Source organism: Drosophila teissieri, chromosome 3L, assembly GCF_016746235.2.
Source record: "Drosophila teissieri strain GT53w chromosome 3L, Prin_Dtei_1.1, whole genome shotgun sequence".
Lineage (NCBI taxonomy): Eukaryota > Metazoa > Arthropoda > Insecta > Diptera > Drosophilidae > Drosophila > Drosophila teissieri.
Genome location: NC_053031.1, coordinates 9818132 through 9890220, shown reverse-complemented (window position 1 = coordinate 9890220; position 72089 = coordinate 9818132). Strand labels below are relative to the sequence as shown.

Here is a 72089-nt window from a genome sequence, read left to right as displayed (position 1 = left end):
TTTTGCAATTTCCACGCGTTCCACCGCCTGTCGCTACTTAGTGTCAGTGCAACAGTTGACCCCCTCTGCATGCCCCAAGTGCCCCCCCTCTTTTCTGCCCCTTTTTGCCCCTTTTTGGTCATCGACTGTAGACAAATATGCAATTAGCAGTAACTCAGCAGCCTTTGTTTTCGCCTCGCTTTTCCTCAGCTTTTTTTGTATCGATGGAAATGATAGAAAAGCCACAACAGCAGCAGCAGCAGCAACGAGAATCCAGCATACTTGCTGCAATCAGGCTGCCACTTTGCCACTTTACTGATTTGGTATTTGGCATTCGAGCGAGCCACTCTTTGATTGCCGGTTACCAAAAGTGCCGGGCAAATATTTAGCCATATAATTTGTGGGGCGTTCACTAAACTCCCCATTGGATCAACGAACGAATGGAGCCCTCATAGGAAATTATTTTATGAATTTTAATTTTTGCCATTGTTTTGTTAATCGAAAATATGGTATTGAAAAAATGAAGAAAATTTTTAAAATGGGAAAATTTAAATTTTCTGTTCAATTATAAAAGATAACACCATCCTGCTATATTCTAAAAATGATTTACCAAGTTCTTAGAACCTTAACTTTTTGAATTGTCTTACTTTAATTTTTATAATGTTTAGAAAATATTAAATCTATGATTTTTTATGCATATATTCATTTATTTCCATATCTAATAATTACTAGTTGCAAAATTTAGTTTAGTTTGCTTACAAAGTAATCTTATAGACCTTTCTCTTTCCAAATTCAAATTCTAGTTACATTTTAAAATACGAAAAATATTCTTTTAGTAAGAACTTGCAAATTGGTAACTGTTTGTCAAGTGTCCAAGTGTTAGCAACTATTTTTTATAGTGAAACTACACGAATCTAGTTGGCAACAATAGGAGTTCGACTGAGTAGTCGCTGCGGCGAAGGTGCGTTTGCATTTCTAATGAACATGCTACGCACTTCCGCTCGCCACAATGAATGATGAGAAGCCCAGCCCCATTTGTAGTCCCATTTCCATTTTCACTCCCAGGCCGAGCCTCGCCCTTACTACATCATATTTTGCAATACCATAATTTTGTGTCGGGCTCTCGTCCGCCCCTCCACAAAATTGCATTTGGCTTGGTTATGCGTGGCTAGACACATACTACATATATCTACCCTGTATATTGGATATTAACCAACTATTCTACACCCCCATCATGCGAGTCACAATTCTCTGGGCATAAATCTCTCCTTAATATTTCACAATCATTTTCGGAGCTCCCAATACCATAAATCATCGGAGTAATTGAAGCAACAGCTACCAATGAAATTCGGGTCCACCCTCATTCACAAATTAATAAGTCTTAATGGCTTGGAAGTCGAGCATGTTTGCGATTACAGCGGCAATTTACAAATTAGTGCCACATGGGGCAATAGTTTTTTCTGGGGGGTTGAGGGTCCAGCAATTAGGCTCCCACTCAAATGCTTGTCGTTGACCTTTCCTCTCCCCCCTGGCCATTCAATAATACGACCCCTTTTAGTGCGCCCTATCGACGGGGTTAGGGTATTTGTATCTCAAGGGATCGGTGCTGTGAAGAAACTCAAATGGTTCGGCAATAAACGCGGAAGATTTGCTATAAAATGACATTTGGATGCACTAAGAATATTAAGAATAAGAATATTACAAATTAATTGTAATTCAATTTAATTAAAGATAATGATATCACAGTAAAGAATGTGAAAAAATATCCCGTCCTCGAATCTCTAAAGATTGTTTCTTATTTTGAAGTACATGTTTATATCATACTCAAATGTGGCTCCTGAATAACGCGCCTTGGAATGACTCACATGGCATATGTTAGGTGTTCAGATAAAGAGTATTTTCCTGTTTGCTTGAGGCAAACACGAAAAGTTCTCAGTCGTAAAAACCGAGTCGAGCGCTTTAACGATGACACACTCGAAAAACACATTTCGAGTTGCCAACAGATAACAGGCAAGTTCAGCCGACGCTGAGAGAGGGGCTGCTGTAAAATGCTTTCAACACTTTCATAAAATATTTTTACACATTGTCATTGGCCGTGGTAGCCGGGTGAACATTACAATAATTTTTTAATAGCTCATAAAATGCCACAGTTTAAAATAGACAACATGAGAGCGTTGAAAATGGAAAAACAATTTGTACTCGTAATTCATTTGTCTGCCGGGATTCGACCCGCATTGTTTTTTCGTTTTTTTTTGCCTATTATTTTTTCGGGGCAACTGAATTACTTGACTTACTTGAGCAGCAGCGGCAGCTTCTTCTTGTGGGCGGTTTGCTGCTGGTTTTAATTGAAGGTTCAGTAACCTTTTAGCGACCTAGGGTCGCTGGTCGTCGGTCAGTTGGCATAGTGCGAGCGTGTAGTTGTTATGGCCAAAGTCGAAGCCAACCCCCATCATGCCATCAAGCGAAACATGCGAAATCCCGCACAAAAAACTAGGGAGCAATGTGGCTGGCAATGTGTGTTGCCGTTTGGTGTTGCTGCTGTTTGCTGCTGTTGCTGTTGCTATTGCTGCTGCCGCTGACCAACGGGCCGCGTCTAATGCGGAATGTCAAATGTCAAAATATATGGTGAAAATGTGTCAACTTTCTTATCTGATTTGGTCACGCTGCTACTTTATAACGCCAAATGTATATAGAGTTGTTGCTGTGCGTGCTTCACCGCACATTTTGGGGTGGGGCGTTGGCTTTGGCTTTGGCGTTGGCGTTGCTCGAGACCTGTTTAGAATTCAATTTTCATACAAACGAACCCCTGTCCCATTCCCTGTTCCATTCCCATTCCCATTTCCACTCCCATATACCTTTTAACTATACTCGTACATATACTGCCAGGTAGCCAGTCTTTCCGACATAAACGCGCATTGGGTTAATAACAGAAAACTAACGAAACATGAAACAAACAAAAAAAAAACCTAAGTGGGAAAATGGAAAAGTTTAAGGCTTTTCCTTACCAAATTCGTTTAAGGTCCCGGCATTATCGACCGTCTGCAAATTAGAATATATTTCGTTAATTTATGCCGCCGCAGTGGGATAACTGCAATTAAATGCTGCCGGCAAGCCGGACTTTGATGTACCATTTACTGGGCCGAACCGTTAGCCAAAAGCCCATTAAAGGCCCTAAAAGCCGAATAATTAATTTATGATCAAGCCGAAGGCTTTAGCTCAAAAAGATTCGCTAAATTATGTGGTATCCGCGCTGCAACTGCAACTGCAATCTCGTAGATAAAGTATCTGGGGCCACAGTTCAAGCCACTTGGCCATGCGCAACACGCGTCGCGGCCAAGTCTTTAAATCCGAAACGGGAGGCACGTCAAAAGGCGACCCAAATGAACTTTGCTTCGACCCCAAAACCGAAAAAAAAACAACAACGTTTGACAACTTTGCAGCAGTAAATGCAGCAGCAGCAAAAGCAGTAGATGCAGCAGCAACATCGAGTCGAGATCGCTTGCATCTGCAGCTGACAAGAAGTCGCCGAGCTGCGAGCTACTTTGGCTGAAATGATGTGAACCACTTAAAGTGGATCTGCTCAAAGAAATAGATATAGGAAGAAAAAGGCCAACAAAAACACAGAAACACAAACTAAACAGCTATGTGCACTGAGAGGAAAATTAAACAGAAAATGAAATATGGGAAAAATGTGTCAAAAGTATAATTATGCAAGGATACTTAAAGTGAGAAGTATAAACATACAAAATATAGAATACTTTCCTTTGCTTTCTTTACTCTTTTGCACTGATAATCCTTTTGAATCACACACCCCTCTCTCCCTCTTCTATTAAGGCGACTGTTTTGTGCAGTGCATTTCACTAGACGGACAAGAGTCGAAACGACCATTTAAAGTATATTTTATCATTCATTCAGCTGCATCTGACTCGGACTAGCTCATTATCATACAATGACATTTTCCTCCGGCAAACTGTAAACTGTAAACTTCAGACTGCCATTTGTTGCTGCTGTTTGCTGCAGCAACTAAATTCCTTTTCGACTCGTTTCCTAGTTGGTTTCGTTTTGACTGCTTTTAAGTATCTCCTCTCCCGGCAGAGCAACTAAAATTTCGTATGCATCTGATGGACAGCAAACACAACATTGCCAACGTAACAAACGGGGCCAAAGCGAAAGATCAGCGGCTTTTTTAGCATATAAAATGGACATATATATATATATAGTAAGAGTACCCATATGTGTGTCGATAGATTTGGATTTCAGGTGCCTGCGATGGGGCCCTTTTGAACCCTTTGCTGTGGCACGTAAGTGGCCGCCACAATCGCCCATAGATCGGGCCACAAATCGATTGTCATGTTGCAGGCGGCATTCTTCTATAATATTGCAGCTGGCTACAAGGCATTTTGGGTACTTTTCGATGGAAATGTGTGTTGCAAAGAAAAAGCAAAAAATAAAATATAGTAATATCAAAGATGCTATCAGTTCATATATATTATCATGTATATTAAAACAAAAATCAAATAAAAGCGCAATCACATCATATATATAAATAAATTAAAACAAAACAAGAAATGAGTATGTAGGTATTTTTTCCGTATATTTTACTCTTTCTTTTAAATTTAAAAATGAACATGAAATGAAATGAAAATATAAGGAAAATAAACTCTAATTTAAGAAAAATGAAGAGTTTATTAGTTTACTTTTAAGATAAGCATATATCAGAGTTTAGCAAACATTTCGTGTATAAACCTTAAAATATTTAATTTAAAATGAGAATTAAATATTTAATTTTAATTTAAACCATTTTTGTAGTATAAAGAGCATTTTGTATTCCCTTTGATCCTGCAATCTGTCGCATTGCGCCTTACAAATGATCAACACAGATACGGAACTAAGCCTCGAACTGCTGAGCCTGGGGGCCGCCTCAACCTTACAAGCGACAACTGTTGCTACTGCAGCAGCGACACAGCAGCAGCAACACAGCAGCAGCAGCAACAGCAGCAGCCGCAGCAACAGTTGCGGCACAACAGCAATCGCAGTACGTGTGCAATATGCCCGTTACTGCAGTTGCAGTTTATAGCTGCTGCGGCTGCCGCTGCAGTTGCAGTTGCAGTTGCAATCGCTTTCCCAGCGTCGCATTGTCGCTTCTTTTTTGTTGTTGTTTTTTGTTTTTTTGTTTTTTTGTTGTTGTAGTTTTGCCTTTGCTTGGCACTCGGGTCTTAAGTAGTTCGTGAGTTGAATAACTTTCAATTGAATTGTAATGTAAACATTGTGTGTCTCGGACTCGGACACACCCCATCATCGCAGCCGTGGCCTTTTGTCTTCATAGACCGAGGGAACTCAAAGAAAAACCTGCGAGATGCCACCGCATCGTGCTGGGGCAAACATTTTAAGGATTGTCCCTGCGCTCCTCCTTACTTTCCTCACTTTGCCGCTTAATTGTCATGCATTTGGTGCATTTCCTTTGGCTCTTTTCGATTGAATTCTGGGGATTGGGGACTCGAATTTTTTGATGGCAAATCGCTTGGCCCGCATGCAAGTGGTGCGTGAAACTTAATACGGACCCAAACAATTTTGATAAGCATAAAATGCAAAACCTGCTGCATAAATATCGAATTTCACAGCGGCCATACCGACATCCAGAGATTGTCAATTGAACGCAGCCAGTTGCATAAAATGGCAAAGAAATTGTCATGATCAAAATGTGATATTAAACGTGGCGGCTTGACGCGGAACCGCAGCCAATGTGGCTGTATTTTACACTTAAATAAATATAAACTTTAAGCTAGAAAACTATAAGCCAACGTCTAGATAAATGTATGAAATAATGGAGAAAATCCTCAAACAAATTTTACAATTAGGGTTATAAAGAAATGAATACAATTTCTTAAAGAGCAGAAATGGTATAAGAAACCTCAAAGTACTATCTTGATCTGCCTTTTTGATTTTTCAAAACTCCAAAATCTCCTTTTCCAAGTGCACTACCGGCTTCTTGTTTGGATTTTCTGTTTGATTTTATTTGCCTAGAAATTATCGTAGACAGACCTGCAGTCGGTGTTGCTGTTGTGATTGTCCACTGGCTCGGGATCGTCGCATAAATAGCAATTTTCTGGCATTTCATTTGACATTTAATTGAGATCGTAAAATTTTGTAAAGCTTTTCCCCAGACAGTTAGTGTGCCCGGCTAATGTGAGATCTTTTGCTGCTTATCAGCGAGCGACAATAACAAATTTGACTGGTTTTGGAACCGCAGGAACCGGTACAGAGAACTCTGTTTTTATTTTTATATATATTTCTTGATTTTCGCTTCGTCTTTTTTTTTTTGTTTTTGTTTTGCGCACGCTGGCATGCCAATCCAATCTTTTCGCCCCATTAGGGCGCCTCCCGATCAACGTTTTCAATATTAAACGGCTGTCAGACGATCGGCTGGATGCAACAGCCAACTAAGTGGCCCACAGTAGCGACCACGCAGCAGCAACATTAGTGGCATCAGCAGCAGCTGCAACAGCAGCCGCAGCAATCGTTGTTGCTACTTTGTTCGCTCTTGAGTGGCCGCTGAATTTGCCCACACATCCGTGCCAAAAGGCAGGGGCATAAACGTTTTGTTGTTTTTAATAGAGCCAAGCGATTACAGTCCACAACAGCAACAAGTATGGCAGCAGCAGCAACAGCAACAGCAGCAGCAGCAACAACCAAGCGACGAGCTACGACGAACGCGTAATCAATAAATCTAAAAATAATTCCACCAATACATGTCAAAGCCGTAATAGGGAAACCATAAATTTGTTGTTGTTCTGTCCAGCGAAATGTCTAAGGCACGGTAGCAGCAACTCTTGTTGCATGTTGCTGCCATGCAGCACCAATGGACGACCGCTGCAAGCCATTAGCAATTGTTGTTGCTGCTGCTGCATGCTACGTATTCGCAATAAGTAACGCTGATTTGGCAGTTAAATGCCGCGCAATTGTTGTGGGCAGCCGGATATGCAACAGCAGCAGGAGCAGCAACATGTTGCTCGCAGCCAAATCTGTTGCATGTGACACTAATATCCGGGCTAGTCATAATGAGCGGCAACAGTTGGTGTATCTATCTATAATAAGTACCCAACTAGAGATCCGATCGCTTCCTCTCCGGATTGCTGGTTACCATTATTGCCATTGCCATTGCAGCAGCAGCAGCACCACCAGCAGCACCATGTGCAACATGTGCTCTGTGTTTATTTATCATGGTAAAAAGCAACTGCAATCTAGTCGCGACCCTTTTGCTGCAGCGAACATCGCAATGATTCACTTATCAGTCTGTATTCTGCATCAATATCTGCCCCTTCACAAACAGCAAACCCAAGTTCTCTAGCTACATAAGCTTTAACTAGCTTGGCTCTTAACTCCCCCGGCAATCTGCAAATACGCTGGGGAAAATGTAACATGTTTATCTTAAACAGAATGATTGAAATGCAAATTTAGATGGAATTAATGTCAATAAAATCCTCGTGCCCACGCCAATAACTCTTCATTCGTTGGCCAATCTCAGTGTGGACATTGCGATATCCCATTTGCATTTCTTCAAGTGTACGATCTGCCACATGTGGATGCCGCAGCAGCGGCAGCAACAATCATTTGTCCCTTTGTTTGTCCTTTAACAACTGCTCCACATAGTCCACCCGGGGCATTGCTGGCTGTCTTTTGGCATGGCAGTTGCAGCACAATGACATTATTGGCAACTCCAATATGGGAGTTTTACCAACCAGCATTCTCCTTTCCTGAAGGTGGACAGCGGTCAGTACACTCGGAAAATAAAAGGGGTGACATTTACTGAAAGCAAATAAAGTAAAGAGCATAAAGTATAAATACCTTACAACAAGTATTCTTTTAATTGCAAAGATTATTGATTGACCCTTAAACTTTTCCACAATTTTCGAAATGTTTAAGCACCACCCAAACATGTGTCTATTTCCTTTCAGTGCAGTCAGCAGTGGCATGCAAAAGCGCCGCACGGCGCTTGGCCACAACAGCAGCAACATGCAGCGACATACAAGCGGCAACATGCAGCACATGCAACATCCAAGAGCGGGTCTTCGTCGTTGCCCGATCTTGATACTGTGCCATGATTTATTTTTAATAGTTTGCGCTTAATATGCGCCAGCATCCGCCAGGGTAGAAACCCAGAGTCTAGCTCTAGAGGCTGTCTAGTTGTAAACAACAACTGGCGCAGCAGCAGCAGCAGCAACATGCTGTTGTTGCCGGTGTTGCAGTTGGAGTTTTTTTCAAGTAACTTTTCTTTTTGTTGTTTTGTCTTCATCTGCGAGGGAGCAGCCAGCCGTGTGCAAAGTAATTGTTGGTAACACCTGCTTCTTCGCGTCGGCGTTGGTGGCAAAGTATATCTCTCTCTGAGGTTCGCTTTTTCAGCCGAGTTGTTGCCAGAGTTGCAGAGTTGCAGAGCGGCAAATGCGGCAACCTTGGCACAGACAGGATGCATGTTTAATGTGCCGTCTGTTTTGTTTTGTTTTATTTAGTTTGTATTTTTTTTTGCTTTTGTGCTGCACTGTCTTTCCTTCCTTTTGGCCAAGTTGGAGTTGGAGTCGTCGATTGGAGTGGATTGCCGATTGGATTGGAGTGGAGTGGAGTGGAGTCTTAACTTAGCCTGGTAGTTACATTGATTCGATGTCAGCATTGGCATTGTTTTTATGAAAGGTTTTGCTCGGCACTCGGTTGTGGCTGGCTGTTGTGTGTAATTCGTTGCAATCATTTTAGAAAACGTCAAAGACCAGCAACGTGTCGGCCAAGTCAGCAATCAGCGTCATCAATACTAGTCGGTACACTGAGCCAAAACAAAGTACTCCCAAGGCATTAAACTCTTCTGCATTGAAAATATTTTACAAATTGTAATATTCTTAGACTTCTTTTCTAAAATATTTGAACAAACCAAGTATCTGTATTTAGCATGCTGTCTTTTAATTGTAAGACAGGAAACCTCATTACATTTCACATCTTATTTATTCAGTTTATTAAAGTGTAAGATAAACTTCTACTGTTTCTAACTATATACTTTTTTTTAAAGTGTTTTCCTACCACCGATCACCGGACTGGTGATCGGCAGTTGGAAAGATATAGTGAAGCTATGCCATTATTTTGCCATTATATTGACATCAATTTCAGTGGCTGTTCTTGCTGCAGCATTTCGTTAATTGTTTCATAGACGTTAAGTTATGTTTAGTAGCTAAAGAACTGATGGTAGTGTTGTTGATGTCGTTGTTGTTGTTGCTGGTGCTGCTGGTAATTTTAATAATAAAACTACAAAACGAAAAGCAGCAGCATCAACGACAATTGCCTTGCATGGAGCATGGAGTGAAAGGCTTCAATCAAACCGAGCAACACAATCAAAAAGCGACGTAGACGGAGCGATTGTTGTTTGTGTTTTGCTGCTGGACGAAGCTGTGCCAGCTCTTTATTTTTTTTTTTGTTTTTTTTTTATACATTTATTTTTCTCCTTTTTTCCGCTGGAGCTTACTGCTTTTTCGGCAGACAATGGCAATCAGCAATAGCAACTAGAACGGGCAAAGCCAGCAAACGGCAATTGCAAATAATAATGCCCAGGCGGGCAGCAGCAACAACAACTGAATCAACAACCACAACAACCACTGCAACACCAACAGAACCAACAACAAAAACAAAAGCAACGAAAAACTACAACAACCATCGCGTCATGTCATAGTCACGTCAATTTTGTTTGTTGCCAAAGCTGAGGCTGACTTCGCGTCTAAAGCTGCGGCAAAGATTTTCGCTTTTTGTACTTTTCGTTTTTTTTTCAGGAAATCACAGCATGAATCATGCGCCCAGGCTCAGCTGAGGAAAAAATCAAAAAAAAATCACACTGAATAAATATACAAAATGCACAGGGAGAAAAGGGACTAAATGCCATGCAAATTTAAAAGATTTCTAAAATTTTCTAGCAGCTACGTGATTTAAGTATTAAATAGACATACGGACATAATGGTTTAAGAACATACGGACAAACAAATATACGGACAGATATAGTAGAAAGTGTCTTCGCTCCAAGTTGTTAACTAAAGCTATGAATTTATATATGAAATGTAGGATTTTATTATCAAATTCATATTATAAAGTTGCAAAAAATATACGAAAGTTGATATCTTAGTTTTTCGAGCACATGTTCCTTTATAAGTCTACATTTTTTCTTCACAGTGCACGAATATGTATAAAATCTAAAATCCAAAATAATCACACGATGCGAGTGAGTTGTGTGTGCCCAAAACGCAAACTGTGCTAAGCTCTGTGCTGACTGAAAGTCTGTGAGGATAAGGAGGGAACTGGGTTTTATAGAGAGGGGATGGAGCTGTGGGATAATGTAGGGGTTCGGAAGGCGGAGGGCGAGGCAGTTGTGGTTTTGTTGGCTTTATTGGGACCTATTTTATAGTATTTTTTTACTTCTTGCCTACTTGGGTTGTATTTTTTCTGTGGCGGCGCGTGCATAGTGCAAAAGTCAGGCGCATGTCACGCGTATTTAAATCAATTTTTTTACTACAGTAACTCTTTTGAGTTTACAGGCTCACCTACATTTATTTGGGACTTTCAACAACTTGGTAATTTATTTTCGGTCAACGGAAAAAAACTCTTGTTATGATAATAAAATTATTAAAATTGTTCAATTATTTAGAGACTTGGAATCGTAACTATTTCCTAATTAATTTATAGCAACATAAACGTGAATTCTTTTTTTAAACCAATAATTCTGTATATGTATAATAAATAATATTTTTAAGAGCACAATTTTTTTTTTTTTAATTTACAAGTGTTATTTTAAGTTGATACTGTATCTGACTTCCTGTTTCTTGTATTTAACATTTGTGGGTTTTTTTTTGTTGATTTTTATTATTTGCCTTGTGGGTGTTTTGTTTCATTAATCAACATAATGTGTGTTGTAGTTGCTTTTATTTTTTGTCTCCAACTTGATCGATAGCAAAAGCAACAACGCACCAAAAACTCTTTGTCCCAAAAGCGATTCGTTGCCTTTTTTGTGCCAAAAACGGGTGCCGGTGTTGTTTTGCAAAATTAAAACAGCAATTAAATGGCCAAAAGCCAAACCGAAAGCCCCCTCCCTTTTGCTACCCCGCTCCTTCGGACTGTGCATGGCAAATGAGTTGCAACTGAAATTCAATTAGCTAACAAAATTCCATTTCGGACCATACACACACAGCAAAAACAGGCAACAAACAGGCAGTCAAATAGCCAAAAACTTATAAACACTCTGTGGGCGGCACTGCTCATTGGGGTAAGTTGTGGATTGGATGGTGGGGTCATGGGGTATGATCAACCCTTCAACGCAGTTGGGTCAACAGAATTTTCGGGTTTTGAAAATTGAATTAGATGCAGCAGACCGTATGTTTGCTGGGGAAAAACATAGAGACACAACCTGACTTCTCCACTGCCACCATTTTCCACTCCACAGTTGTTGTCAATATTAACTGCATTATTGAGCATTGCGGCATGCCACAAACATGTAATTGAATTTCACCCTTTGCACCCCCGTCCATTCTAGGCAGACCGCACTGTCCCTGTTAGCCCCTCATCATCACTCAACCATTGGTCCTGTTTTCCTTGTTTTCCCCTGTTTTTCCCCAGCTTGGAAATGGATCCACCTTCATTTGCGGCTTAAATCATGATGCTGGGGGTGTTGGACTGTGGGTTTTATAAATATCAGACTCACGCAACACGCTGAATTTAATTGCTCATCGCGAATATGTGCGGTTATAATGCTAAATTTAGATTATTTTCCATGCAAAAAGGGGGAGAGACGCTGAGATGGTCAGTTGAACAGGGTGAAGGAACATTGTTTGCTTATCTATAATATATTTATAATTATATCTATAATACAAAAAAATACAGAAAACTTAACGTATTTTAAAAGAATGAAAATAATAATTAATTTACCAAGCGCTTAAAATATTACTGCACTAAATTAAAATGCATTATAATGAACATAGTTTTTGTACATTTGTACTTGTGCAAATAATTGAGCCTAACAAAAGACAGATATTTTATGTTAAATAGCATCGCAGTGGAAAAATCATTGATAAAATAATTAAAACTTTCGCCATTTTGCACACAAAATACACTCATTGATTTATTGTTTTGCTGGCTAGTTTTTAGCTGGCTCAATTATGGAAAATGCTTATCAGCATTATGACAATTGTTTGTGGAGCGGCGGGGGGTGGCAGAACCTCATTGTTGACTTTGTCATAATGATTGCAATTGCAATTGCAGTTGTGACAACAATAAAAGCGCTTCGGCTCTTTGCCATTAAGTCATCAATTAAAATAAATAGGAAAATTATAATGAATAAATATTGCAAATTGGCAATGGATTTTGTGTTCGTTTCTGTTTTTTTTTTCTTGTTTTGTGTTCTCTTAGTTTGTGTTCTCTATTATTGTGGAAAATGTGTCGTTGTGGCTGTGGCAGCGAGCGAAATTGATAAGCACGAGTTTCGAGTTCAAATTGCGGGGTCAATGAGGAAGTCAGCCATCGAATATTATTGTTTCATCTAACGATGCAGCAGCTGCAAATGCAAATGCAACGCAAATAATATTGATAAGACATGAGGCAATGAGCTAAATGATTTTTTGCTTAATTAAAATTGATTGCAGCCTAATGCTTTTTTATGTGCATGTTAATAAGACAAAAAAAGAAAGAAATTTAATGCAAGCTGTACTTTTAGTGACTGTGAGTTGTAAATAATTCACGGCCAAGTGCAGGGCATAAAAAACACTACTCGAAATGAAAGCGATCCGTTGGCAGCCCAACCCAATCCACTGGCAAAGTTAATTAACACATTCCATTCCCTCTTGCGATGCTGATGCATAGCATCCTCTACGTTGTTTTCTTTATGCTGCTTGTCCATTTGACAGACTTAATGACTTAATTTTAATTTGCAGCGGCAAATAATCAATTTGAAACTGTTTGTGCAAAGTCTGACGCCTGATGACATGACATGATGTGGACTGGACATCCAGTAGTCCACATGTGTCCACATATCAACGCAGAGACCAAGTCCCGACTTTTTCCGTCTATTTACAGACAGTTGAAAGCAAAAAAACAAGAAAACGCAGGCTTTGCTGGGGGAAACGAAGTGTTGCATACCCTGGTTACATAAATATTCTGCCAACATGATAAAGAACATCACATACTTTAACGGAAGTCAGAAATTATTAATTTTTTAATCACTCAACGTTTTGCGAATGGAATGTGTCGCCAATTCAAGCTATTAAAATTTGATTACTTTGCATTCTAAATAAGCATCATATATTACCTATTCTTATGATGTAGGTTTAGCCTAACAGCTTTGCAACTTTGTGTGAATTATAATGTTCCCAGCAAGAGTATAAAATGAAACAAAGTAACAAATGTTACTCAAGCAAAATGTTTGCTTTTTCCCCTTCTAACTTCAATGGGGGGCATGGGTGTGGCAAAGGGGGGTTGGGCATTGCATGGGCGGCGCATCGCAGAGGGGGATACAGTTGGAGAAGGGGGCGGGTGGCGCAACTGTACCCTGACAGCTGATAGCGGACGTAGGCCTCATCGATAACAAGTGAGGCCATTGGACTGAGTGACAAAGCCCATGATGATGATATAAAACACTGAGAAAAACCACTAGCCTGCATAATATGGCAAAGAAACTTGAAATAATAAAAGCATTTATTTTAATATGTCTGTAAAATGGTTAAATTTAAGTTTCACGTGCTCAAGGATTTTATCAAATTGTATCTGGAATTGTATTAAAATATTATGTTGAATTGGATTGTATTATATTTATGTTAATTTAAATCCTGCAAATTAAAACGTGTTTGGCTTCCAATAAATTTGTATATACTTATTTATCATTTATATATTTATTTATTCCTCAGTTCCTTTACATTATTTCTTACTGTGTAAGGATGATGATGTCGCTGGCCGGACTGATAACATTTGGCAAATGCAAACGCGTATTAAAAATGCTCAAAGAGCATTGGCGAAGGCAAATGCCAATGCCCGATGTTCAATGTTCTGATGTTCTGATGTGCCGATGTTGGTTCACCATTTGCACCGGGTGCAATGGCCGATCTCAGCTGTCCGCTGTCCGTTGTCCGCCGTCCGTGTGGCCAGTGTCCACTGTACGGGTGTTCACTGGCCATTCATTTGGCCGGCAAACATTTGCATTGGCCATTCTCGGTCAATATAGACAGATTTCCATGCAAATTTAATACGCAAACATTTCGGGCCGGGCCCTAGCCAAATTGGAAATCTCATCTGGGCAAAGTGGCTGGAAAGCTGGTAAAGGGGGGCGGCATTTGGGTGGCATTGGTGGGCATTGGTAGGCGCATTGGGTGGTGGCAGGTGGATCCAGGTAACGGTCGCTTTTGGCCCCGCTGCACCTGCTGTCGCTTGCGCATTTTGAGCAATCGCTGATGCTGCAGCCAAATGGTTAGGTAATCAATTATTGGCTGCCTACGACTGTTCCACTTGCACTCGCCAAAAAATACTGCAATAGATATTGAAAATCGGTAAATAATCCTATAATCCTATAATAACCAACCTTATCTAACTGAAAAGCAAATTTAAAATAATTTAAGATATTATTTATGAAATGTATCATCATGTAGTGAACAATTTTTTTTTGCAGTGCATGTTCTCGCCCACTGCAACCCCCTTTTCAGCCGCATCTAATCATGCATCTCGCTAACGGATATGCAAAAGCGCGTTGCCAATTTAAAACACAAACAGCTTCAGCTGCAGCTTTTGGCTTTGACTCCTCGAATGCATCCGCTTCCGTTGGAAAATCTTTGCTGGTAGTGGCAGAGCGGAAGAAGAGAGGCAGAAAGGAGAGGGGGAAAATGCAGGGGGCCACAAGTGATTGGCAATGCCCTTGGGCCATTGCTGCGTTAAGTAGGCCTATGGCAATGAATGTGGCTTACTGCAAATTTGCCAATCGCTTTTGTGGGCAGAGGAAATGAGCGGAAATTCAGGGCGCCAAGGTGGGGAAATGGAAGATAAATGTGTTGTCTTAATGGCTAGATAACGGTGTGTACACGGGCACTGGCTGTAGATGAATGTTAGATGGATTTGGTTTGGCAATCGAAGCGATTAAGCCTCAAGTGTGAGCCATGAAATGTGTGCAATAGTTTGAATATAAGTTAAATGACATTGGAGAATTTTGTGCACCAACTAATGTGCATCAAAGAATTCTAGATCATCGGCAGTTATAAAATATAGATCCTCAAAGTAGTTATAGCTTTTAGTTATTTACATACCCTATGAGTATGTACTTAAAAGAATAATAAATAAAATCATGCATTATTTATTTTAAATTTAAACATTAAACGATTAATAACGTATCTCCTTTAAATGCACCTCCATTTTACTCTGACATCTGCCATTTTTACAATGCCACTTACTTTCCTTCACGACCAATCGGCCATAACCACGCTCAACCCGTCCCACCCAGTTAGGCCAACTGTTAGCCACTTAAATGACTATTAGCCAACTGTTTTTTGGAAACGAATAAACCCCTTTTCCAATACCGATGCCCCATTGAACGCGACCAACATAACGACATAAAAATCAATTAACGCGTTTCATTTGGCTCGCATCCTTAACGCGCGTCCTTGCTGCCAACTGAAGCGCTCCCTCTAGGCGGTCATTTCAATAATGTTTCGTGTGAAAACCGAAAAAACCCGAAAAAAAACTGAATAAAACTGAAAAAAAAGAGTGGGAAGAAAATTGAAACGGAAAGGAGCAGAAGGGAACAGCCCCTACTTGACACCAGACGATTGAAACGATCTCCCCCCCCGGTTTGGCCCGAAACTTCCGGAGTCCTGCGTCCTTTGGCGTACTCCGCAAATTAAATGCAATGACAAATGCACTCCGTCAAATTGAAAAGGGATTTCTCTTATTAATTATGACGCCGCCGCAGCCGCAGCAGCAGCAGCAGCAGCAGAGCAGCGAAAGGGTTGATGACAACATGTCAGCAGTCAGGGGAATGGGGAATGGTTGTGCCAGTTGAAATGTTAAGGGTTTTGGAAGGGGGGTTTGGTTTTTATTCCGGAGAACGGGTTAAGAGAAGCAGGCGGCCAACGACAGCCAACTGTCGATTTTAACTGCAATGCACATTTAAATAATAACTCTGCGGTTGGCCGCAACATGGCCGCCTTTTGTTTTCCACATCTCCTTTTATTTTTTTACCCGATATTTTAATGCATTTTATATATACACCACAATAAATGTCAACGGCTCAGCTGAAAGCGCCTGCGCAAATTGCTTACCCCGCGTTAACTCCTTTATGGTTCAGTCTTGTCCTCCTTGATTCTCTTTTTATAAAATTAATTCAAATGAATGGTCCAGGGAGTCAATGGTGTGCAGCATGCACTTCATAATTTGCTAAGTGATTTGTAAACAGCTAAATGAGTTTTCTACATTCATCATTTAAATCGATTTAGAGCACAGACGCCCCTGATTTCATTCCCAAATGGAAAAATGTATTTTAACTCTGGTAATCTCATTGAAAAAGTTAGTAATTAAAATAACATACACATTTTAAACAAACAAATTGTGAGGACACATCTCTATTACTCCACCCTGCTATTTTGTACTATTTCTGGTAGTTCTAAAAGAATTTAAAAATACAAATGGTATTTTCTGATCGTGGCCCAAGATCTCATTTCCTGTTTTCTCTTTTCTCATTTCGTATGCCTAAATTTCTTCAGCGCGAGAAAAAAATTGTTATAATTGTTCCAATCGCTGCTGCCTTAATGCCACTTGATCTTGTATATACATACATATGTATATACATATGTATGTATGAATGGAGGTACAGATCCAAGAGCATTTTATTCGCCACTCCGTCAACATGTCATGTCAAATGTAATTAAGCGATTATAAATTCGAATTTATTTTCGTTTTTCCTCTACTTAGCTGGACCTTGGCTGGTTGGTAGTCTCTTCGGGTTTTGGTCTGGATGGTCTGGTCTGGTCTGGTGAAAGATGAAAGTCTTTTTTAAGCCACTTTGACAGCATAATTAAGCTCGCCGTCTCCTTTTTTTCCTCTCGCCATATCTTCGAATCGTTTATTCGTATTTGTCGAGGAAAATGCTTTTTGAATAAATAATTTGTATTTTTTTTCTTTTCAAAATTTCGTTTACACTCAAATTATGCAGATGAGTAAAAGTTGTTTCATGCTGTATAGCTGGCACCAAGTTGATGATGAAGTTGTGTTGGCTTTCGGTTCTGAGTGAAATTAATTATCAGAAAAAATAATTTGTATATATGTATGTATATTTCACTACATAATGGATTTTAAACTTAACACATTTTAGAAGATTTTAACAAGCTATATAGTTAATTTAGGTATAGTTAAAACATTTAAACCTTATTTATTAAACCACATCTTAGTTCATATTTAATTAAGTGTTATATTTAACACATATAAGGGTATTTAAATTGTTTTTTTTTAAGCAAATGATTTTATGCAAAAGAGTTATTAAAAATGTATTTTTTTCAGTGCCAGGTTGCTAAATTAGGGAACCCCATTCCCCGCTGTTATTCACATCATTTGGCCAATGCGCCCAGCTGCATTTGGCTTTAATCCCCATTGCCATTCCCCCTTTAAGCCATAAAGAACATTTGGTGCCGTGTTTTGGTCACCGTTTCGTGATCTCTCCTCTGGCCAATTTCAGTGTTTTGGGTGTCAAATTGATAATCGCGTGAGTTGTTATCACAACATTCGAGGGGAATTATGTGTGGGTAAGGTATAGTACGAGTATAAAGGCCATTAGCTATCCGTCGGCACGTCGGTGAAAGTTGCAGGGCGCCAAGGGAGCGGTGGAGGAGGGAGGAGGGAGGAGGGAGCGGGCCAAAAAGGACAACACCTTTTTTGGGGGTTGCTGACCAGGCTTGTAACCCAAATATAAATGTAATCGAGTGCATTTTACCGTTTGCTCGCATAATTTGCTATCGGCCGATGTAAATCGCCCATTGAAGCGCACCCTGAAAATGCATTTTACATTTTGCACTCTGCATTCTGCACTCTGCACTTTTCCAGCCACCAAGTTTACCAAGTTCCCAAGTTTTCAAGTTCCCAAGTTGAAGGTGCAAACAAGCCGAGGGTTGTCCTCGAAAAACATAAATACGAGTATATAAAAATACAAACTTTCAGTTGTTGTTCGAGCAGGGATGGAAAGGTGTAGATAAAGTGCAATTACATGCGATTATCATGAAGTATGTAGCGAAAATTATGAAATGTATAATTTACAGTTAGCCATCACATCGCATCGCACAACAAACATTGTTTTTGCCCGTTGCTGTTCTGTTCCATTTGTTTGCCCATCGTCTTGGGGTGTGTGCCAAACCATAAAAATGTTGTTAAACACACACTCGCCGCTGCACCGCTGCACCAAACTCAACTGAACCACACTAAAAAAAAACTGAGCCCAACTACCGGCGATTCTGGAGGGGGGCGGAGGGGGGAAACTGTCGAGCGGGCTGGGAAAGTGGAAAGTGGCCGTGCGTGTTTGTCGCTTCAGTGTTCGCTGCATAAAAAGTAAACAAAATTGATTTGAAAATTGCACGAGACAGGGCACACACTCAGTACCCACTCTCCGAAATCTAAACGCGACTGCACTCCACGAAAATTGACTTTAAAAGTGCAGAAAACCATACACGTAGTAATAGTAGTAGTATTAATATTTTAACATAATAATGCAATTTATTTAAAAAGTATTGCGTGTGAAAATACTTTATGAAGATGTTATACATAAGCATAGAAAAGTAAATGGAACATTAAAAAACGTGTTGCACTTTTTACATCCATTTGAAACATTCATTTGAAATACCTAAGAACGGTTTGTTTTATTAAAATTGTTATTTATTTTTATTCTATATTATTTTGTTCAGTGTTTGGTGGAGCACACATAATGACAACGACAGGCGACAACAGCAACAAACAACTTTTGGCAGAGCAACCACCTAAAACTATGAAACATGCGCGAAAATCACTAGTTGCAATTACCCCTGCCCTATCGCCTCCCCCAAACCCCAAACCCCCCAATTGCCCCGCCCACTTGCCAACTGCATCCCTGTGCGCAGAGACCAAAGAAGCGCCCCCCTTGAAAAATGGCACACCCCGCCCCTGAACCGCCTTGCACTTCGGTTTTCCTTCAGCTTGGCGCTGCATTTTCTTGGCTCTTGCTTTATGACTCTGTCGTCGCTGGCATGTTGATTTTGGCTTAAATGTTTTGGCCGTTGTAAAAATGTAAAGTAAAGTGCAAATAACGGTGCCCTCACCCGGCAGCAATCTATCATGTGCTAATAAGTGGGTACGCTCGCAAAAGCCACGGCCTTTCAACCATGAGAAATTGGTTCTACGAGGAGCAGGAATCTTGGTCAGTTTCCTTAAATGATAGCACCAGAATAACATCTTCAGCTTAAGCAAAACCAATTCCATTTTTTAGAAATATAATTTGGCAGAAATAGAAATATTTCCAAGCTTCAAATTTTTTACGATAACCAAAGCACATGCTAGCACCAGCAATATTCGTTATCTATGACTACATATTTATAGCTTCAAAATGCTCGCAATTTATCGTCATAAATGAAAAGAAAGGCTAGTTTTAAAAAAGCACTTAGCAACCGCAGTAAAGCTGATAAAACAGCAAACTGAAGCTTTAAGTCCTAATTAGAGTAAACACATGATCGCCAAGCCAATAAAGTTACTTATAGTTAACACCTTATCGTTAAACTAATTAAATTCGCAGCGAAAGTGCGTCCCATCATCTCAATCTTAAACGCACTAAAATAGTAATGAAATGGCTCTTCAAAGAGTCGCCATCTCCAACTTTGCGACCTCCTGGGACCCGTTAATCTGGAGTCGATTTGCAACAATGTTGCATTTAATGAATGCATCTAAATATAGAGACAGAAAAAAGAGGGTATGGGGCATCCCCCCTGCTGTTCGTATTGCACTCATTTTATTGATATTTGATAACATTGTCATGGCGCAGGGCAGGGGAAGTGAAGTGAAGTGAAGCCTAGGGCCCGGTTGTCATACGACTTGACTTGGAATTCGATGCGCTAATCGGCTTAAGGGGCAGCAGCCTCGTATAGCCTATAGCCCCTGGCAAAATGGTAAAAGCCGCCAGAACCTACGAGCTGCTAAATGGATTTGAGTATTTTAATTAGCAGGGAAAATGTTGCAAATTGCTGCCGGGCCATTCGCCAAAGCGGCCAATGTTCGACGACAGTTTTAATGGTCGAGCGTACAGTTTCAAGTTTCCAGTTTAGCTGGAAAAGCTCATTTAGGACATTTTCTTTTTCTTTTTTTTTTGGCAGCCAAATACCCAAATAACCCGTCGTCTCTCACCGGTTTTTTTAATGCATTCTCCTTTTTGGCATTGGTCTGGCATATAAATCAAGTTAATTCTCTGGCAAATGAAAAACAAAACCAACAAACAAAAATAATAAATGAAAAAACTATTTTAAAACACGAGAAAAATGTTTTTGGGTATAAAAGCAGCAGCATTTATGGGCGGCAGACAGCAATGACCTCTGCCAAATAAATCATGTTGATTATTATAAATTCGTTAAAAAAATATATATATACATATGTATATTTAGTCGAGCTATGTTTGCCGTTCGTTATCAACAGCTGCAAGTGGCACGTTTCATATTCACATTTGTTATTTAGTTTTTGCTTAATATTTTTTTTATTCGAAATTTGCGCAATATTGTATATGCACCATCAGGCATTGAATGTGTACTCTATATACGTGACATTCTCGAGGAAAGTAAGGGGTAACAGCTGCAGTCGATGGAAAGAAATACTTTCCGAAACTATTAGCTTCATGTACACAAATTTATTTAAACATGCAAATTTAATTCTATTTTAAAATGTATCTATTTGCGTACATAAACCATCTTTCAAGAAATAACTTCATTTTAACTGCCCGATTTATATTTTAATGTGATATAACTAATTTTAGCTACAAATTACTCATCCGTCGAAATTTCCTTTTCAAATGTGTTTTTTTATTTTTTGTATTTTGTGTGTCAAATAATTTGAACCTGACCTTGATGATTTCAGCGTCTCATTTGTAGTTAGCTTGTAAAATGGTCTATTAAATACACATTATAAACCCATACCAGCATGTTGAGCTGATATGTTTTTGCGGGGGCTGCCCGAAAAGTTTGCCAAAAGCAGCCAAGGCGAATGCCTTGAACTCGCCAAACCAACCAAAAAAAGAAGCTCGACAGAATTAAAAAGGAGAGGAGAAAAGAGTGACTAATTTTTGGGTTAATGATTGATGGCAGTTGATCTCCGCTGGTTTTGATCAAACTTTTTTTTTGAGCTGTTTCCCAACGTTTTTATTAGTTACGCAAAGATCTAGTCCGCGAATATATTTTTGCTGCGATTCTGTGCGATCATGTCAAGGTATCTCATCCTCATTATGCACACACACCGCCATAAATCATAATTGTTTGGAATCTTAAATAGTTGTCAGTTAGCTGGCAGCGTCATAATTTATAATCAATTTGCCTTTCAAAAATATATACATACATACATACATATGTACGTATATAAATCCAACAATAGCTGCAAATATAACTCTCTTGTCGCCGCTGCATATGTGTGAATAAATATATATATATTTATATATGTATTTATTAAATTCGTTTTATTTTATTTCTATATTTCGCATAGATTGCTTATGCGTGTATTTTTTTCGCCGTCTTTATAGACATTCAATGAATAATGTTTTCGTTTGTTGGCGAATTCATTTCGCTGCTACTATTTTTTTTTTTTTTTGCCTTGTTGCCATTTTGTTTGTGGTTTTCCATAGCTATATTTCTTGGCTGCTAAACTTTGTTGAATTGCTCATTTTGTTGACATGTTGTTTCCAAGCGCCTTGCCGAAGTGATTTAGTGCGTTCATATGCCAAATCTTCCGGTTATATATTGCTAGGTGAATCGATGAAGCAAAGGAGGTTGGAGCTCTGCAAAGAGTCGATTTCTGTGAGACCAATGAACGATACCGGGATTTAATTGTTGGTTAATCAGTTCTTCTGTTTTATCTAGTAAAAGTGGGAAATCACTCATTTATTTAGATTTTTTTCGATTTTGTACTATGGTTGGTGTTCTTTCTAATTGAAATACAGGGGTTCCATCTATGTTATAATAATTAACATTATTTTTAAACATCTTTCTCCGCTTTCTTTTTATTGCAACATATTTTGCTAGACAAATCATACGTTCTTACTTACTTAAAACAAAGATCATTAAACCCAAATAGGTATCTCTCCCTTATTACGAGTTTTTCACTTTATCTTGGCTGTTATTAGGGTGCTGACGACACAGTGCCTGCCAAAATTAGCCAACGCCAGCCATAAATTAGCCAAATGAACAGAAAAACGAAACAAAAAAAAAAAAACAGTTTGTTGGCCACAAGCAGCAAATTAATGAAGCTCCAGCAACAACAATGAAGACTTTCGTATCTGTCATTAATTTCTTTTGGTGAAATATCTTTTTTAGCAGGGAAATGAAATGTCTTTATATCAAAAGTCAAGTGTTATCTGATTGAACAATTAATTAGTATGGATTTTTCGTGTTTGCTTACTCAGTGCCGCCTTAGTCACATTTATGGCTTGCGTTGTTTTATTTTGGCAAATATATTTTTGCATAGATAAGGATCTGCCGGCAAAAAAAAAATTCAAATTAATTCAACGTTTAAAATTAAATCGTGAACATTTTTTATGACAATTCGTTTTAGGGTGTGATGATGTGCGACAGACGTTCTATGTCATCACAGAACTTTTCCAGACGCACGTGTGTTTGCCAAATAAACTAACCAACAAAATACAAAAAAAAAAAAATCGAAATATCGAAAACTCAAAAACTCAAAAAACTGGAAACATTAAAGCACTGAAATATTTGTGTATAACCGTTTCCTCGATTCCGCTAAGTGGTCCGGCAACTTGTCAGTGTGATAACAAATTCAATAAAATCAAATTAAATACTCAACAAAAATGCTAATCACCGGCTAGAGCTTCTCCCCGCCTCCTTGATTCGAAAAGGAGAAATGGCCTAGGTGATATAGCTGTTTTTTCTCTCCTCCTTCGAGTGGTAAAAATATGGTAAACCAAAAAACATGTGGAGGTATAAACAACAAACTTGGTAGTAGGCGCAAGGTAAAATGAAGAAAAAAATACCTAAATTTAGTTAGGTGTGGCATTTCAAATGGTTCGACGCCTCTCAAAGTGACGCGAACCCAGGTTGTTCCTGTACTTCTTTATATATATATATTTTTTTTATATTTTTTTAGTTGTCGATTGCCGTTGCCGCTTGGCTGATTTCCCCCTAAGGTCTGCGTCGCAGACTCAGACTTCAACTTAAGGAAAGACTTGGATTATGAACGACTGAAATATGCAAATTTATCTACAAAGTCTCCACACATGAACATCCCATTCCCGCACACATATATGTACATATATGTTAAATTTATACAGCATTTTGTTGCTGCTATATTTTTCACTCATATATTTTTCTTGAATTTCCATAAAAAGGGTTTGAGTAGCTGAAGATTAACAGGCAACGACAACAACTATAGAGTGTGAGATTGGGATGACGGTGTCGATGACCAAAGTCTCCGTCATGGGGTCACCATTAACTTATCTCTATGAAAAAACAAAAAAAAACATAAAGAGAATAATATAATCTAATGAAAGTATTAATTATTAATGGAAAACTTAATTATACAGCAACCCAAAGAGATAAGAGCTGTATATGCTTAAAATGTGATTAACGATTTTAGTTTCAACCAAGTAAAACCACAATATTTTTGCATTAAAAATATATTCTTTTTTGAAAGCCGCTGTCATTAGAACGATAATATTAAATGATCTCATTTACGTGTTTAGTTGAGCTCATGAGTAATTCTGTGTTTAAAGAATATATATTTAGATTTAATGAGTTTACTTATCTAAGGAATTTGCCAGCACTTCAGGTTGAGTTGGAAATGACTATAAATATAAATATTTAGCCACTTTATTTTAAAAACAAATTACAAATGTGCTAATTTACTAATTCACTAAAAACAGCAAAATTGGTAATATAATGGTTATACTTTATCCTTAATTATAGCAGCTAAAACGTAATCAGTTGGAAAACGGCAAATAATTAGAATTGAGCGATATGCAAGTACAATCCAGTATCTAAAAGTGGTTTCCTTTCGGCGCCATTCGATATCTTTGCATTTAACTAATCCCCCGGTCGTAGAATTATCTAATTTATGCCATTGCCATTATGGATATTACCTTATAGATTGCAGATTGCGGCGATCGTTTACTTATCTAAATGCCATTTGACAAGACGCATGACGGTATCCAGATACCATTTTCATATATTGTATTGCGTCGATGGCAATGATGATGGGAAATCTTGCGGGAATATCGGGCTAAAAGCTACACCTGTTGCCACCAGCCAGTGCGTTTGATGTAGGAAGCAGAAATTTACTTCCTGGTTGGCTCGCTCGACGCTCGTCGTTCTTCTGGGTTCATTGGCATTCGAGCATTTGAGTCACATGTGGCTCACGTCCTGTGTCCTGTGCATCCGCACCTCCCTTTCAGCACCTCCGGTTTCTACGGCTCCGGCTCCTTTGCTTCCTCCACTAAGCCTGTCATCTGGGCTCTTTATTTCATTTTATTTTTTTAGCCGAAGCCAAAGACAAAAGACGTTTGAGGTTGATGACACCCAGTGGCGGCTAAAAAAAAAAACAAAAAAAAAAACAGCGAAGCCCATAGAGGTTGGCTTTTACAGTTGCTTGAACTAGTTCTGCCTCCCTCTGGCGGCGCTCCCTCCCCTCACTCCCTCCGATGGCGTTGAAGGCACGTGGCCAGAACCAACAGAAGTTTGAAAAAAGGGGCGCAACTTTTTCGGCCAACTGCGTGGATTGCATAAGAGCCACTGGACCTTGCACACTCAGAAAAAGTCAAGTAATAAACCATATTTTTTTTTATTTATTTGAGTATTATTTTCCAACTCTTTAAAAGAGAGTTCCCTTGATTATACGAATATAACTAGCCTATATATTTTACTGGCTCATTAAGTATAAATAAAAGAGAATACATAGTGGTTTTCGTATTCTTAAAAAAGGTAATTAGAAATTCTATTAATACTACATGTATCGCTGCTAATGGAAATAAAGTACTATATGAAATATTATCAATAAAGAACTAGTTATAATTATTTGGAAATTATCAATTAAAAAGTACTTTAAAGCCTTGCTTTAAAAATGAATTAACAACTAATAAAACTCCTTAACTTTTAGTGTAAGCTGGCTAGTGGCCAGATTCTCTCTGTTGTCGGCCGTTTTGTTGGCAAATCATAAAAATATTTATGTAAATTAATCATTTAAACGCAATGGGATGGACCAGCCAGCGCTGCTGCTTGTACATGCTCCACACGCGCTCACTTTGCTAAAATTCATCGGCTACACTGGCCAACAAAATACAAATTATGGCCGGCGGGATTAGCATAAATTGTGTGTTCGTTCGTATTTGCGACCGATCGATGCCCATAAGCAAACCGCATATACATATTTGTATATATATATGCACATATAGTCGTGGCTTTTGGACACGGCCGTGTTTTTATTTTCTGGCCTGTCGTCGTCAGTTTGGCTGCCAATCCAATCCAATCCAATCGAATCGCAACGAATCCACACCGTCGATCGATCGTATAGATCCGAGCGTAGATCGCTTATATGGTCTCTATATGGTCGGTGGTTTTGGGGGATTGATAAGCCCTGCTTTTCTGCTTTTGGCATGCCAAACATGGCCGCGCTCGCACGAAATTCCAACTCATATTTATGTCAAAATCCATCAAAGCTTATGTCGCCGCACAATCCGTTAGGGGCAATGCCAATCCAGCGTATCTAGTTGGAAATCGGCTTTTGGCTTTTGGTTTTTCGGTTTTTGGCTTTTCGTTTTCAGTTTTCAGCTCGAAGTTTTGTTCAAGTTTTCGTTGCTCGGAACAATGCTACGCAAATCCGACAGTGAAATAATGCGGGGACACCGGCGATAACTCAAATAAATAATAGTCAAAAAAATAAAAAACCAAGAAAAAGTATAAGATACAGATACAAAAGTCACACACTTTGTATCGGTAAGCCGCACACAATGTTGACTGCCTACCCGCTGCTGCTGAATGTTGAATTCAAAATTAATACATTTCAATGAATAACAAATGATCTAAATGATTTGTTTAGATCGTTCTCCCGCTCGCAAATCGGACGTCAGTATAGTATACAGTATAATAGTATAATACGGGCCAGTATGTGGGTTGATCGGCCAACGAAACAAGTTTTGTACTGGGCTCAGATCGTGGCCCAGCATTTCCCATTGCTGCCATAGCCATTAAGTGTATGGGGGTTATATATTTCACTTTTTCCAACCTACATACACTACAAGAAAACTACTTCAAACGCCAGTAGGTTCCAAAGAGCTAGCATATACTTAACTAAGATGATTTAGTAGTAGTTCTGCAAAGTAAATGTGGTACATTTTTGACCGGAAACTACAACCATAATCAGCCACTGCGGCTTGTGAGTTAGAAGTAACGTTGTTGTTTCTTACCTAACTAATAATTTCACAATTTATTTGATACAAAAAATGTATTTATCAGTGACTGAATCAACTTCCGACGTGACAACAGTCAGTCGAACTGCCCCGGGCGATCTCGAAGTTGTGGCGGGGCCGCAACTAAACTTAATCGATTGAAAATTGATTCTTGTAAATAATTTCAGTTGACGTCAGCGTTAATTACATGAGCGGGAAAAAAAGCGAAGAAAAAAATGCAACAAAAAAAATTGCACAAATCTTTTGCACGACTCTCTCGAGCTGAATCACTCGAATGCACGTGGCTGATTTATTGCATATCCATATGGCTATATGGGTATATGGCTAAATGGCCATATAGTTATAGCCACCTCCACAGCGGCGAATGGTTAAAGGGGGGAACATGGAGGGGGACTACTGGCCCGAACCTTTTTAGCCCATTAGGCCAGCCTTGACCGCCGGCGATGTCGATGTCGAGTGCTTCAACTGGTTGACAGACTGACTAGAGATAGTCGTATATATGCGAGTATGTACATATGTACATATATCAGTGGCAGGCAGCACAGTGCTCGCCCCCTCCAGATAATTAGCATATTTGCACCGATATGGGTCAGCCTTAGCTGTGCCCCACTGTGCCAAGTCGGAAAACTGGGTTGGGCCGTCAAACAAAGCACTTTTTATGCTGCAGAGGAGAGGAAGGGAATCTGGCACTCGAATCGCAAAACTAAAATTGAACGTTAAATTCGCTGAGGGAGAAGTGCACAAAGTGGTACCTACCTAGATTCGCAATTTAAACTTGGCGGGCAATTAAAATAAACAATCAACTCAGGCGTTTTTTAGCTTATTATATTTTATAATTATTTTTTTGAAGTACAGCTCTTGAAGCCAAAAATGCTGATTACAAACGAAATTATTATAAAGCAAATTAGAAAACTATTAACTGATAAAACAAAAAACCTCACACCAGCAAACATTTAGTAGACCGTTAGCTAGCATACGATTTTATCAGCCAACTTTACCACTTTCCTCCACTTTATTGAAATGAAAGAGCTAGCTTTGTTTGAAATACAATAAATTGTCAAGGGGTTTCCATTATACTATTTTAGTGAAATCATACATCAGGGTATCTCAAATGCGATCATATATGTATGTGGCCACAGACCGCTTTTCCAGTTGATGATCGGCTGTCCATCGGATTAGCAGTGGAGTAGGTTATAGACGTAGTTTTCTAAACGACTTAGTCACCCGTTTGGGTCGTGTCAATGCGATTGGCATTTAACGAGCTTCATGGCTTGTAGGGCTAACATTTGGGCATAAGTACACACCCAGTTTCTATTTTTTCTCCATGAATTTTACTACCATTTTTTTTTTTTAGGATTTTTGCCAGCACATATATCTGTGTCGCCCATCTCTACTGTGGGCCCAACTATCCAACTATCCCCGACTATCTATCTAACTATTGTGAGTACTTGTCATTTAGCTTACTATTTACTGTCACGCTTTTGAGTGCCCCTCGAATGGAAATGGTAATGGGAATGGGAATGGAAATGGGTCTGCGGCCGAAGGGGCTTGGCCAACTGGGAAGGGCCGTCCGAGAGATATCCATTCGGGAGTGTAGGGAACTTCAGAGTTTCAGATGAACGAGTCAGTCGACTGACCTGTGATAAAGCCAGTTGTGTGGCCAGTGAATCAGCGAGTGCAGTAAGCCCATGATAAAGGTTAATAAGAAGACATTAGGTTTACTTTAAATCATAATTTTTTATTTCAGAAAAAACACTTGTATATCCATTTCTAGCTAGTAAATCAAAATAAGATCCCTAATGTTATAGCTTTTCATATATATAAATCCATTTCTAGCTACTAAATTAAAGTAAGTTCCCCTTATTTTATAGCTTTTTATAGCATGAATTGTCTAGACTTTGGCTATTATACATATATGATATTGCTTTATGGTTGCTTTTATTAATCGACCTCTACAGTTTCCTATCACTTTCACCCATAAATCGTAACTAAAGCCATTAATTTGTACAAAGTTTGCTGTGGTAGCTAGAAAATTGGCTCATTATTATACCCCAGCCAATTGCGGCTTCATTCTGCCGATGTTTGCCAAACATCAGGTGGCTGTGAATCGCACTTGGTCAGCTCTCCGTTGGGCATGCTCCCTCTTCCTCTTCCTCTCCCGATCCCGATTCCGATCCTCCAGCTGCCATCCTGCATGTCCGTTCCACTTGTCCAGTGTCCCATGTCCCATGTCCAATGTCCAGCGATGTCGGTTAGTCTGGCGACAAAAACGGCGCGTCAAAAGCAAACATTTTGCGCGGCACAGTTTTGATTTATGAGCTGAAATTAAATTAACTGCTGCAACAGCCGTGCAGAAGTGAAGGAATTTAAAGCGTTGAAATCGGCAGTGCAATGCTGCTGTTGCTGCTGCTGCTGCTGGTTGGTTGTTGGTAGTTGGCTGTTGGCCTGGTCGCCATCCTTTTGGCCAACAGTGACAGTGGCAAATATGCTGCGAAAATTGCGAAAGGCACACGGAAACCGTTTTGCTCGTTTCATTCCCATTTTTGCGCGATAAAGCAAATATATATATTTTTTATTTTTCTCTCTCCCTCCATTTTAAATATATATTTCTTTTTTTTTCGAGTTGATAAAATTATCATTGTGGCCTTTGGTGTGTCAGTGCAAATTGTGTATGCGCCGTTGGCGTTATTATTTTTTATTTCGCTGCTTATCGGGCATAGCGAAAAATAAGTACAATAAAATGAAATACAAATGGCATGCATTTCTCCTATCGACATGCTTCAGTTTGGACTCCATATCTTTCTTGTCGCCCAGACAGTCGTTTAATGGTTTTTGGAAATGGTTTTTCTGGACACTTTGGGTTCACGTCCGAGAAATTCCTCACCAAAATCATATGGGTAGTTTACTTCTCTTGTAAAAATTCCATGTTATTTAAAAGCCTTTTGTTAAGTCTATTCAGTCCCGGCAGCAGCAGTGTTCTCCATCATTAAATTACATTTAAACAATTTCCTCTGTTGTAACACAGCAATCAACCACAAACAATTTCCATTAGCTGCTTTGCAAGTTTACCAATTAGCAAATTCAATGTGGATGCCATTCAGCAGGTGAAAGAGAGGGATATATTAGTAGAGCGAGACAGAGCAACCACAAATCCAACATTATCTGTACTTGGCAATTAATTGAAATTGATATTTAGTCAGATTAGAAATAACGTTTGTGAATTTATGACAAGTACTCTTAAGTGGCTCGGATCAACCGCACCTCAATCGGCCTTTACTTGGAATTAGTCATTCAGAACTGCCTTTCCATATCTTATCGGTAGTAGCTGGTTTCCAGTATCTTTAGCAGTTGCTGATGCTTTTCATGTATTTTTTGCAGCGGAAAACTTTTAACATCATTTTAATGAATTTGCTAATTCTGCGTGCTGTTATTTTGGTACATTTTGTACTAATGCGATTCCCGCGCGATTTTATAGCGTTTTTAAACGCACTCTTTGTTTTAATTAAATGTTAGCTTTGGGATACAATTGAATAAATCCAAGGCCCAAAATTAAGGACTAAAGAAAATAATTTAGAATCAAACCTAATACAGTATTAATATAGTATTTTTAAAGAAGTGCTCAATTTTGGAAATATATTCATTGACGGATATATTTTGAAATATACATTTAATTGAAATAATGAAAACATTGTATTACTTCTTACCAACCATCAAAGCAAAAACCTCATTTCGCTCTTTAAGAGCAACTTTGCATGAAGGTCTGTGGCCTCAAATTACTATAATAAACTTGGGCAAACACTACTGAATTTCGAACAACATTTTAGTAGTAAACTCTTACTTTCCCATCATTTGCAATTTGCAACTTCCTTCGTTCGTTTTGTGTCCAGCGTTTTCTCATCGTTTTAAAACGCACTTTTTGTTTGTTTTCGCCATATACTTTTTGGGATTTTTGCATTCACTTGGTTGTTTTTTGGTCTTCCAAGAGCACGGTATGAAGTTCCTACGAGTTTATAATGAACGTAGGAACTCTATACCTCGCTGATGGCAAAAACCAGGTAAAAAATATCTTGCCAGCGCGTTTCCCTTTTTCTTTTTTTCTTCTTTTTTTTCACAAAACTCGAGCTCAAACCGTAAAAGAGGCGAACAACAACAGCTCACATACCAGCTTACAAAAATTCCAACTCTTTTTTAGTTTTTTTGATTTTTTTTTGTTGGTTTCATTCTGTAGTATTTCTCAGTTACTCGACTGATGGGATTCTCTTCATGGGATTTGTGCTGGGGGAATTTCTAGCTTGCTGATGATGATGACGACGACGACGGTTATATATGGGGGTTATATATGGTATGGTCCTCCGTCGTTTCTCGCTTGGCAGCTTTTTCAGTGTTGTTTTTTTCGGGGTTTGGATTGGCGTTTTTTTTGCTGCATAGACTTTTTGTTTGATTGAATTTAAATATTTTTCAAATCATTATTAATAATCTGGAAATGGACGCGTGTGTGCGGGTTTAACTATTATTATTTCTGGAAATTATATCTATGGAAAGTTTTCGCTAGGTTTTTTGTTTAGATTTTAGAATTGCATAATTTGCCAGCTTAAGGAAATTATTTATGGGAAGTTTTTTAGGTAATAATACTCTTTAGCTTTTATATCTCTTATTTGGTTTTATATTTTTAATTTTAACGTAAATTTAAAAAGGAAGTAAGGCATTTATAATGTGTTTTCCTGTATTGAGAAAGGAATATACAATATTTCTGGAAAGAATAAGTTACTTTAGTTACTAAACCAAAATGTCAAATATTGCTTGTAAAATACGATATTTATAGGAAGTCGATTTCAGCGAGTTTCCTCTTAGAAAATGTAGAAAACTTTGATCTTTTTAGTGTTCTGATATACAAAATGGATTGAATGTGTTTAATATTCATCCAAAAAAAAGCTTTTTAATGTTTACTCATTTCTTCTTTGTTGTATTAAAACCATTTAGGTATTTTTAAGAATTTTTAATTTGATTTTATTATCTCATTTATGTTTTTAAGTTATTTAATTCGTATTATATTTAACTTTGTAAAATTTATTTGCTTTCGAATGTATTTTATTTTGTTTTAATTTTTCAAAGCGTTGTATTATGCGGTTGTTTTATTTAACATACAATTTTCCGTTTTTTGTTCATCACTTGGTAAATTGTTTCTCAGTTTTTACGAATTTTTGTCAAGTCACGCGAATGCGAAAACACGATGCGATTTGCGAGCGATTGATGCGCGACTTTGGAGCTCCGAAACCGAACTGAAAAAAACGCAGCGAAGTCGCGCAGAAAATAACTCGATGCGGCGATGTTTGACGTCGGCGTCGGCAGAGGCAGTGACTGCGTCAGCGGCGGCGGCTAGCAGCGACGTCGACAGCGGCAGAGAGAGTCGATCGCGCGACTTTAAACGCGCGCAGAAACTTCGTTTCAAGTCGCGCGCAGCTATGGAGTGCCTTTTTCTTCGAGTGCATTTGTATCTTTCTCTGCATGTGTGTGTTCTTTGGCTTGGTGTTGGCGCTGCAGTTGCTGCCTGCGTCGACGTCGACTGCGGCTTATCGCTATCAATCGATAATCGCCAGATTAGAAAACGCGTCGACGTTCACTTGTGCACGTAAGCAGCGCTACAAGTGCACCACACACACACACTGAAACATATAAGCGACTATATCTGACCGATCAAGTAATTCCAGTTTTCCTCCTTTTTATAGGCAACGGATTTTTAACTTTGAAGTAACCACAAAATTCTTGACTTTTATGGATACTTAGATACAAATTCCTTTCGATGATTTTCAAAATGAGTTTCCAGATATTTCGTATTTTTCCAAGAATTTCGCTTTAAAATCATCCGCGGATTGCGTCCTTCGTATTTGAGAATCGTTTGGCGACTGAACTGAAAACTGAAAACCGAAAAGCACGCGGTTTCGTGGTTGGTTGCTGTCGACGTCGCTGCCGTGGTGGGTTTCTTTGCTTCGGTGGTGGTTTTCTCAAGTGGTGAATTGCCCACTTGTAGCGGCTGCATTGCACACACACACACACACACACATGCACACTCGCTTGCACAGCCAGCAAATGCATATTGGTTGTGTGGCTTTGTCGCCGTTGCAGCTTTGTCGCCCAACATGACGCAAGCAGCGGTGAAAGCAGCTCTGCCGAAGTCAACGTCGCTGCTTGCTGCGTGGGCGCCGCACGCTTTTTCAACTCAATTAATATCACCAAAACGGCAATAAAACTGTATAAAAAAATATAGGAAAAAAGCGACTTTTAATTAATGAAACAATTAAATGGTTTTGAGCCAAAAGAAGGCATGCACCGGAAAAAAATCTATAATTTTCGAGCCACTTCAAGGCCAACGGCAGCCAACAAACAGCAACAACAAAAGGAGCAACAACACAGCGCCGGAGTTCGATGATCTGTTTACGATTGTTTTTTTTGCGCGGCGTCGTCTTCGCTTGTTGTTTTTGTTGCTGATGCTGTTACTTGTTGTTATTGTTGGTCGTTGCCTCCGCTGGAAAAGGCAGCAACAAAAACAAGAACAGCTAAGGGCAACTTATTGGGCGCTATGTACAATACTTAGAGTAAATTGTAAGAAATATTACAAATTATTTCACAACAAATTTCTAAACATATCAGTAAGAATTTTTTTTGATGAAAAAAAAACTGTTGTTTTAAAAATTGTGTTACAACTCTTAGTTGCTGTTTTTTATGAGTAAAGTGTGTATAGTTATCTTTTCTTTTAAGGAACGGTTTTTAATATTCCTTTTTTTATATGTCTTAATAGAGTGCTATTTGTGTGGCACCTACTGTGCGCAGGCCTATTGCCGTCGGCGTCTCTGCCGGCGTCGCAGTCACTGTGCGTACATACAGTAGCTTGGCCTCAAGTGTATTTTCACAGATATTTATCTAGATACGCGCGACGAGCGCGCGCTTTTTTGTAGTCCTTAGTGTTGTTGCTTTTCGTATTTACCGTAAAAGTAAACAAGCGATATACAACAACAACCAAACTAAACAGCAACAACAACAACAACAGCAACCAACAACGCGCACACGACTTTTGAAGTGCCCACAACAAAAGCAACAAAAGCCATGGGCAAATAAAGATCTACAATAGGCAAACTCTTCGTCATCGCGGCAAACGTCCATTTATGATTAGAATATTTCAAACATTACGTAGAGTATTATAGGGTATGCTAACTTTGATCAGCAGCGAAGAACTGCGGATTCTACATATGTAAAAGGTAAAGTTTTTAATGGATACAGATCGAAGTTTTTAAGGAATTTAAAGTCTTATCTGTTGTATATATGTAGATGCATTTGTACATCCATGTACAATATGTATCTACACACATCTAGTTTGTATGTAACTATTATTCAAACATTTAATAATTTTAGTTTGAAAGATTGAAAGATACATACATACATATGTAGGTGCTTTAAAAAGTGTATGCAAATCTGTAGTCTTGAATAATATTCACTTCATAAAACGCCTAGATTTTACATAAAAGGGTATTTGGAAAGTAGTTCTAAGTACTACTTGACTAATATTCACTTCATAAAACGCCTAAAAGGGTATTTGGAAAGTTGTTTTAAGTAAAATGAAGCTTTATTGTTGTAAATTTTATCTGTGCTTCGTCGTCGAAATATTTTTGGCGCCTTTAAATGTGAGCTTTACGTTTTTAGCCAGCTATTTTTGCTTTTGTTCGAAAGTTTTTTTTTTTTATAGCCCGAACACCTGATTAACACCTGAAAGCCTGAAAACGCGTTCTTTCATTATCGATTTCTGGCACGTGTGTTAAGTGCAACAACTGCAAGGTCAAAAATCGGCAGAGAAATGTTTTTCGATCGTAAATAATCGTAGAATTGCATGAGTTTTGGGGGCTTTTGTTGCTTTCCGCTTGAAAAAAGCATAATAAAATGTTAACAATAGAGAGAGCGAAACAACAACCTGTTTCCAAGCAGCTCTGACTTTTGTTATTTTTCGTATTATGTGATTTAATCTTTTTTTTTGTTCATTTTTTTTTGCCATTTTCGCTTGGTTGCGTTGCGTTTTTGAAGGTCAACATTTGGCTTTATTTCACTTTTTTTCCGCCTGCTTGTTTAATGAGCTTGAAAAAGTTGATTTTGATGTTTAACGGATCTGCCTAAAAATCTTCAGCACTTGCGTGTAGTTCGTTGTTGGTTCCCCAAAAATAAAATTTCAACAAACAAAACAAAAAAAAAAGCCGAAACAAAGTACAAAAACATGTTCAACAAATGTTGGACAAGCAATTTTGGCGGTCAGAACAAACACGCCACGAAAAATTAGTGAGTCCGGGGGAAAATACTGAAAATTCATAAGAAAAATGTGTCAGAGCGAAGGCAAAGCCGAAAAATTAAAGACAAAGACAAATGCGGCATGTCTTTTGCTACATGAGCAGCGATTAGCGACAATTTCTGTCCAGTCATAGCTTGATAAAATGGAATAGAGATACGCACAGCATGGGTCAACACATTAGCAAGGCTTACTACAAGAAATACCTTAAAAAACCCTATCTTAACAAAATAAAAAAACAAAAGTAAACGATTTAAATAGCCAGAAAAATGAATTCTGGTGTTACCCACTTATTCTTCGCATTACTCCTATTTAGTTAACCGCCATTGTGGACAATGGAGATGGACAGCTGAAAGATGCGATGATGCAATCGCATTTAATTAACAAGCGAGTAAAGAACTCTGCTTTGTGGCAGGTTCTCTTGACCAAAACCGAAAACCGAAAAAAAATGGTAAAGGGACAAAAAAAAACAACTAAGAGCCAAAAAACAACAAAATCCAAAAGCGAGATGAACATAAATCTCAAATTTATGACTGCCACTTGAGGCACAAACACAGACACACACACAGACAGGCCCAGAAAAAAAAAACGTATTGGACACCTTGACAGCGCCCCTAGATTTATGAGAGGCCCATACAATTCATACATCAACAGCTCTTTTCATAATCGCCCCACAGAATTGTATTTCTTTTATACAACATATTTCTTTTTCAATGATAGAAGTTAGAAAATATTATAATTTCTTCGTTCCATTGAAATAAATCTTTTTGGGGGCATTGCGTAGGCCCAGCAACACACACACGCACACACAAACACACAGGTACATCATTTAGGCCACGCCCAGTTTCTTACACACATTTTTGAGGTTCTTCCAAGAGCCTCATGAATTTCAATGAAATTTATGACAATAAATCAGCTGGGCCCAAAACTGAAACGAACCCAAAGTCTAACCAAATTTTTCCAATTTGTTTTTCGGCAACTCTTTAAAAAGCAAAAAAAAGGTTGATTACACTCGCAGGAAAGTGTTGGAACTATTTTATAACTTTCTTAAAATTAAAGTCCTAAGCCAACAATTTTGTTTTATTTAGCTGATAATATTAAAATTAATAATATTAGCACACAAAAAGTCATACAAAACTTTTCAGTTCAATGAACTATGTACATATATTTAAGCTTTAATTGGGGGTCTATAAAAAAAACTCAATTTAAGTTTTTTTCTGTGTACGCTTGGAGTGCAAAAAAGAGTTAGAGTCTGGAAAATTTGCGAATGTTTCTTATCTCGCTCATTTACACACAGATCTGTGTCAGCAGACAAACTTTTTTCGGGCGCAAAGTTTGTGGCACACTTTTCCGCAGCACTTTTTCCCTTTTCATTGCTTTTTTTTTTGGTTGGATTTTTTTGGGGGTGCCGCCACAAGGAGACGCCTACAACAAGCATGTGTGGGAGTGTGTGTGTGTGCATGTGCGAAGGACAAACATGGCTGTCAAACGCCTGAAGTCCTGGCCAAGAACCAAGGAAAACCACCACAGACACACACAAATACACACATGAGAGAAAAGTTATGAACTACCCAGGCAATGAGGGCAACAAAAATTGTAACACATATGAACGAGAGGGAGGAAATATGGCTAAGATGGGGGTGAGTTTTCCCCCCACACACAGTTGCTATTACTTATTGATTATTGTTTTCCTTCGTCGAGGAAAAGTCAGCAAAATGGGGGGAGTGACGCATTTTGTGGCCATCCCTTTCGCACATTGCGTGCCTATTTAACATTCATATGTTTTTTTTCTTTCTTTTTATATTGCTTTTCCTCTTTTTCCCTGCTGGGGAAATGTCTCATAAATATGATTTATATATCCACACACAGACATAGTACCCCAAAATAGGAGTAGGTATATATAATTGCGTGTATCTGATATAAAAAAGTGTGTGTACTTGTTTTTCGCACCAGCTTATTAAGACTCCGGAGATTTTGGCTTGAAGAGCCCTCGGATTTTGGCTGAGGTTGAGATTGAGGAGGTGTCTCGGGTATTTTTCGAGTGCAGTATTAACAAAACTGCAAATCGAACGCAAACACTTGCTGCCAAAAATAAACGATATGTGTATCGTTCCACTCCCTCGCTCGTTTGCCAGTTCAATCGACCATGTCAATCATATGACAGACACAAAGCAGATTGAAAATAAAATTGAAAATAAATTCATTTGGGCTTGCCTTTTTTATTCACAAAGGCACTGCAAGAAATTCACTAAAGTCTAGTATTGCCTATATTAAAAAAATAAACAGTAAAAATAAACGAAATTTAGAAAACTTTTCTTTTAAGTCTGCAGCTTTGGAATATTGAAAATTTCTTTTCGTCTTGAGCTCTACTATTTTTCCCAATGCATTTTGTATGTTTAGCAATTGAAAGTCAATTGAGCAAACTGCACTTTTTGTTATTCAGCTTCCTTGTGAGGCTGCATTTTGGGTAGCTTTTTGCAGTCCTTTTTCCTGTCCTGCGGTTCCTTGATGTAAATGCAAATTCACACAGCTGCCCGATACTCTTTCCCCACTTGCCCCACTTGCCCCGCCATTAAGATACTCGCCCTTTGTTGCTGTCATGCGTTTTAGCAATTTGCAAATTTACAAGTTGCACATATGGGTGGAAAAGAGAAGGAGACACGCGTGCATGTTTAATATCAAATTATGAAGCGGCTTTTACCCTTTTTCCGCTGCACCACCCCCTCCCTACCCCTTCCCTCTCCGAAAAAATATCCCCCTGTGATTGCGCAGTTTTTGAAGTGCGTTGGCAACATTTGTATGCAAATTGCTTTTGGCGAGTGCATGTGCAACATGTTGCCTTTGTGGTTCTGGTGCCACGGTGTTCCTCTTCCAATTCTTTGGGGTCTTCGGTTCTACGGTTCTTCGGTTTGTTGGTTCTTTGGTTTGGTTCGGGGTTTGGGGGTTCTAGTGAAGAGCACGGTTACGACTGCCGTCTGCCTGCAAATAAAGAACGCATTGAGTTTTTATTAGTTTTTGATGATGCTCATAAAACGACGCGACGGCAGCGATGATAAAAATCAGTTTGCTTAAGTAAAGTGAGGCATTTAGAGGGTAGGAAGAGTTGAATTGATTGTTCAAAAGTAAGCGTTGCTAAAATGCAATAAAAAAATAAAGTGAGCTCACTCCCACCTCCCCCCCTGCATCTCTTTCTCTGCGCCTTTTGCCATTTGATGGCGTTGACAAGTGGCCAAAGTGACGATGGAAAGAGGCCATGTGGGCAGTATTCCCTGCTAAATGGTGATTCAAACGATATGCTCTCGAGGTCGTATTTGTTTCGGGGCATTTTATATCTGCGAGTCGATGGAGCAGTAACTGCGAGCCATAGAACCCACTCATAAACATAGAATACCTTAGGTTTTCTAAAAATATTATGAGCCTATCGAACTTTGAGCTGTTAAAAAAAGAACAAAAAAGTTTTCCATTGTTCTTAAATGCCTTGAAAAAGCCATGAAGCAGCATTGCACCCATATTATTTATAAAAATATCTCAGATCAATTTGACTCTTTCAAAGTTCGTGTACTTCGACTTTAAAGACCGAACCCCATCGAGATCCTTTGGTTTTCGTGCCCGATTCTGGGCCAAATCAGGTTGCCCCATCATCATCAAGGACAGTTCACTGTCCCTGAACATAATGATAATGACTGCCGGCCGTGCAGGCTGCATGTCACACATCATAATAATTACGGCTATTGATGCGACGACTCCACTACCTTTCGGTACCACAAGCCATGAGCCATGAGCCATAAGGTGTAAAGCAGAGGTCCCCGAGTGCCTTATAAACAATTACGTTAATAGTTCCATCGGCCATAGGAACTATAACGTTTAATGGACTTTTAGCTAAATTAACAAAACCCACAATGGGTCAGTCAGCCACTGGAAGAGAGAGAGAGAGAGAGAATAGAAACCTAATCGCTGACCAGACGCGCCCCTCTTTTCGCCTAATGACACAACATTTCATTAAAAATAATTTCACAAAACATTTGACGTATTACGTGCAATTGGCATTTCTAATGACAAAACAGCTGTACATATTTAGTCTAGTCTATCATCCCCATCTCTCCCTCGAGTTTTTTCTGTAATAATTGTAAAAAATGTTTGTTTGTTTTGTTTGCTGCGCTTGTTACACATTTGTTTAGCTCGTTTTAGTTTATTCATAGCTAGACAATCTTATCTCTGCGAAATCGCTGTTAAAACGTTTTTTAATTTTCCAATCGCCTCGGCACAATCGCTTAATTATAGTACCTGATTCAAGAAAACACTACAAATATTGATTTACTTGTAGATCTGTTATCAGGATCTTTGAGCGTACAATTATTTTCCCGGCATTTTTGTTTGGTTGTCTACGATAAACTCGTTTTGTTTAAGCAAATCTGCGAACTCCATTAGGCATAATTTATACTTTTTTTTTTGCCAGCTGCCGTCAATCAAGTGTCAGATGCAAAGCCATCAGCAATATCGCATTTCTGGCCACAGCACAGTACTAATTAAATTACGAGGAAAAAGCTATCTGTGCTAATCGCAAACATAATGATGTTGTTGCCTTTTTGCATTGGCTAATTTTAAACAAGTTGAAGTTGCTCGCTTTCTGCTCGTAATATATTTTAATTTATGCTCCGTTGGCAATACTTTTGGCTAGGCTCGCTGGCACGCTGTAAAATGGCGCGTAAATAAACATTAATTTTAATTTAATGAATTAAATTCCAAAAGCGAAAACGAAAACGAAAACTCGACTGGGCCCATCACACTACCATTTCGTTTTCATCAGGGTGACTCACTGCATCTGGTGCTTAGTTTCATCGCCAGTCGGCGAGTTAGTCGGCGAGTTAGTCGCCTTGGCACAATAAATAAATATGTAAGAGGTTTCCCTGGTCGATTATGCGCATAGTGCAAGTGTTTGCCACACATTGTTTACACCGACACCTCCGGTCTTATACATATATCTACAGATATATATCTGCGTATATATAGTGCAGCTGATGCATTGCACAAATGCAAATCGCACAGAAAGTGGTTGTCATTCATAGAAAGTGTCATTGCAGTTCATTCAGGAATTGAGTAGTAGCATTATCGATTCAAATTCCATTCCAAATTTGTTTCTATTACATATGACATTTTTAATTCTAACTGTGTAAACTTCTTCTTTACAAAAGTAAATATTTAAGAAAGCATTCGAGCTTGAAGAAATATTAAAAAATAATATGCTGTTTGCGATTATCAAAAGGTTTAAAAAGGTAACCTTATTATATAAAATCTATTAATGCTTGTAAATCAGTTTTAAGTCTAACAAAACTTTCAATGATTTATTGCTGCAGTAGCTTTCAATGTGAAAATCAATAGGTGCGCTTCCCCGTTTTTAATTGAGTTTATCAATTGACTGGCTCTCTCAATAAATTAACCAGCACTCGCTCATTAAATCAAAGCAGCCACAACACTGCAGCATAATTAACAATGCAACCAAAAACTATGTACAATTAAATTAAGCCCAGGCTTTTGTTGCTACCGTTGCAGTTGCAGTTTTCAGTTTGCAGTTTGCAGTTGATGTTGCTTATGTTGTTTATGTTGCCGTTGGGCTTATCGAGCCATGCATCGCCTGTTGCAAGTTGCAGGTTGGCGGTTGCAGGTTGCCAGTTTGCCAGTTGCCAGTTGCAGGTATTTCCTGTCAGAGATTTTGCATAAATAATTTTTGATAATCAAAGCTTGCGACGGCCACATAAATTTAATTAGCGGCATATGTTGCATTTAATTAAGCAGTAAGCTCGCTGACTTAGTGCGTCTAACTTTTGCGGTGCTGCTGCTGCTTTAATTAAAATTCACACGATGTGAAATGCTCATTTCGTAGGCCAACTGCGTGCCTTGGTTCGTTTGCCATTATTGCAATGCTCTCGTATTTGTATCTCTACTATTTTTTCTTTTTTTTTATATTTCTATATATATTTTCCTGCCTCCCCTTCATGGTTTTGTTGCCGCTGCATTATTATTATAATTTTTTCCCCGTTGTTTTGTATTTTTATGATTTTGTTATTTTTCCTCCTTGTCCGTTTGCATTGCATTGGATTGCATAAGCAGCCTGTTGCTGCCGTTTTTCTAATGCAAACGCTCATATGCGGCATGCATAATTAGCAGCCTCACACAGATACATATGCACATACATACATACTACATACATTACATTTGAAATTTTCATTTTTATTCATATTACCAACAATAAATTTTGTAATCTAAAGAAGGGGAAAGAACGCATTCGAGGCCGCCCCGCACTTCTCGCTTTAATGAACCATTGAGCTTTAGATTTCTGTGTTTAGATACGCCCCAATATGAATGAGATTGCTCGCTGGCCATTTCCTCGAATCGAATTAAGTTATTAGTAATGGTTCAGCTGGAAAACTGTGTGCCAGCACATAGAAATCTTCTTCACGCAGATACCGAGAAAATGCGTTGGGAAATATGCATCAGATATGAGAGCTCAGTAGGGAGAAAAACTGTGTGCTTGTTTTGTTTTCAGTTAACTTCAACTTATTGCTAGGCAATCCCCAATAATCTTTTATTCCTATGATATACATTTTAAAATCATATTTCGTCATAGACTAAAATCCCTTTCCAGCTTGTCATTCGACCAGCTGACAGCCATTTAATCCAAAGCAATCAGGCCGACAGGCCAGAGAACTTTATTAAATATTTCGCCACAATTACGAGGGGCAGAAAGAAAGAAGAAATGTGGCAAATATTTAAGCGCTTGGTATTCAGCTGTCAAACTTTGTTTATAGCAGTATCTGTGTTTGTTTTACTTAGTTTTAGGTCGCTAAAATATGTAGCATGTGAAGATTTCAGCGCCAACGGGCGACCACCGAGCAAAAAATAATAAAATAATCAACAACAGAACATGAATTGTATTACAAATAGCAGTTAGACAAAGTAAACAAAACGCGGGGAGGCGGTGGAGAAAAAAAAATACCAGGCAGACGGTCTGACGACACAACTGACATGTGAGTGTAAAACGTATCTGTGTGAGCGATTCGCCATGTGTATGGGTGGGTATCTGTGAAAGTCATGCAAACTAACTGTCAGACTGATAGATAGACGTTCCGAACCAGAGCAGCAGCTCGCTATTGCGATAGCGATACGGAGAGGTGCTGAGAGGGCACTTTCAGACAACAGACAAACAAATAATAATAAAATAATAATTGTTTGTCAACATTCGTTTAGCATGTGGTCTGGTCTCTGGCCTATACGAATATATATACACTGGCAAAATTTATATCTTGACAAACATCATCACCACATAATATTTAAGAGTGCTGCAGATAAAATATTATAACTGGGTTAGCCATGCCAAGATATACACTTACTGAATGAATAGAAAATATTGTTACTTTGTAAAGAGCATTTTATCATTCATTTTTCGTAAGAAATTCTGCTGCTTCAGAACATTTATTTTCCATGTGCATTGTACGAAAAAGCGGCAGAAAAAATAAGCCAGAGAAACGGAGCTGAGCATGTGGAAAAAGGGGTGTAGTTGTTACAATTGACAATTGTCTGCATTTTGGCATGAAATGTCATATATGTATATAGAGTTTGAGGTAGATGGCATGGTTTCCATTTAAACTGCGTTTTGTGGTCGGGAAAAAAGGTGAATGTGCCACATGGAATGGGAAATGGGCAGTGCAATCGTCATGTTGGAAATTTCAGTTTCAACTGGCAGTCAGCACGTCATTTGCTTATTCAATTTCATGACACATGAATGAATGTTGCGTGCACCTCGAACCTAGAATAATCATTCTCCCACCAATGACAAAAAAAAAATATGAAAGAAAGAAAGAACAACACGAATGCGACACCAGCAACTCTGCGATAATTGATGATAAATGTTGTATAATTTGACAAACCTAGCTAACAAAAAACTATACCCTAAACCACCAAGGAAGCCCAGGAAAATTCCGAGCAGAATGTGGAGAAAGAGTGTAGTGCCACCGGCAATTATCGCTTAAAAAGCATTTCCAAATAATTACACCGCCACACGGGAAATTCTAACACAAAGTAGCCAAGAAATGGTATGACAGAAAGAATTATTATAATAATATGCAGTTTAAAGCATATTTCACCTCGGCCTTTTAGCTGCGTGGGCGTGGCTGGGGCGTAATGATGGGAATAATATGCACATGGAATGCGGGTGAGGTGGCGCCACAGTGCGTTTCAGGCATATAAGTTGTCTTTTTGAATGTGCTATAAATAATAATAAATAATAGTATTAATTGGTATACGATTATAGCCATCTGAATAGAATTTTTAACAATGCATTCAAGCCATTTACAACGATGACTCGCACTGTACAAGACGGTAGCCAACTGCTTAGGTCAGCTGGGTCACTCGACCTGTTTTCAGCAGGGTTCGAGGGGCAAGTGGGTGTGGCAGCCATGCCCTGCCCAGCTTCTATCAATGAGCTATTATTAAGATTACGCATACGCCATGTTCCATTGATTCATTTCGTTTCGGTGCTTAATTTCTTTTATTTATAATCGCAATTTATAAATAACCTTTAAGACCAGCAACGAGAGCCGTGCGAGTGAGAGAGTGTCGATGAGTAATTGCCTCATAAAAATTATGTGGAAATTAATTTTCACTGCTTCTTGTTCCTATGCATTTTCATTTCCATTTCCTCTCTCTCTCTCTTTCCGATCGCTGGCTATAGCTTTTCATGCATTTTGTATTTTAATGCTATTTTTAAATGTGGCCAACCGAAAATATTGAAATATGAATGCAGTCCACTGCATCGCGTTCCTCCCCCCATTTTCCTCATTTTCCCCACTTTTCCCACTTCGCCAGCAGGCACTTGTCGTTCGTTCCACCTGCCAAAAAGTGTATGAAAAAGCCCCACAACGCGCCTGACACTTTTAGCCCTAACCGCCTGGATCCCCCAATCCCCTGAGTACACTGGAAGAATTCAAGTATACATATATATTCATTATGTATATTCTTAAGGCAACATTGAAATATTTTCAGAAAGAACTTACTATTTCTTTCATTAAAGAAGAATGAAGATTGGATGGAGATACACGAAGTAGAGAAATTCATACTGCTAGCCAGTTATGTATTTTCTTCATTTAAAGTCACTTTTTAAATTCTTTTTTGTCTTCCTTTTTTCTCCCAGTGCACTCGTGCCGATATTTTTGGCCGCCTTCAAAGTCGTCCGCGTGTTACGTATTAAAATTAGTATGCAATATTTTTGTTTCAAATGAGGCCCTGAGCGGCAAAGAGACGCCAGAGGGCGGTAGGTAGATCGTTGAGCGGTACAGAAGTTCATGTTGCGCTTTTCCCCTTTCTACCGCACACCGCCCACCGCCCCCCCAAAACTTTCCTCTCCACGTACCGCCTGCGTTTATTTTTGAAGTGTTGAAAATAAACCGTAAATAATCGCGTCGCTCGGTCGGTCGGGCAGCTTTACAATCAATTCACTTGCACACACGTCCGTCTATATATAAACCGATGGATATGAGTATGCACGTCTATATGCGCCTTCATAAGTATCTGTGTTTATATTTATAACAAGTTGCTTGCACCCGTCCAACGGAGCAGAAGCAAAAAATTAAAAGGAAAATAAATAAAATGAAAAAAGCAAGATGAGTAAAAATAAAATAAGGCAGAAGCAGCACCAGCAGCAGCAGCAGCAGCAGCCAGGCAACAAATTTAAAAATTATTGGTAATAAAAATCCACCTTCACAACCGCCCCTTCATCGCGTTATGAATCGTAAAATCTGGATATTTAATATATGTTTTGAGTGCGCTGTGCTTTTGTGTGACTTTAAATATTTAAAAATGAATTATATAAATGCGATCACAAATCTGACATTTAGCTGCTCCACCTCCAATCGTTATATTTTTTCGCAGCAGGGGGCTGACCCCCCAAAATGGAGCAGATGATTAATCCAAAGATGGGTTTTATATTCATGCAATTAGCTTTTTATTGGCTAGTTTTATGGCGCCGAATTATGAGTATGGGAGATTATTATTCGACCAGATTTCAGGTGCCAGATGGCAACACTGATTGCTACTAATGATGGCCATAAACTTTTTGGGGAGTGCCATCGATTTTAATGTGTATTTCGGTTATCACACTAGGAATTTTTGTGGAGCTTTGGAAACACTTTGTTTGTAAGGCTAAAAAGCTAGATATTTAAATGGGAATTACTGCAGCAAATGAATTTCGTAATCATTTTCCATCTTGTTAGCAAGAACAAGTCAAAGAACTTTGGCTTTCGTTTTCATTAAATTAAATTGGGAGTTCCGCAAACAGATGGGTAACTTCCAAGGAAATATCACACATCTCTGCACTGACCAGTTAGTTGACCAGTTGGTCTTTTCTGGCTGGGCATTCTGGTGCTTTTTATGACAAATTGTCACGAGTGCATTGATGCAAAAAACTTAAATGAAGCGACATGCTGTTGAAATGTCCGAACCGCCTTTTGGGCCCTAGACATTGCATGGGGCTGCAGATACGGATACACAGATACGGGCATACAGATACAGGGATACACAGCAAACAACAACTACAGTGTGGCGTGCACTTGCAGATACTCGAGCTGTATCTTTCGGGTTGTGCGCCCCGTCATATCAAGAATACACAGCACCAGAGCACAAGAGCACAGGAGCACAAGAGCAAAACAATGCACAACAACCGGGTCTGCTATACTATGTGTTTCTTTTGTGGACTTGAAAACTAATATGGGCTGGACTGGTATGGACTGGACTGAACTGGCGGTGCTGGAGGACACATTACCCAGAAGTGACTAAGCCCGCAGCATGGCCTAATATCCCCTCCCTCGTCACGCCCTTCATCCTTCAAATGTCTGGGGCAGGCTCTCGAATTACACGGCCAGAAGCAATTGAAAACTGAGCTTGACAGTTTTTCGGTTTTTGCTGTGTTTTATTTTCGGTTTATGAATTGCCTAAAAAACGAGAAGAAATTGAACTTGGCTCTGTCTGTGCACTGCTCAAAATATAGAGTATTCAACTATTTAAGTCACATTCTATTAAACTTTATCTTGAACTTTAAAATTGGTTAATCATGAATTGTTATTTTTGCATATTTGCATACAGTTTTTGAAAAGGAACTGCACTTAAAACCATTGAATTTGCATACAGTTTTTGAGACGAAACTAGATTTAAAACCATTAAAGCAGCGAGCATTTTTCTCAGTGCCTGTGCCCCCATCTAAATATATATTTTTCGGGTTTATTTTGGGTTTAGTTATATAGCTGCTTACCGTTAGAACGGAGTCTGGCTTTGTCTGCGCATTTGTGGGTCTTCCTGGAACGGTAAGCAATATGCTCGAAAGGTTTTTTCTTTTCTTTTTTTTCTGTGGAGGGGGCCGAAAGTGATCGTTGGATGGAAGGGGAGTTCAGGGGAGGGGAAGGGGGGCGTGGCGAGTTGGCGCAATTAAATGTGCAACCAGAAATGGCAAAGAAACGAAGCGAACTCTTTGTTGCAATAATTCAATTAGCACTCTTTCGGTTTCGTTTCGTTTCATAAATGTATTAGCTGGGATCTGTAATTTCCCCCACGTTCACTCACTCGCCTCTTTCTTTATTTTTTTAATTAATGTGCAGTTATCATGCAACCCGATTAACAGTCGAGTGCTGTTGCTGCCACTACCGCTGCCACTGCCACTGCCGCTCTGTAATTGCAACTTGTTTGTTATTTGTTATTTGCAGTCCAAGTCGGCAGTCAGCAGTCAGCAGTCGCCTGCCTGTCACTGACTCTGTTCTTGTTGTTGTTATCTGCCAGGAATGCTAATTATAAGATTAGCGCCGTAGCCCAATCTATGCTCCACTCGTATGGCATACATTATATAGTATACATATATACATATATATAGATATAAATATATATATGCGCATATGGTTATTTCCCCGTCTTTGGGCCGTTGAGTATCTGAGTGTCTGCCTATCTCTGCATCTTTGTATCTCCATCTGCGGCACTTGGGTGATAGCGAACACGCACATGACACTTGACGATGTCGCTGGAGGATTCTGGCGGTGATTGTTGCCGAAGGTTGTTCATGGTGTAGGTTTTCTTGTTTTTAGTTTAGTACACTTTTCTTGTTTGTATTATGTGTCGTTAGTACGTGTTGAGGTCGTAGAAACATTAGTGTTGCAGTGTTGTTGAAAGTGCTGTAAACTTTTGGTAGTATATTTGTGGGGTCGTAAAAACATTATTGGTGTAATGTTGTTGAAAGTGTTGTTAGCTTTAGCTAGAAGATTTGTGTGCAGTAATTGTTGTTCCTGTGTTTTCAGTTGCTAAAACTATAGTAAATGTGTGCTCAAATAGTTTTATGTTGTATGTTGCAGTTTAGGATCATTAATTGTAGTGAACCCATAATTGTTGAAATTTTGTATTACCCCAGTAATTGAATGTTATTGGAGAGCCAGTTTCACTTCATACTGCAGATTTCCTAGTTTTATTTCTAACAAACCTATTTATTGTGGTTTAATGCATTGAACTGCATGCTTTCTGTTGACCCTGCTCGAAAAGTTTTCCCATCATCTGCAGCAAGGGCAATTGCAACCACAGCCCAACACTTCGTATGCGGTTGCACATAATAAAAATATTTTCAGACTTCTGCTCGTAGGCCTGGCAATTGTTTTTCTACGGTGTGTGCTTTTTGTTATCAGCATCAGTTGGCGGCTCGTTCCACAGCTCTACAGCTCCACATCATCAGCAGCTCAGGCCGGAAAAATAAAAACGATGCATCAGAGGCATATGCATTCCCATCATGTACGAGTGTGTACAGTGAGTACACATAGACGTGGATGCAGATACTTATGGATGGACTCGTTTGTATCCGAGGGTATGTATGTGCGAGTTGCTTTTGCTGCTTTGGCTGCTTTGGCTGCTCTCCCTGTTTCGTATCTGTCGTGTGCATCTCTTGAACTATCAATTTAAATGTCAGTTTAAATTGTAGAATTTTTCATTTCGTGGACTTCGTGCATGAAAACTATAAAAATGTTTTCATTGTTTTTTCTTTTTCGCTGTTGTTCCCTGCCTCTCTCTTTGTTGTTGGTTTGAGAACTTGCCTAGAGTACGGCTAAGAAACATAGCAGGGCCATAAGGTGTGCTCATGTACTCATGTACAGCGGGGGTTAAGTTAATAGTAGGATGTAGTGCCGTAAAATTGTTTAATGAAACATGTCTAAAATTGCCGGCTTAATTACCCACTGGTTTAGTAATACTGCTATAATAATATAATTTTACATAACATTTGTGAGGAGTGTCATAAATTAAAGTGGTTGTATTTATTTAAGCTACTGACTTGTGTTTTTATGGGTTTCACAGCTTGATTTTATATAGCGTGTAATGTTTTATAATAAGTTTCTTTTAATATAATCCAAGTCCAAAAGCTGAAAACTATTAGATTAAGCCCCGCTGTTCATGCCCATATGTGTGTGTGTGGGTATAGAGATGTTTTGGCGATAGGCTCGGATCCAAGAGACCCAAAGACCGAGACTGCAGCCTGGTTCTGATTCCATGGCTTCGACTTCGAGACTTGGAGACTTGGAGACTCCTACTCCAAACTGCGATTGCGACTGCGACTGCGACTCTTTTCGTGTGTGACTTGTTTTAGATTTCTGCTCGAATGGGAGCTGCTTGGGCTGCCTTTCAGCATTTGACAGCAGCTGTCAAAAAACGAAACTTGAAAGCGAACCGACCTCGCTTTGGGCCCCAAAGACGTTCAGCCCTCAGATCCAAAGTAAAAGTTGCAATATGTTTGTTTTGTTTTGTTTCGTAAGTTTCTGCCTGCCTGCCTCGCCTGCCTTAACCTGGCCTGGCTTGTCTTGGCCTTTTTTGGCCAAGTTTCTCTCCGTTGGCTGATTTCTTACCTTTTTCGGGGGTCCCCAGAAGTCGTTGTGATTTTCCCTCTGTAAATAGAAGAAGGGCAAAAGAAGATATTTGTTAGGAATTTGTGAATGCTTTTTGTAAAGGGGGAAAACTTAATTTCTACTCTGCATTGAGATATATGTATGTACATATGTATGTACATCTGATATGAATGCAGACATCCATCAGGCAAACAAATATTTTTTTATCGAGCTCCCAGCTCCCAACTCCCAGCAACTTGGAAATTGTTTAAACAAATCGAAAACATTTGAGAGACAGACGCGGCCCATTAATTTCACATCTCATTTGATGAGGAGTTCGTATTGAATTTATGAGCCCCCAATCTGGTTTCCATTGCGACGATATAATTATAATTCAGCTTTTGTTTTGCCAATTTTAATAACTGACACTAATTGCTGCCACCGTTTTTGGCTCGTATCGATGCGATAATTGGTTGTGACTGGCCATCAATGGCCCGAATTAACTTGTTTACAATTAAAGTGTCATTAAGTCATTATCTATTGTGCGAAGTCTTGTTTCCCTGTTATTGTTATTTCACTTTTTGGCAATTCTTTTTTTTTTTTGCAATGCGCCCTTGACACGAGGCCTGTGTTCTTTGGGTTTTTATATTTTTAGGGTCCTGAATCAGGGGTTCTGTTCAAGAGTGGCAAAGTCAATATATGGGTTGGGCTCCGTACACTCTCATGTGTCGAAAGTCGAAAGCAACCCCTGTCTTCTGTTTTGTTGCCATTTCAAATTGCCAATTATCGATGAATTTGCAAAAACACAAACAGACAGACAGCAAGTAGAAAGGGGCGCGGCTGTTTTGCAGCTTAAGCGGCAATATATCTGTATATATCATTCCCTTTTCCTTTCTGACTTTCACAATCCCCATGTCCTGTCCATATTTTGCTAGTTCATTTTTTTTTCGCATTCGCATTAGGGTTGGGTCTTCCTTTCGGTTTTGTGTGTGCTGAATTATGCAAATCAAATGGCACATATCGATGTCGGTTGCAATATTATTGCTGCAATTCAGCAGTTTAACTCCCTTTCAAAATGCAATCAACGTTTCAAGGAGGGGCCGTCCTGCTGTCCATTCAATTCAAGGAAAGCAAATAGAAAAGTTGCCATAAATCCTGCTAAAGGATTACAACTTGATTGGGTACATTTGAAATGCAGTTGCATTGACAGGTTTATTTGTTATACTTATAACTTTGTGATAATGAAAGGTTTGCTTTAAGTTTAAAAGTAAGAATAAAAAATAAGAATAAATTTTAAAAGTAAATTTTCTCACGAATAATTTGAATGTAATTTGAATAAGATAGTTACTTTTCTTCTGACATTATTTTCGTAATTTATTTTGGGTTAATTATTTACCTTTTTTACCCAGATTTGTCATAACGATTTTTCCCCTTTTTCCATTACCAAAAACCGTTAAAAAACCGTGAAAAACATGTTCTGCCTGCGCCCTACTTAATCTCTCCCTTGGCCATCCGACTGATTCTGAAATCGGAGACCAACGGCAGCTGGTTGAATGTCGATACCGCCACGCCCTAAGATTTACATATGACTGCGCCTGTCAATTGCCATTAGGCAGCCAGCGAAACTTTCGAAGAAGAAATCAGAGGAATACGAACAAAAAAAAATAAAATCGGTTTTCTTAATAGATTTCTTTTTTTATAGATTTTTCTCGGAGACTTGAAAGGCGGCGCGGCGCAAATCGAATTGTATGGAAATGAAAGGAAACCCTAAGCAAACAGGGCAAGTCCTTTCGTTTTTTTTTTCATTATTCAAGAAAGTAGTAAGAATTAATTCAGCAGTAAATACAATTTGGAGAAATAGGGAGGGAATGAGAGTTGCGGCCGCTGCTATTTAACATTCAAATTACAAATCCTTTTTTTTTATGACGAGCAAAGGAGAAGGGTTCGAGCAGAACAAATCGTTTTTTGGCCTTCGTTTCCTCATTGACTTCAGCCGCTCGAGCTGATGTCAGCATCATCATCATCAAGATTCATCATTAACATCAACGTGATGATGATGATGATGAGGATGATGAACCCTCATCCTGGGATCCTTGTCTGTATCTGGGATGCGACTCATTTGAATATCTATCCCGAGTGCGTATCTTGCGAGTCTTGGCGAATGCGTGAGAAAATTGTCAGCATATTGAATTCGATGATTATCAACAGTTATGCGCATATTTAATTGTCCTGCTTCCCCCCGCGGAATTTATTTGAATTTGTTGCATTTGCATTTGCATGCGCAGTTTGAGCTAAGTTGAAGTGCAAATATGCATTGAGAGGAGGAGGCTGAGTTTTGTTTAAATATTTGAACAGCTTTCGGTTGATTGACAAGCCGCAAGTTTTCACTCACTGCTTAAAGCAGGCAGATGTTCAAATGTTTCCTTTGCAGGAATTTCGTTTACTCGTTTCATTTTCTGTCGGGGTCACCACCTCTGATTAGAGATGCGTAATCAGGCGAGGCGCGGTTTCTGCCAACGCCTTCGCTTCTGACCTCAAAAAAGGATCAAATGGTAGCGCTGCACACGCTGCTATCTAATTTTGCTTTTTTAAACCCACTCCCCTTTGGCCTTTTGCTTCTTTTTGCCACCCGCTGGGCGCGTTTGGCACCAAACAAATTGGGGAGTTGTTCTCCATGCGGAGAAATGCCAACTTGATGGATGTTGTCCCACCAGAACACCAACTGAACATGGGAAACTACAGTCGAAATATTTAAAAATAACTTATTTTAAAATTTTTGAAGAATTTTTAGATTCAAATTAAGTTAAATAAAGTTAAAACTAAATACTTTCAACTAGGAAACATACCATTTTAAACTCTTTAAAAATAAACATGAAATTTATATATCTTTCACAAAATTATATATGTATATATTTTTTATCCCTGACTTTCTATAGTGTTTAACACTTACTTGGTCACTTAATTTAATAGTATTTTTCCCAGTGCATAGCTAGAATTCCTAAACCAGACCGAAAGTTGCCCGTTCGCCTGCTTGTGGCATGTTTGCTTGTTTGGCTCTTTTAGCCCCGGCATTAATCAGTCGGTGGTGCGTCTGACATTGTCAGAGAAAGGAGAGAAAGGAGGGAAATAGAGAAATAGACACGCCGAGAAACACACAGAGAAAAGTGGTGGGGATGCGGAAGGGTGCTCGTCGTAGGGATCTACTTATTATTTCACTGTAATTAATAAAGATTAAACGTTGTGACACGGCTAGACTGACTAGATGGCTCCCTTCCTGCTGAGTTTCTTTAGACTTTGCCATCTCCCGCTCTGTAATTTTGTGCATTTTCTAGTTAGTACACTCCTGATTTGCTCCTGCTCGTGACACTTGCCATATTTAAGCAACTAACGAAATAAAAAGAAAGAAATGTTTAATGACCAGAGGAGTCTGCCCATTTTATAGGCATAATCATAAAAATATCCCTAAGCTGAAAGTTTCTAAAAAACGTTTTGCTTTTGCCATTTAAAAAACTTTTGCCCCTCGATCATAAATATCGACGGAGGCCATTAAAGCAACATAAAATCGTATTATGTTGATCATAAATTTTCAGCTGAGAGATCACAGATCTGATCTCTGATGCATTTCTTGGCGAGATCAGTTTTCAGTTCTCAGTTTTTTAGCTAAAGTTTCGGCATTTTTTCTCCAGCTCGCATAAAATTTGATAAACAAACTAATAAACATAAACTAAGATTAATGCATTAATATATCACTCAATGAGCTCAAATTTGGGTCATCAAGTGCAGTCGTCGGTCTGTTATTTTTTGTTTTTTTTTTCCTCTGTCCGTTTCGTTGGTTTGAAGTTCTATCTATGTTGGCGAGGGTGCCTGCCCCACTCGTACTTATGCTTAATTGCACTGGTAATTAATAATGTTATTTATTAGACAAACATGGGCTGCTCCTCTTTGCCTGGATGACCTCACCAGAATAGAATTGTGTGCGCATGCACAGTGAGAAATAATAACTAATATACAAACATGTTACTTATACAAAAAATAGGTTTGATGATTTAGAACTCCACTCAAAGGCGTTTGTTTATTTATTTAAAGAATGTAATATTTTGAACTACTCGAATTTGAACTTTGATAATATTTTTATATTCATCTAAAATGTTAAATTTGTATTTTAGTGCCATAGGGATAAGAATTGACTGTTTGGAAACATGCAAACATTATTCTTTTAGACCAGATTGTTGACCTTATTAATGCCCAATAATGGTAACATATTTTCTCAGTGCCCCTTTGTGACTCGTGCGCCTCTCTAGATATGTGTCATTAAGTAAATTAAGTAAATAAACATATGCCCGCTACAAGAAGGAGAGGGGTGAGGGCGAGTGCCGCAGAGCGAGAGGGCAGATCGAGTGAGTGAGAGTGCGAATGAGCGACTTTGGGCATAATTAATTGCCAGTCAGCCGTTGGCCTCGTTGAAGTTAAAGTTGAATTTACCCCCGCCAGTGGCAGACAGCTGCTGCTTCCACTGACCAGCGATAAACCCCCCCCTACCCCACCTACCAACACCATACCATACCCGCCACTGTTCTTTGGGCCCGGCTTTATCTTTTCCGAAACGCGTTAGTTTTTGCGCCCTTTAAGTTTCGGCTAAGTGAACTGACCAGCCCCGAATACACTCCTTTTGTGGCCTTATGCGCATTTCAACGCCTTCATTTGCATGCGTTTTATGGCTTAATAGTGCCCCGCCTTATCTGTTGCAAATTTTCAGTCAATAGATTACCGATAAGCCCCCCCCAACGAACAACATTTGCATTTCATTTGTGAAATGAAAAGGTTCCAACCGAAAACCAGTTGAAAATTCCTCAGGGCTCTGGCCAAAACTGTTAAAGGTAGAAAGTTGTGTTCTTTTGCAGCCTTTCTTGTTTTGGTTGTGTATTGTTTTTTTTGGATTTTTTTTGGTTTATGTTTCAGTCAGCTTCCCGTTCTTAACCTTTCCTCGGGCCATGTCTGCAGCAGCTCATCAAGGGCAGCTGGAATCTTTTGCACTCGCATCGGCGGCACCTCCAATTCCAGTTTTCAGTTTTCTTTTTGCAGTCGCAGGTTGCAGGTACAAGCAAATTGAGATGCAACTCGGTTTTGGTGCCACAAAACGTTTAATTTTGCTTTTATTGCACTTGCACGATTTGTCCAAATTATTCACAGATTGCTTGTGCTTCTGCTCCTTTCTTTCATTTTATTGGGCTTTCAGATTTTGCCTCTTTTTTTGTTTCTATGCAGTATTGCTTTAAAGACTTCCAAATGTGGATCAAAGTATAATTTTAGTTTATACCAAATGCTATACATAAAAAACCCATTTCCTAAGTGTTTACGACTTTACCTATTTAAAAATAACTCGTTTTTGGTTTTTTAAAGCCCAACATAAATACACAAAAATATAGATTGAATAAGGCGTAATCTTTACCATGGCAAATCAGGGCCATAAACAATAATATTTAATTCCGCGCCGTCATAATCAGACTAGTTCTGGCTGCATTCAACAGGCTTTTGGTTTTTATGGGCTCCTTGGCATTTCACAAAATGAAAACTCATTACCGATTATGCAAATAAAAGTCTACTTCTTTTTATTTCCATTTCATTTGGTTTGTGGAAGGGGGGTGGTGACAAATGCAAAATGTTTGTCGCTCGTGCCGTGGCCCATAAAACGATAAAACCATAAAACCCTCTTGCGATCGATCAAGTTTAAAGTGGAACTATTCGCGTTACTTAGATGCAAAGATAGCTGCAGATTTGTATCTGCAATGCCAGCGAAGGAGTTGCTGTAATCGAAACTGTTTTGCATATTTATAAGCCTTTTTCTATATGGCTGCGATCTGTTTCTCTGTCCAGTTTATGTTAATTGCATGGGGTCTATGAAATTAATACTTTTTATCGCTTGCTCAATCGCCGCGAACTTGTAGCTCACATGTTAGCTGTAAATTAAGTTGACAACTTGGCGCTGCCGCTGACTTGGCTTAAATAAAACTACAAAAAAAAAACAAAAACTGGCTTGAAAAATCAATTGAAAGTGTCCAAGGAATAAGTGTTAGCAACTAATATGCATAAATCTGTCTGAAACTTGAAGAAAATATTCTTAAATGAGTTCTGAAGTAATGCATAAAAGTTTTGAGTACTAGAATCTTTTAGTTTAAGGATCTAAAAGTCTTATAATATGTTTTCCCCGAGATAGCACTACATTACGTATTCGCCACCATGTCATTATTATTTTCCCATTGAAGTCGCAGCTGGGGCCGCTCACAAAAGGTTGGGGGTAGGGAACCCATCAATGCCCATCAATTGCACATACGGGCAGCGATATCCATGGGTTATAGTCGAGTATCCGAGTATATAGACTGTCCGTCAGTTGGGTCTTCGTACACTTTGCTACGCAAATAGCCGTGGCTATTCAAACGTCAAAAGCAAAGCCACTGCCATTAGCTTTGGACTTGGTTTGTCCGCTGGTTTCGCCAATGTTTGTCTACGCCTCACTGCCTACACACCAAAGACAAGTCCCCATTCCCTCCATTTCGGTGCCAGTACCAGTACCAGTGCCAGTGCCAGTGCTCCGCTGTCTTCTCTATTATTTAGCAAATATTTAGAATATTTGAGCAACAGCTAACGGAGACCGAGCGGCCACTTGACCACTTGGGCTACTGCACGCGCTTCGGCAAACAAATCATGTTTTTCAAAGGGGATGGGATGAGCAGGTGGGTTGGGATTTCGAGGGAGCCATCGAGCATTGAGCCAACTGCATGTCAAAGTTTTCCGTTGGATCTGGCTGGCAGCGTGTATGAGCCAAACTTTCTATAAATATGGACATGACTTTGGCTAGTTTCAGCTAGCAAAACCAGCGTCATCGTGCACTGAAGGCGAAAAAAAAATAGAATGGCTGCAAAGGAATTTTTAAAAGTTTTTATACCAATAAATATATTATTTAATCGAGTATTAGAGATGTTAAAAACAAATGTAGTTATTAGAGATTATATAAATATTATGTTTCATTTTGAATAATAAAATTCGAATTTGAATAAAGATCTTTGAGTTGTAGACATTTGTCCGAAAGAGATTAAGATTTCTCAATAGTTTCTAAAGACTAATTACATATTTCTTGATAAGATTTTTATTCCAAAATCTCTTATATATTAAACAGATTTTTTAGGATGGTGATATATATTTTTCTCGATTTCTTTCGATCTTGTTTATGCAACAGTGTAACTTTTCGCCAAGTGTGGCCATCATCATTATCAACATCATGGACACATCGGCATGATTGCGGTCGTTAAAGCCACCTGCTGTCTGGTATGTTGCGTCTAGCTGCCGTATTTTGGCCTTTAACCTTTTCGTCTTTCGTCTCGTTTTAATTTTCTTTTTTTTTGGCCAGGCCAAAAGCTCAGGCTTGTAGCGTGTTTTAATGCTCGCTGAGCTGGCCATCTGCATACTGGCCAGTAACGGCTGGGAGTTTTTGGGCTTGAATTGGGACGGGCCAAAAGCCGATGCGCTGAGCAGACTGTTGTTAACAAGCTTGTTAATAAATTACCAACAAAATAGCCATAAAATGTGCCAGGCATAAATCATGGCGCGCAATCTGTTCCTCCGCATACATAAATAAATAATAGCAAGTGTGGACACAGCAACGAGACAACGCGACAAGGCGACAACCCGACCAGGCAAAATTAGCGACAAGAAATACTATATATACATATATAAATTCGAAATTGAAATTGATAGCGAAAATCAACAAAGACCAACAGCAAAAACAAAAGGTACAATACACAAAACAAATAATACAAAAATACAAGAAATCTAAGCGTAGCACACAGAAATTATGAAAACTAAATAAATTCAAATGAATCAAAACGAATGGGTTAAAGCTACAGCGGCAGCTGCATAAATCAACTCAATTAGCGAGGTATTATAAGTTGATCACAGAATCGAAAATAAATGGTAGCCAGAAGTCACAAGGAGTTGTCTCACCATTTGTGAATTGGCAAGAAATTTATTTGAATGAGTGCAAAATGTGCAAAAAGTTTCAACATTTCTGTATATACAAATTTATGTTAATAGATATAACGGATGCAAATGTAGATTGGAAACCCCATTGTCTAATTTAAACACATAAAAATGAGTAATTTTAAAGTACTTTTTATTAGGGATTATAAATGTTACGAGTTCCTAACTATACCTGACTTTATAATTATAGCCTAATGAAACTAGTCGAAATAGTTGATTGAGCTTAAAGAAGTGTATATACTTCGGCCAGGTGGTAAAACATCGAATGCAGACGTTAGGAAGAGCCCCAGAAGGCATATAATGCGATCATTATTGTGTGCTGCTTTGGGTTTTGGCTCAATTTGATGGTTGCGGCTCATTTCGTGTCATAAAAAAGCATTTTCAACACATTTTTTAACGACAAGTGCCCGGCCAACAGCAACAATGGCGAATGTGGCCAACATTTGCAGCTTTTTGTGGCCCAAAGGCGTTGGCGTTTGCCATGGCAAACTGCAGCTATAAAGATCGGTACATAATGAACAAATTATAATAATGATATGGGGGGGCATATACATATGTCACATACAAACGATACCCGGCAATTCAAATGTCACACAGTCAACGCTTTTATTTAGCCAAATATGCTGGCATCTCATGCTTCTACTATAGTATATTATTATTATTGGGTATATCTGATTTGGCTAGTTGGTTGTGCTTAAATTAGTGGAAATCGCTTTGAATTTATAATGCGCGATGTGAGGCAACCGGGACATACACAAAACAGACGCCATGTCATGTCAGATCATTAAGAAAATATGGTCAGAAATGTTTCAATTAAAATCAGAAGAGGAGAACCAAAAAAAAACTAAAAAAAAACGAAACAAGCAGCCCCACTCAAACTGAAAGGAAACTCACATTCAGAAATTGTAGGCGGACAAGTTTTGTTTCTGTTTCTATTTCATTTCATTTCATTTAGTTTTTTTTTTTTCCTTTTTGCTATAAATTGTGTAGGCTACTTTACTGTCAAGTCATTAACAGCAACAACAATAGCGATCGCACGGCGGCAAGTGAATCATTAGGAACAAAAGCCAAGGGTATAAACTACAGAGAATGTGTATATCTGAATAGCTTTTTGTGGGTTTTTATAGCCGCTGATCCCACCTCCTTTCCGGATTGAACTGTTGGAAAATTTGTTCCACAACTTTCTATCATAAACATTTTCCATTTGGCATATTTTTATGGCGTGTCGTTAATTAGATGACTTAAATATAAAATATATATGAAAAGTGTTTCGGTTAATTTGAATATCATGTATTTTAATTAATGTGATCTTTTATTGCATTTTGGATTTGGTCATCAGTGTAGTGTATGAATAACGCCTAGTTCATGATTCCAGAATTTTCTAGAGGTATATTTCCTATTAAATCACATACAAATGTAGGTATAACCACCCATAAAATCGATCTATAAGTTGATATACCTAGGTGGTATATTTCCTATTAAATCACAGACAAATGTAGGTATAACCACCCATAAAACCGATCTGAAAATCCCACTTAAAAAACTCTTAATATACATACCTTTAAGCTTGGGTATCATTAGACGCGGAAAAAGTCGCGTCGTTCAAGGTTAATTCTGTAATTGACTTATCAACCCACTCGTTTTATTTCTCTTTTTTTATTAAGTCTCAACTAGCTGGCTAGCGATTTTAAAAGCGCTGTTAAAACCGCTTAAGTCAGAGCTGATAACTATTTTATTTAGCTTTACAGCAGCGGCTAAAACCGCCGAAAAGTCGGATCATCGCGCGCGGTTTGAACCGCCTAAAATCCTCCAAAAACTTTTTGTTTGACTTGGTCTTTTTTCGTTTTCGTTTGCGTTAACGTTTTTTGTTGTTTTAGTTTTTTTTGTTCGATTTTTTTGGCTCGTCATGCCCCAATGGCTTGTGGCGGGGCATCCGACACCCACAACGTTTGCCGGCTGGCCATAATGGAAAAATAAATCTTCGATATTGTTGGTACAGTAACAACGCGGCAGAAGTTAAGAGCCGTGTAGCTCCCAAAAAGCTAAAGCCAAAGCAACAAAGCTGGCTAAGAACGTCGAGTTTGAAAAGGCGTTAGATTCGTTGCGGGCGCGCGCGTTCGTCTCTTTTTTTTCCTCATCTCCCTTTTTATTTTTTTTTACCCCGTTCTTTTTTTTCACTTGCTCACATCAAAGCCTGAAAAGCCGCTAAGCAAAATGCCCACACTTGGCCAACAGCACACAACATAACAAATGCCTAATTGTCTTGGCGGCACTCGTAAAACCTACAAAATTATTACGGCTTTGCAGCCGAGAGAGAAGACGGTGAAGAATACAAAAAATTCCGTAAGAAAAAAATACAGCACAAAAGTACACACATAACAGAGGAAAACGCGCCACTTCACATGTTCTGACCAGGCCGAAAGCCGCTAAGAAAAAAAGAAAAAAAAAAGTGACAAAAGTGCCAAAGGGTAAACTAATGACAGTTTAATTTACTCCCATTGCGATGAAGTGTAACGACGCTCAAAACTCAATTAGGCCTAGGCCATTCACTCGATCTCTATTTTGCGATTAATGCGTACCAGAGGTCAGTCAAATAGTGCCAGTCAAGCAGGATGATATACTTATATATATAGCAAGGATATATTTTAAATGCCCTCAATGGATTAGGGTATTATAAAAATGAATTTGAGTTATTATTGTTCAAAGTCAGCTTAACTTTTTTCTCTTACTTGATATATGACTTTTAAAGGCAACCTGGTCACCTTTTCCCTGCTGGCATCTATTTCATAGTATCATAAATGCAATTCCGTAAGATAATCTCCATAAAGAATGCTATCATCTTCCCCTCAGCTGTAAGTGTCTCAGGTAGTATTTGGCACTTTGGCCAAATGCCGCTCTAATGCTCCGATGGTCTACATATACTCGTCATGAAGTTGTATGTGGTCCGGTTTGGATGAAGTCTCCCTCTGCGGAGGCAGGTGCAATCGTATGTATGAATGTGTGGCACTGTGGGGATGGGTCATGACTTAAAAACGCATAATTTCCGGGCTTTATGAGCCGCTCTATTGGTATCTGCCTGCGGCCATCTCGCTCTGTCTCAATTAATTCGCCTAGTTTATGTTTATGACATTGGCTCTACGCATATTTCTGGGTCATAATTTATGATAAGCGCGCTTGTAATGGGTTGGCAAACTCCTTTTCGGAGTGCCGCATTCTTTATTATAATGAACTTTTACGCAGTGCGTATATCTCATAGATACAAAACTGCATAAAGGTTACCTCTCTCTCCCTACCCTTCCCCCTTTTTTTTTTCGTATGAATTAATGTTATTAGCCTCGTAATTTTGTTGGATATTATTGCATTCATGTTTCGTAGGCGCTGGGCCTAATGAGTTTTTCGCTCTGCACCGCATCTTCTTCTGCGGCCTACAAAAAAAAGGAAACAAAAATTGCCGTGTTTGGGTTGTTGTTCTTGAAATTTATGCATTGCCATTGTTTTCTCTTGGCCAAAGTTGTTTTGCCGGTGGGCGGTTGTTTCAGCCGTATAGTTTCCGCTGCGGTTGCCCCCAGTTGGCCGCCTTTAACCGCCTTTAGTTGGCCCAACTCGGCTTCACAACGCCCAACACACAGTTTGTCAATTGTGTGGGTTGCCTGGACAAAGTGCCACAAGCCTCAGTTTTGGCCCAAGGAGGCTGGCACGTCTTAAGGATGCCCCTCGACGGCAAACGGGGCTAATTGGGCTGCGGCGAGCAGTCGAGATACAGTTTAAGATGCGGTGCGGAGTGGGAGATGGTATCTTAAGTAGTTAAAGATACTGCTGGGTAGGGAATTTGAAGTAGAATACACATTTTGAAGCAATAATGTGGATTTTGAAATGAAAAGGGCACAAGAATATACTCCTTACCTTAGTTTGAAAGCAATTTAAAGGAAATTAAAGTGTTTTGTTTATCAAAACTAGAACGATAGTTACCAGCTTTCTAAATAATTTCATACATCTCAGCTTCAAATCTCGTAGTACTTCAAAACCTTTAAAGATTTGGAAAGGAACACCCTTTCACAGCGGCCAAGCTTGGAAAGATAAAACCACGAGATATGAGGGTCCCATTTAGGCCAAAGATGCCCTTTCCCAGCGATCCCTAACTATCCTTTCACTATCCATCAACCGTCAGAGTTTTGGAGTTCAACCGCAAAGCAACGGCAATCCATCAATCGGCCGAAACTTGTCATGCTCCAATTTGGAATGCTTTTCAATGGCACCTTTTAAACAGCGCAGGGAAATTTCAATTCAATTAGAAGACAAAGGCCGGCAGATACGATCCGCTTGGCATTCTAACTGAATAGCATTCACCTGTCCGCCGAAATAACTTCACACACTCACACACATACATATCGAAATTAAAAAAAAAAAAAAAAAAGAAAAATAAGGAAGATACCCTAACCACCGGCAGCTGTCAATATGTGTTGGCGCCAAACGAGAATGCTACGAGAATGCTTCGTTGTGTAGTCAAAGTCGAAGTCAAAGATCCATGGCCATCCATTAAATGCCTACCGTCAAATCATAATTCATTTTTCCCCTGTCTGGTTTAGGGTTCCCCCTCCCCCCTTCCCTTCACCCCGCCCGTCTACCAGATATTCCTCAGCTATTAGGCACCGGCCACTCCTAGACACGCAGCCTCGGGGCACAGACCATAAAGCCATTTTTCCCCAGTATCTCTCACACACACAACACAACACAGCACAGCACAGGTGAGGAGGGTAAGAAAGTGGCAGGTGAGCTGGATGGTTACTGGTTACAGGTTGCAGGTACTAGTGGTTACTATTCCTCTGCGATGCTGCGGCAATCTGGGCTTGGGAATTTGCACCTTGCACCGAGCGGATCCTCACTTATTCGGTTGCATAGCCCGCGGCGCTGGGAAAATACAGGAACAAAAAAAAAAATAAAAGAGTAGAAAAGAAACGAGCTCTCGAGTTCATTGATACTCTGTGGCACAGCTCAGGTGCTCAATCAAATGCAATTAACGGCGACTGGAAAGGAGTGGGGTTTTAGCCAATAGCCAGCAGAACGGAAGTTCGGCTCTCTGAATCTTTGTTGTTGCTATTGAAATGTCAGCTTGGCTTAGTCACTAAGTCAGAGAAAAAAAAATATAACTTTACCTAAAAAAACATCTATAAATTAGGAGAGTGAAAGCATTTATATTTTTAAGACCAAAAAACAATTAGCATAAAACCAGATTGTTTTGATTTTGCATACACAAAGCCTTTGCCAATATTGGCTGATTTATTGTTATTTAATGAAGCTGATAATATTTGCAATTAAATGGTTTAATGCTCAAGCATAAAATCTAGAAAACCGTTAGCATGAATGATTGAATCAATCAACGTTGTCGTTTCTAGTGTACAATGCGCAGAGACGGCCTATCAGATTGAAACAGATATAGCTAGAGCAACTTTGTCGTGTTTGCCAAATGTCAAAATCAAAATTAAAAAAAAAAATAATAAAAAAGTATAGTATAGAGCGTAGTGAAAAACGAGAGAAAAAGAGGTATAAACACACAAATGCCAAAACTTTATTAGCCCGTTGACGCAAATTAACGGCGACCGCTTCCATTTCGCATTTCAAAGCGTCAAATCGCTGATGTGGTGCAGAGTGCTGCGGCAATGTTGGAGCTACTACGGTGGTGCGGTGGTGCAGTGGTGGTTGGGTGGTGCAGTGGTGGTGCTCCGCCAGCGGACCAGTTCGCTGCCAGCAAAATAATTTGTAAATGTCAGAGCATTTTGACAGTTTGCGGTGATGTTTTTCAAATTACAATTTACAACAGCAACGACAAACAACAAGCATGCGGCAAAAAGTTAAGCCGAAAAAAAATAAATATACATATATAAAATGATCCGGAGATTTTGTGCATTTCCACATTTTTCGGCAATTTTTCGCATGCTTTCTTTTGGGGCAAGGGTTTTTTTTTGTAATGCCACCAAACATAGAAATGCTGCTGGGCAAAGTTTATGTAGCCTGTGTTTTAATTAAACGACAATTTTTTTTATGCACACACAAATCCCGATGAAAGTCAACTCCTATGGATTACTTACACCAAAATGTTCATAAATAAGTAAAGGCGTAAAAATACAACTCTATCATTGTCGGGCGGGCTTTACAGCGAAACCAAATCTCGTAGGTCAACTTTTATTTGTATTTTATGGTCAGATACTCCCCAGTTCCCAGTCATGATGCATGGATTTTTTTTCATAGTTTTAAACAAAACGCCGAACTGTTAACGACGCGCAGGCCCATAACTCGGGCCATAAATTTGATGTTTGATTTTCATGGCCCGGGCACGGTCAACAACTTGGCAAAATCTTTAAGCTGCAACTTCGGGCGGAGTTGTGCTCTTTAACGACTGGGCAGATGTCTAATCTGTTAAACTGATAATCTGTTAATGCGAGAAGAGCGCGCTGAGTGGTGAGTGAAAGGTAAGCCACACTTTCACCCGATCTAAAAAGAGTCGCAACTTGTCGGGCTTTTAATTTAATTAGCCAACCCAGCTTGTGACCCAAAACTAATCAAACCTCGTTTTACTCGGGGTGTGGTCGTCGGTCGGTCAGCTTGCAAAGGAGAACAAAAACTATGTATACAATGTATAGTAATCAAAGTGAACTTCCAGGTGGATTAGGGGCAGAGAAGGTAGCGGTAGAGAAGGGTTCTTGGCAAATGGCAAACAAATGCGATAATAGTTGGCAAACTCGGTGGATAGACGGCCAGCAAAAACCTACAGCACAACAACAATGAAATTGAAGAAAATTACACTAAATTGGCTTCAATTATTGTATTAATTTGGGTTCCGTGTTGCTTTCCGGCTTATCCCTTTTGGCCCGTTTTTCCTGACTCTTTTTTTTGTTGTATTTTGTATGGTCTCTACTCTAAAAGTAGTCTGGCCCCGATCTGCAAGCAAACATTTTGCTTTTCTAACTTGACTCTGCTTGCATCTTGATGAGCCACTTCTTCGTTTCCCCTTAGTTGACTTAGTTGAGTTATTCCAAGGCGAAATTATATTAGACAGTTTGCAAAAGGTTGCTGTTGCAAAATCGAAAAATGCCAGTGAGTGACATTGAAAAGGGATATTGTCACATCTTATTTAGTTGCTTTCATTTGCTCGAAGAAAACTATATATATTTTATATATTATTAAATATCATAGCTTAGTTATCTAGTGTATTATATAGACATAAACATTTGCAACATTTAACTCGCTTATTTTTCCCTCTGTATTGCAGTTGTTGCAGTCAAGCAGGAAGCCTCGTCTTGACTTGGCCAAGAGGAAACTGGCGATTATAGTTCGTAAGCCCGTAGATGCGAGTATGTGACTTTCTGGAGCCAAGTGGTATTTTTTTCTTTTCAGAAATAAGAGAGGCAGCCGGAAGAACTTCATTGCTTGTCATCTGCTAGGAGTCTGTTTTTCTTACTCCACCCTTTTGGTTTTCCTACAGGTACATTTTTTGTTTTCTACTTGGCTGATTAAATAGTTAATCCTATGTGCATATAATTAATTTAATTTTTTAGTTCTACAAAACAAACGATCACTGGTAATTGATTCTGACATAATATTCTGCATTAAATTTAGCTCTAAAAGCTCGCCCTTTGAAATACTCTAATGATCCTTCATATATTATTTTTTATTTGTTTGCAACAAATTTGTAAATATTAATTTGAATGCAAAACACATTTTCCCGCATAAGAAGAATTTTATTTAGACCAAGTTTTTACTAAAAATCCACAACTCACCAAGAAATTGCTGGCCAAAAAATCATTGGCCATCACACAGACACTCGGTGGCACAAACACAAGCACACAAGTACACTGCCGGAAAATGTATAAGTTTAGTTTTGGCGAACATCTAATTTTGTCTGCAACTCAGAACGTTCGTTGGCGCACAGAAAAAACACATAAATGGTGATAAAGTTATTAGGAGAGTTAGGAGAAGAACGTAGGACACGTGGGCGGTCACGAGTTCGTTTCCCAGAAGAATCGCTTCCATTCGATTCTCCGGAGAATTGCTGGCTAACTGTTCTTTTGGGGCAACCCGAGCGGCTTCAAAGCCGAATAGCGAATGCGGCAATTGGCATCTGGCGGCTAAAAAAGCCACTCGCACCGCAGCAACAATCGCAACGTCGGCGTCGACGGCAACTTTTGGTAGGCAGAAAAAAAACGTCGTAAAATCGCACATATAAATATATATATGTATGCATTTGCCCTCTCCCTCTGACCCCATATGCACCTCTCTTTCTTCGGACTGCAACTGTGTGCGAAATGCATTTCTGCAGCAGCTGCAGTCAACATGTTGCTGGTGTGCTTTTGTGGCTTTGTAGCCCACCACAAGTCCGAGAACCCACCACACTCGCTGGTAGTATTCGTATCCGTGTGTGTGTTTTAGTATCTGTGAGTTTCGCACAGTATCTGTGTATCTGTGTGTGGGCTTGCACGTGTTTCGCCAAAGGATTACCACTGAGAACTTCGAATCCGAAGCTCAGCTGTTGTTGTTGGCCAAGTGCACTGAACAAAATATCACACCATGATACCATGATGAATGATTTAATGATTTTGCATACCCAATTGATACGTAAAGTATTCTTGTATACAGAAATATGTTTGAATTTTCTTAATAGATTTTGTAATGTAAATTTTATGGTAATAATATGCCAAATTAATGCATTTTTTCCCTCTCTGTTATGTTTGTCCGAATCCCGACGGGTTTTTGATTGATAAGATTTGGATTAATAAGAAAATTGCTGAATACGGACTGCATTTTTTTCCGGTGTAATGTTGGCCGTGTTGCTTTTGCCGTTTGTGGGCTTGTCGCCTGACTGACATTTCCTTTTGATGCGCCTACGTGCCCGCTTTGGCATATGCATTAGTTGGCCCCCAGAGGGGCGGTCGAGGGGAGCGGAACCGGGGGCGGGGGCGGGGCAACTCCAATGATCGAACGTGACATTTTAGCCCCACACAACACAACATACAACACAACATACAGCGGACGACTCAACGCAGAACTCAGAAGGCCCAGAACACTTGGCTCAAAACTCAAAAGTCTTGCGCATGACGGAGTTGGTGGAAAAGGGGCGAAAACGGGGCCAAAAAGGGAAAAGTGGGCGAAAAACAAACGACTTGAGTGAGTTTTTCCCGCCTTGAGTCTGTATTTTCTCACAGTCAATTGCATTGTTTTTGCTCAGCCGCTAATTGTGGGTGTTGTTCTTGTTTCGGTGATGCAACCATTAGGCGAACAATTTGCGCCGCTATCATGGCTGCAAATGCATGTCAGATGAGTCTATCAAGGTGCAATATTGAAATTAACATATTTGGAATAAACATCTGAAAAAAAGCTATAATCATAAGCCAGCACCTGTTATTAGTAACTTCAAGTGGATACAAATTAAATTATCAATTACTTGAGTTACTTTGTACATATTTTATATGTATTGTAAAGTTATATTGTTCCAAAGCCATTAAAATGGTTTGAGAATGGCTCGTTAGAGATTCTTCTAACAAGACCATAATTGCTCTTATTGCACAGCAGGCAAGATCCCCATCCCAAATAATCCTCAATGACTGACATCTCCTGAGGAGCAGGAAGACGCCCTCTCACCTGAGAAAAAAAGAAGAAAAACCCGAGCTAATTACGATGCACACACCTCGGGTCACAAAAGGCAACACTTGCTGTGCCCTTTTATCTTTATGACATAATCTCTGCGCCCAGATGACCGCAAAGTACGGCTAGGAATTCTATTCTTCGCCTGGCTGGCTCATCGTTGGGCATTTCGATTTTTTTCCCACTAATCAACAGGGATTTTCCCTCAACTCAGCGGCAATTTATGGACAACGAGGGGCGCAAGCACATGTTCCATTCGGATGCGAACAAAGAGACAGATGCAGATACACAGATACGGATCGGGTTTTTAGGGATCGCCGCAGCGTATTTATTACATCACAGTCAGAAGGTGGAAAGAGTGCAAGAGGAAGCAAGAGGCAGCAAAAACCAAACGAAACGAAAAGAACAGAAGGGGTGAAGCAACAGCAGCAGGAATCACAGAACTTGAAAACCGAAAGTGCCATGAGGTAGTAGTAGCCTATAGACCTACATAAAGCAGGGTCACCCGATAACAACAGGATAAACGATGAGAAGAGGGGCATTGTTTCGCTTTCATTCAGACTCGCAATCGGAATCGCTTCGAGATTCAGATTCTGACTCAGATACGTTCGGATACCGATTCTTGATCCCCCGAGAAAGGAAGCCAAAGGCGACCAGCAATAAATCAAAGACATAAAGTTGAATGCACCGGGGCAAAAGGGAAAAAAGGCAGCAAAGAGGCTAAGGCGGATGCAAAGTCGTCACCAGCTCGTTGGGAACCTGAAGACGCGAACCTTGAGAACCTTCAACTCCTCGACTCGTAGTGGTCGTGGTCCTACCTCAATGAGGGATCTTCAGCCACAAATCTGAATGGGGATAACAAAAAAATATAAAAAAAAAAATAAAATGATAAAAAACAGAAATCAAAAAGGAAGCAAGACCATGTGACGTTTGTTTTGAGAAAACGTCAGCTGAGCGAAAAGGGAGCTCTTGGCAATCTGGGGTTACTTTTTGCCAAAAGGGTTCTTCTTTGGACATTGCTTTTCATTTTTGGAGAGCTGGGCGACTGGGAAAAAATGGCATAATTTGCTTAAGGAAACTTTTCCAATTTATAAATGACAAACACAAAAAGCGAGCATAATGAGGAAAACTTGGAAGTGAACGGCATTTCTCCCCAGCTTTTCATCTAAAAAGACATTTTCTCGTTTTTTGTCTAATTAAAGTGCCTGGAGATTTGCATAAAAGGAGGGCTACCGAGCAGTCGTCGTTCAGCGGAAAAAAGGAGCAAACGTTTAAGCATTAATCAAAAAATCAGCTGAAAATTAAAAACGAATCCCAAAGATGCGGGGGTAAAAGGATTGGTGGAGTGGAGTGGCAAACAGCAAAAGGTACGAGAGAAAAGGAAAAGGATAAAAGTGTGCTGATGAAGCGATGGTTAAAAGTCCGAGGCAAAAAGTACGGCAAAAAGAAAGGATTGTCTGGCGCTTCTGGGTTCTTTTACAAACTGGTAGTTGGAGTTGAACAGGGGTAGTTGATGGGGTTGGGACTTAAAGTTGGTAAGAACAATTTTAAGAATAGGCACATAAGAGTATTTACCACTAATGGCAAAAGTTTTAAGCCGAAAAACACGGATTATTTGTGTGCTTTCTTTGCCAACAAAGTTTTTCGGGATAAGCTCAACTAATTAAACGCAGAAAGGATATTAAACAAATAGATTTCCGTAATTTTTTCATCAGCAACTGAAGAAACTGGAGTTTGGGAAAGTTTCAATTAATTTTGTGCCTCTCCTACATAAGTTTCTTAATTTGGGTCACCTTTTGGCCACATGTATCCCCACAAGCATCGCCTGCGAAAGATGCAGATACAGATACATAAATATGTATATATGGGATGCAGCAACGCCCAGACACGTGTAAGCCTTATTTTACCCCCTCGAGAATCGCCTGAATAAAAATATATATACAAATATACATATATACAGGTGTATGTGTGTACATGAAAACACATTTCACTTGCCATTATTTGGGTTGGTTTTTGTTGCTGCCGCTGCTGTTTGTGTACGAACATTTTTCGTTGTCTTCTTATTTTCGGTTGTTTTTAATGATGAGACTGGGAGTGGGTTTTTCGGTTCCCGTCAGTCCAGTTCTGAATCAACAGCGATGAAGCTGCCAATCTGCACTTCAGTGCACTCCATAGCCTACCCACCCCTCACCCCACTTTTTTCCACCCAAGTCAACCGCAGTAGCACTGGGAGAAATATTCCAAAGAATTCTATTTTAATTTCTTTTATCTTTTGATACTAATAGTGTATGTGCATTTGAAACTGCTTATAGAGAGCTTTCATCTTCAGTAATTTATAATTTGTGTTTCTAGCTAATATTCCGCATTTTCTCTCAGTGAAAATTACCACTGACAATAACTGAGGAAAGGATGAAAGTGCGGTTCAGGCAGAGGAGGATGCCGAATGATGTGGATGTGAATGTGAATGCGAATGCGAAATTCTTGCAGTGGGTCGGCGGTTGTTTAAGTGGTCCTTGATAAGCGGCTGCCAGCTTAAAACCGTAATGCGCTTTACCAACTTCACTTCACTTCAGCCCGTGTACAGTGCATATACATATATGTATATATATATATTGGTGTGCGCCGATACATATAACTGTATAACCAAAAAAAATAAACTCTTTGCGCTGCTGATGAAATATCAATATTGAAGCAGCGGAAATTTTAATTCGATAGTCGTGAGAGACAAGCTGGCAAAAAAACAAAATAAAAAGGAATAACAAGGAAGAAGTATAAAAGGAGATTGCATTCACTGCTGTTCAGTTAGTGGAAGCGTTAAAAATGCCACTGATTTCGCCGATTTTTGTTGCTGTCTTTTCATTATTTATTTAATGGCATACAGGTGCATTTGCAACTGGATTCGTATGTTTTTGCCATTAAGAAATGAAGAGAAAAACGGAGGGATTTATATATTTAAAAGCGCTCTTGTAAGCAGTAAAATGCTTTTGCATTTACACTCGTGTAAATGGCAAATGTTTTTTTGTAATCGGAACAATTATTTCGCGTTTGTCAATTAAGTGATATTCTTTATTGAATTAAACAGCATTCATGAACCATAAATGCAATCTAGATTTAATTAAAATAATTCCAATCTAAATGGAAATGATTTTTTTCCATCGACATAAATTAATGTTTTGTGTTATTTTGCCATTTGATATACATAAGTGGATCGGATTATAGATTTCATATATAATGCAATATGCTCATGTAGATTGGTTGGTTTTCTTGTTAGCAAAGTAAAGCCAAAATTCTTGTCTTATTAATAAAATAAAAATAAATGTTATATATGTAATATTCAGATTTTGTTATCAATTAATATTATACGTGTTTAAAATAGTTGAGTAATTAAAATAGAAACCAAAGTAGCAAAAGTTAGTTTTGAACTCAAACTTTGAAAAAGAGTCTAATTTATTTAATACATTACTTTATTAACAAGTTGTATCTTTTATGTAAAATAGCCAAGTCTCTTATTTGTATTAATTAAACAGAAATGATTTGAAAAAGGTTATGCCCAAGTTGAGAACTCAAGAGCATTCTGTTTACTTAACAATTTGCCAGAAATAAACGTGTCGCTTAAAACTTACTTGTTGTGTTGACCCAACAAATGCACGGCAAACTTTGTCCGTTGAGCGTTGTTCTCTTTTTGCGGTCCAAAGCGAAAGTTGTTGTTACAGTTTGTTAAGTTGCAATTTATGTTTCAGTTTTATAATATAATTTATACACAAAGTTGTACACGGTTGGCGTGGATATGTACTTTGGATATGGATGTGATCTGGGATGTGGGGTATTGGAGGGAAAACTTCACCCGACTAAAAGTCAATGTCACATGACACGCGCACGATTCACCAACACTGAGGCACTTTCGAGGCTTTACAGTTAGTGGCTAACAAGTTGAGAGCCACCAACTAGCAACTGGCTGACTGGCTGGCTGGCTGGCTGGTCGGTCAGGAGTTCCAGGCCAGTTCCAGTTCCAGTTCCCGGCCAGACAATAAAATTTGCGCCATAAATCAATGCAGCTCTCTGCAAGTTTGCTGGCCGTCTCGTCGTTCCGTCGTTGTTCCGCTGCAAAAAGTCTGCAAGTGTCACACTGGCAGCCCACTGCAATCGCAATAGCAACAACTGGATTCTGGCTTTTAGACCGAGTTATGTTGTGTATGGCTGATCTTGGCCAGTCTGCTGATGACTAAGATTTATTCGTGGCAACTGGCAACTGGCAAACTGGCCACTGGTTACTGGCCACTGGTAACTGGCAACTGGCAACTGGCGACATCGGCTGCTGGCGGGTAACTGCACAAGGCCGACTGGCAGGATGAACCACGGAGCCTGTCCCGGCTGAAAATCACCAATGTTTTTCCATCTCTCATCCGAAACAAGGGGGTGGCATTGGCCGTGGCCGTGGCAGAAACACGCAAAAAACAACTGAAAAATAAATAAAAATCAGCGGGAATATACCTATATATACATACATATATACACTCATACGTATGCAAATTAAAAGGGAGTTGGAAATAAAAATGGAGCAGCAGCCATCAACCGCAGAACGCCGACTGCGCTGCCCTTTGCAATTTTTTCTAATGAACCGCGATTTGCGCTCAAGCAAAAAAAAAGCGGGGAAATGCCCTGCGATTTTCAGAGATATTCCTATAGTTTTTACCCCGCTTCAAATGGAGTTACTTTTTGAGTCAAAGAAGCGAGGACACAGTTACTTATAGCTTTTTTCAAGTATATTTTATGATTACATATTACAATTTGTAGAACGCTATTTATCACTTTCCAGTTGACATTACTTTTAGTTTAAATTTATTCAAAGCAAAGGCAAGCAGATTATAACATATTAACATTATGTATGTACATATAGTTAATTGCATTATGCAAATTTTAAAAAAGTTATATCAGAAAACATTTAAGAACTTATATTAACATCTGACTTTGGTTTTGCCTTAAAGATTGCCTTTTAGCTTTGTTTTGAGTGAACAACAAAGACGTTCCAAGCTGCAGTACATTTTTCCGCTAACTTTTTGAGTTGAAATTTTGAGCCAAAAGGCAAGTAAATCAAAGCGGCAGTACAAAAATTTACCTAGCAACAAAACTCACCAATACCAACCACCCACCCTTCGCCCCGAAAAACAGCCCATGCCACCCCCTATTTTATATACAATTTATGTGCACGCAAAAAATCACAAAAAAAAAAATGGGAAACAAGGAAAATAGAGAAATCAACATTTGAGCCACCCTGAAAATTGAGGGTGAATATACGGCCCACAGAACCGCCGGCATTTGGCCAAGAAGAAGAAGAGCCGGCCAAGGCGGCGGCAGCGGAAAAAAAAAGTGCTAAAAATCCAATATGGCCACAATTTGCCAAGCGAGATAGAGACGAAGGCAGGCGGAGAGAGTGAGAGAGAAGAGCGATAGAGCAAAAAAAAAGTGTACATGAAAATGTACTCGGGAGGTTTTTCCGACTTTTTTCTCCCGCTCCTTCAAATTTTTGTTGCATTTTTTCCCCGTCGTTTTAATATTA

The 72089-nt window shown here is 39.1% G+C and overlaps 1 long non-coding RNA gene across 1 annotated transcript; it reads left to right on the top strand.

Moving 5' to 3' along the window:
• Positions 1 to 27880: 27880 nt before the first annotated feature.
• LOC122617046 lies at positions 27881 to 64376 on the top strand. Its single transcript, XR_006325930.1, has 4 exons — positions 27881 to 27940; positions 27999 to 28084; positions 64164 to 64227; positions 64289 to 64376. It is a non-coding gene; the product is annotated as an uncharacterized LOC122617046 (long non-coding RNA).
• The last annotated feature ends 7713 nt before the right edge of the window (positions 64377 to 72089 follow it).